The sequence below is a fragment of the Elaeis guineensis genome, chromosome 3 (genome assembly GCF_000442705.2).
Source record: "Elaeis guineensis isolate ETL-2024a chromosome 3, EG11, whole genome shotgun sequence".
Lineage (NCBI taxonomy): Eukaryota > Viridiplantae > Streptophyta > Magnoliopsida > Arecales > Arecaceae > Elaeis > Elaeis guineensis.
The window spans coordinates 125,621,298-125,691,746 of record NC_025995.2 but is presented as its reverse complement, the minus strand read 5'-3'; the positions used below and the strand labels follow the sequence as shown (position 1 = coordinate 125,691,746).

Sequence of the window (70,449 nt, the reverse complement as noted above, 5' to 3'; positions counted from 1 at the left end):
CTTTGCCCAATTTGAGATTCAAGAAGAAAACTTAAGCACTGCAGAATTGTATCGAACTTCTACGCTAGTCAGAATTCCAGTCTTATGGTCATATTTGGTGGCAGAGAAAGAATCTAGCACTAATAGCTTTTTGATGAAATCTAGCACCAGCAGTTTAACACATCTTTTGCTCAGCTGAATACTCAACTCAACTAAGCCTTAATCCCAAATTAGTTGCAGTCGGCTACACAAATCTTTTTCCTCCATTCTGCCGGTTCAGGGCCATCCTTTCTGAAAAATGTTGAGATATCAAGATCTTTTGCTCAGCTGAATAACCAAAAAAAAAAAAAGCACTATGGAACTTTGTGGGGGTCTGTTGTAGAATCTGAAAAAACAAGCAGATTCCTGATGTCTAACACATGAAATGGAAGCTGCTGGATAATGAATAGGTGCAAATCCAGACTAATGGGTCCAATCACCCTCTTTTAACTAGTCTAGCTTTAACAATATCATTAATCATGATAAGAAATAAAACATTAAGACCAGAACACAGCCTACAGTGCTAGTTGTTCTTGATATGCCAAAGTGTGGGTCATCAGGGAAGATATCCAAATGGCTGGATAGATGTCTCACCTCTTATGTATATATTTAGTGACCTCGTTGACCTGTAAGGGCCATCATTTAATACTTTTTATAAGATAAAGGCAGGTTGTTGAACAAACACTCATATGCATAGAGAAATTAACAAAGCAGTCATAGGCTTCTCAAGTAGTCAGATATACTAAGGTTAATTTGGCTTGGAGTAATTACTCTTAACTTAGGTCTTTCACTGACTCAATGATTCCCCAATGCATATTGGCTATTTCTTCTCAAAAGACACTAAGAAGTCATGTGATTTGTACTTAAGTTATTCAAGCCCTTTGCAGAGTATGGGATAAAACAAAAACAAGGGCAAACGCCTACTAAGAAAGTTCTTAGCAATAAAGGGCAGATATTATTGATGATACTAACTAAACAATAAAGTGCCAAAAGCAGAATTCTGTAGAAGAGATAGATGCAAGATATTAATTAGCTACCAAAATTCATTTATATTTTAGAGAGAAAGGGAGACAGAGATAGAGTCAGAGAAAAAGGCTTTCTTTAAGGGTTGTTCAAAGGTGGCAAAAATTATGCATTATAAACCAAAGTGTAGGTTGAACCTCAATTTTCTAACTCATCTATGTTCTTAATAAACATCCTAGAAAATAGTGGAATGCTTCTCAATATTCCTTTAACATTACCATGGTCACTTGAAATGGGTCGTGGGATGGAATTCCTTGGGGAAGAACCTGCTAATCGCTGTTCTTCATCCATAGTTAGGGATGCAAACGTTTTTGGTTAAGAATTCTCTACCACCTTGTAGCCAGTCAAGCATTCATTGTATGATTGTTGAACAATAAATAGGAAGTGAGCCGCTGAATGATCTAAAGTGTAACATAGGACTGGCAATGGGCCAATATCACCTTCGGTCAGCCCTTTATGATAGTAATTATAATCTACACTAGCACAGTGACACTGACGTGTTAGTGACCTACTTGCACACAATAGAGAGATGAAACCTACAATATGCACTTGACCCAACAAGGCAATTGTCGATAGTTTTATGTTACTTCAAATCTTTAAGCTCGATGGTTTTGGTTGAAGTTGGAGATAGATTTCACCTTTCACCATGACACCCTTGCATCAAAAACTTGCTGAGATATGCATGAGAGAGAGAGAGAGAGGAGAAAATTTTCTCCCCTTTTTTATAAGAACCAGGATGGAAAGAAGAATTTTCTCCAAATTTCATACCTTGAATCCTTCAGAAAACCTAAATATGGCATGCGGTTAGATATATGCATGCACGTTTTCATGAAATTTACAGTCAGCTAAATGCATAAACACCATTGTAATGTACTCAAAACCAACACAAACTCTCCCAAATTAGTGAAGTGAACAAATCTTAAAACAAGTGTCTGGATAAAGCAAAATCTTGCCATCCCTTGCATGAAAGCAATTGATTCACCTCTTTTCTTTTCTTTAAAAAAATAAATAAATAAATATGCCATCTAAGAAATCAAATAGATGGGAAAAAGCTAGCATGACATAGTGAACCATCTATCTTCCCTACTGCTTTAGTTTTTTCCTTAAGAAGCCCTACATCTAAAATTCTATCAAAATCAATATGTGAAATTTAAAGCTTCTGCATAGGTCCAATGGCATATTTCTACAACAATGCAGAATGGAACAGGGAAATGTCTTCATTAGCTCTTAGGCGTGAGTGCAGACAGCAATCACTGCTCGCTATGCGCTTTAACATTTTTATGCCATTCAATGTTTAACAATTTAGTCAGATTTCCCTGTCAATGTAATTATTTCCTGGTTTCTTTGTCTGTGGGCAATATTTAGTGCAACCATGCATGGTATGCAGTGTTATCCCAAAACGTATACAAATACAAGAGAACTGCATGTCAAATTCAATGTGCTACAGCTGGTACAAGAATGATTATTTTTCCACACTGCGCGGTTGCATGACTTGCATATACATATAGAAAAACATAAGAGCTAACTCACCAGGAATCATTTTTGAGGATTTTGCGAGAACCTGTTTACACATTAAGCAAACAACATTAGCATCACATTACTTTTTCATTTTGCTGATACGTATAAGCCAGCCACATCCACAAGCAAATTCACAGAAAAAATGGTTTGCTTATGCTGAAGAAAACTTAAACATACCTGCGCTGGGTAGCTAATGTACTTCAATGCTTCGATTCCCATCGCAGGACCAATGGTGTTGGTGATGCTCGCACTCCAAAAGCTCCACCATGGAGCGGCCCCTGCCGAGCTACTCGACCATAGCTTTATCACTGGCCCATCGAACAAGAACAGAAAAATTAAACAAGAACAGAGAAGAATCAACGAATAAACTATTCAACATATCGCCAATTTATACAATCATTCAATGTCTCTCAAAATCGCTTACTTATGAATGACCAGAAGAAACAAACGACATTCTGGGCGAGATTCAGGAAGGAAAGGTGCTCGAACCGCTTCCCGTCCGGTCCAAATCGCTTGGTGGATCTGATCACAGGGACTACGACCCATTAGAAACCCTAGTTGGACTGTCGAATCCAAGTTCCTTGTTTTTTTTCTTTTTCTTTTTTTGGTAATTAAGCAGAATTCGAAAGAAAATTAAGCAAAACAATCAGCAAAAGAAAATCCCAAGGAAAACTTACACGGTTTCCTGTAGGACGCCTTGGGTTATGTAAGCGGACCAGATGCCGGCGACGCAGAATGCCAGAACCAAGACGCGCCCAAGTCCGCCGACGCCGTGGCCACTGCGGGTTTCCATTTTCCGGGATCTGTCCGCGGCACGGAGAGATTTCCCCGGCGGATCCGAGGAATGGGGCCGGGAAGGAGAGGAGGAGTGGGGAATCGACCTCGAGCGAGAGGAGAACCCAAGGATGGGTAGAAGAAGGCGCTGGAGGCTACGTTCACACGGAAGGCGGGGGTCGGAACAACGTCATATTTTCCACGTGGCAATAAGTCATTGGCAGACTGGCCGAACTTGAGTCCTCATTGGTTGTCTCGACGTGGGAACTGGTGGGCTTGGGAACTTTGAGCGGGACCGGCTAGCGTGCTGGGAGGACGAGGACTCCGGTAGTCGGTTATGCGATGGGAGACGCCGGTGGATCATACATATAAACGGGTCGGGTTTGGATTCAATAAGCTTGGATCCAATTAACTTCTTTTGCTCTTTTGTCCTGTCTCAACTCCTAGTCGGGCCAAGTAAAGACAACAACATACAAAATCTTGACGCATACTCATCCGGCGTAATATGATATCAGATCAAGACATCTTAGCCCTCGTATGTTTTGGGAATTTTGCTACCGTAATTCAAAAAATATTTTTATTTTATTATTATTTATTTATTTTTGAACGTCAGATTAAATATGAACCACTCAGATTTTAAATGATTGAAGTATTCTTATGCATGACTGATGTGGTACATACTTCAACGAGTAAAACTATTTTATGCAACAATTAAATTAATTTTTTTAAAAAAATCTTCATCGTGGCCAGAAAGCGAAGGAGCCGTTGGCAGGGAAACCTGAGGCGCATGCGAGGTGAGGGACCGCAGAAGCCGTCGGTGCCACGAGTGGGGGAACCTTGGGCTTGCATGGGATGGGGGGCCGCACAAGCCGTCGGCACCAAGGGGTGGGAGAACTGCAGGCTTGCTAGGTAGGGGGGTGTTGCATAGAAGCGACGGGCATTAAAGAGGGGCCCCAAGGGAGGGCCGCAGAAGACATCGATGCTCGACGGGGGGGCGCGCAGATGCAGCAGGCATCGGAGAGGGGGCCCTAAGGGGGATGTGGGGTAGGGGCAGGGGGCCGCAAAAGCCATTAGCACCAGAGCATGGGCCGGGGGGGTGGAGGGAGGGGGGGCGCATGCAAAAGCCCGCATGGGGCGATCATGGGGGTCAGGGGGTGGTGCGGGAGCCACCGACGCCGGAGATAGGGGGGCCTATGGTCGAGGAATTATTGGCGTGCAAGGCCTAGGGGGGAGACCGATGGCAAAGGAGTCGCAGGCACCGTGGGGGGCTAGGACGGGGATAGGGCTGGAATCGGACTGGGCTGGGTCGGGACACACCCCTACTCAAGCCAGGCCTGAATTTTTTTATCAGGCTTCAGACCGGGTTTAGGTCCGAATTTTTTAAAATATATGGCCCGAACCCGACCCCAGTCCAAGCCTGGATTCGGCCTGAACCCAATCGGGCGGCCTGCATCCAAGCCCAAATTAGGCCCGGCCCATGTCCAAGCCCAAATGAGGCCATCGTCCAAGCCCGAATCAGAAATCAGGCCCGCATCTAAGCCCGAATCAAGCCCAAAATAGGGAAGACACGATTAGATGGATTTTGGTGGCTATTCGATACTCATCTGGACGACGTCGATGACTTTAAAGAAAAAAAAAAGCTAAAAGATGGAGGTCTTACCTTGGCTCCGATAAGGTACTGAAGCCCAGCTGCCCAGCATGATGAACCTAGCCTTCACTCTCAGGCAATACAACTTTAAAATCTTAGTCCTGAGAGGAAAAGAAAATAGGAATTGAGGAATACTAAGACCTGAGATCCGAAAGAAGGGGGATTCGAAGGATCCTTACCCAAAATGATTAACGGTGATGGCCGAAGACAGGAAGACGACGTCAGTGATGGCCGATAAGAGAAGATGGAGGGTCGGTGTCACTGTGTTGGCGATGGCAAATAGAGAAGATGGAAGATCAGACACGATGATAGGGGAAGACGGTGATGGCAGTCGGTGGACAAACAGTACATGGACCAGAGAGGACCAGGGTCTAGGGCTCTTCAGCCTCTTCGACTTCGAAACTTCGATGAGGAAACTGAAAAAATCAGGAGACAGAAGAGAAGAGGAAGAGCCGAAGAGGCGAAGACAGATGGGGGAGATGGGAACTTGGGATCAATGGGTTTAAGGGTTCCATCTTTCAAGTCTTTCAAGTTCCAACTTCTGATTCATTTTCGGGCACTTTTAGTCAGGCTCCGTTTCGGGCCTAGGCCCGGCTGCTCTTGGGTTGAGAATCGGGCTTTTAGTCAGGCTCAGTTTCGAGTCCGGACCTGGCCTGGGTCCGGGTCAGACTAAAGGTTTGCCCGAGCCTGATCCGAAAGTAAAATGGACCCTATTTTTTTGACCCAAGCCCAGCCTAAATAGTTTCAGACCAAGCCCGAAGCCCGATCTGAAGCCAGCCCAACCCCATGGGCCTCGGGCCGGCCTGAGCCCACTTCCAGCCCTAGGCGGGGAGGCCGACGGTAAAGGAGCCATAGGCGCCGTGGGGGCCGAGGGGAGGGGGTGGGGGCACGGCATGAGGGCACAAGGGAGATGAAAGAGAAAAAAATTAATAAGATATTATTTTTAAAAAAAATAAAATATATAAAAATAATAATATGAAATATTTAAAATATCTTTTATAATAAAATATAGCATAGCAAAACCCTTGTTTTAGAACATCCATTCGATCCTGACCTATTTTATCTTGAATAAGTCTAAGTGGACTAATCAATTCAATATTTGCATTTCCCATCAGCTAATTTTTATTTTTAACAACTAGTATCAAGAAAAACAACCGATCACTTAGGAAAAAAATATATCATCTAATTCAACCCAACCCAAACTATTTCGATCCAAACAAAACTCTAATCTCATCGCCCTTGCTGAGATATGTATATACTAATAATTATGCAACATTTATGCTAATCAGAAAAAATAGAAAATATATGTTGGGTTCATTTTTCATTTTTTCATAACTCCTTTCATATCCTAAGAAAGTTTAATACTTCAAATTTGAAGTCACTTTGGATCAATGTTCTTCCTTGATGCAAGTCTTCTAGTTGAATTCCATGATACCTTGACTTGAGCCTTCAAAGGATCTTGAGCAAATCTTTGATGTGATATGGCTGTAGTTTTATGTTGATAAACTATTTGTGGAAGAAGAGAGAATAAGAGAGAAAAAAAAAGCTTTATTATCTATATTTCAATTTTATTCGATGCATCCTAAGGGATTATTTATATAATGTACAGACTCCATATAAGAAAAATTAGATAGACCAATACATACTAATAAAGAAAATTTTTATTGATTGATATATGATCTCTAAAATTATAAGATCATGCTGCCAAATGAAATTATTATGGATTGATATATAATCTTTGAAATTATGCTGATATATTATGTCTAGCTGCATATCAATGGCAACAACAAAATCAATTGGTTTATCACCATATGAAGAGAATCGACTAGATCGATAATAACACTTTAAAACTTTTGGTTCATCCATTTATACTATAATTCTTGGTTCATGTGATCAACTACCACCTAAAGATTTCAACCTTTATAATAGATAGATCAATCTTTCACTATTGCTCCTTATCCTACGGTTAACAATAGAGGAAATGAAACGCTTCATATCCATTCACTGTCATTGCTTGAATAGAATATGATTCATGTTCTGTTACAAAAGCCAGTTGAAATGTTATCAATCATGTTGCTTGGAAGTACTTGCCTTGAAAAGTACTTGTACAACAGATCTGTATCCATTTTCGAGTCTTTTAAGCCGATCAAACCCCAGGTCGGTGACGTGGGACAATGGGAGGAGGGCCTCTAATTGGAAGCACATAAAAGAACAGCTACAAGCATCAGCATTAACAAGACTAAATAACAGACCTGTGATAGGGTCTAAGAAGTAAGCTTAGGAGGAAGTTCGCAAGCAACCATTGAATCTTCTGGTTGGTTACCTTCACACAAAAAAAAATGAGTGGCTCTGAAAAGAAAGACTAGAGGAATGGTATTTGATGTCCTGAAGTAGAAGATTGGAGCAAGAAGCAGTTTTGTGGGGATGGTTGAGCCGATGTATAACTTTTGACGAATCACTTTCAATCCATGTCCTTCGAACTTTTAGAATATAGGTTATAAAATGATGAAAAAGAGAAGGAGCTATTTATTTTTTATTTTTTCTTCTTACAATCAAGAGTGCGTACAAAGATCTATAAATACAAATATGTAGACCCAAATATAGATAAGGAATAACAAGAATATGCCAGAGACCCAAATATAGATAGGGAATAACAAGAATATGCCAGAGAATAATCAAGAATATGCTAAGGAATAAATTCCTGGACCTTTAATTGGATAGTTTTCCAATTAAGTTCAATCCTTCCAATACTCCCCCTCAAGATGAGGCGAAGATATCTCGAAGCCCCATCTTGTCAATCAATCCAGAAAAAGACACTGAGCTAAGCCCTTTGGTTAGAATATCTGCCACCTGATCAGAAGACCGAATATAGGTAATGCAGATCTGACCCTGATTAATCTTTTTCTTGATAAAATGACGGTCAATCTCGATGTGTTTGGTACGATCATGCTGTATTGGATTGCTTACAATCTCAATTGCTGCTTTGTTGTCACAATACAACCGAAGAAGAAATTTGTTTAGAAGTTGTAATTCCTTAAGCAACTTCTGAAGCCAAAAAAGTTCACATATGCCTAGAGCCATTGCTCTATATTCAGCTTCTGCTGATGATCTAGCCACCACTGACTGTTTCTTACTTCTCTAGGTAACTAAATTACCCCCTATATATGTACAATATCCAGAAGTAGATCGCCTATCATCCAATGACCCAGCCCAATCTGCATCAGTGAATCTCTCTACCTGGAAGGTGTTGTGTTGTGAGAACAACAAACCACGATCAGGACATCCTTTCAGGTAGCGTAATACTCTGAAAGCTCTCTCTATGTGTGATTCTCGTGGATCATGCATGTATTGACTGATGACACTGACAGCATAGACTATATCTGGTCTTGTATGTGAAAGATATATCAACCTTCCAACAACCGCTGGTACCTTTCTCGATCAACAGGAGCTCCACCATCTGTCACTGTTCGATGATTCTGATTTATTGAAGTAGTAGCAGGCTTATACCCCAACATCCCAGTCTCAAAAAGCAAATCTAGTACATATTTTCATTGTGACAGAAAAATACCTTTGGATGATCGTCCAACTTCTATGCCCAAAAAATATCTTAGTGGACCCAGATCTTTTACCTCAAATGCTTGCTCTAGTTTTTCTTTGAGTTGTTTAATCTCATGATGGTCATCTCCTATTATTACAATATTATCAACATAAATCAAGAGTATAGTTTTCTTTCCCTTGAGATGCCTATAGAATAGAGTATTATCTGCATTACTCTGTTTATATCCCATTCCTTTTACAGTCCGATTGAATCGATCAAACCATGTTCGAGGAGACTGTTTAAGGTCATAAAGTGAGCGCTTTAGTTTGCAGACTTTTTCAATAGTTGCTCTGGTCTCAAATCCTGATGGTATTTGCATGTATACTTCCTCCTGAAGATCTCCATGAAGAAATGCATTCTTCACATCTAACTGATGTAATTTTCAGTCAAAATTAGCAGCACATGATATCAGTGTTCGAACAGAGTTCATCTTGGCCACTGGAGCAAAGATTTCATCATAGTCTACTCCATATATTTGAGTGTAGCCCTTTGCTACTAGCCGAGCTTTGTATCTCTCCACCTTGCCTTCTGGAGTCTGCTTTATAGTGTACACCCACTTACACCCTACAAGATACTTACCAACTGGTAGAATGACCAGATCCCACGTCTGATTTTTGGATAAAGCAGTCATCTCTTCTAACATTGCTTCCTTCCACTTAGATTCTGCCATAGCCTTTTGCTAGGTACTAGGAATACAGACAGAGTCTAATGCAGCTACAAAGCTTTGATATGATGGAGACACATTTTTATATGAAACATAATTAGCGATATCATAACGGTAACGAGCAGGAGGAACAATTGAGCGAGTACCCTTCCGTTTTGCAATAGGAATATTAAAATTAGAAATGGAAGAAGTAGTAGAGATATTGTTACCATTAGGAGACTCTGGAGAAAAAGCTTCAAGCGGTGGAGACACTTGGACAGTTGGTGGTGAATGCACACTGGACTCTTCTTCACTGGACTCTTCTTCTTTCTCAATACTAGGCTCCCTCTGAACATCATTACTATGATACTCCTCCTGGGCATCAGAATTTTTTGGTGTGTATAGAATGTCACCCGGAAGAAGTAATTCTGGTGTCTTATTACAGATAGACGACTTTCATAATAAGCTTCAGTTTCTCGAAAAGTAACATCCATAGTAACAAACATTCGCCACTCAGGGGGATAATAGCACTTGTATCCCTTTTGAGTAGCAGGGTAACCAACAAAGACACATTTTAATGCTCGTGGATCTAGTTTTCCTACTGAAGGTCTATGATCGCGAGCAAAACAAACACATCCAAAGACCCTAAAGTGACTACATAATCAGTAGACCCTTTCAAACATTGTATGGGGGACTTAAACCTGAGTGTTCTTAGAGGCATATGATTGATCAAGTAAGCCGCGGTCAAGACAGTCTCACCCCACAAAAATTTAGGAACTTGCATGGTAAAAAGTAAGGATCGGGCTACTTCCAATAAGTGCCGATTTTTTCTTTCGGCAACTCCATTTTGAGCAGGAGTATCAACACAAGTGGTTTGATGAATAATTTCGTGAGTATGAAGATACGCACAGAACTCCTGATTAATATATTCTGTGCTATTTTCAGAACGTAGAATTTTAATTTTGACACCAAACTGAGTACCTACAAGTTTATGAAACTCTTTAAAGTAGTTTAAAACTCCCATCTTTTTTTCAATAAATAGACCCAAGTCACTCGATTAAAACAATCAATGAAGGTAACAAACCACCTATGGCCCATGAGAGTATTAGTACTACATGGTCCCCATACATCAGAGTGAATTAAAACAAAAGGTTTAGAACTTCTAATTTCAGATATAGGAAATACTGCTCTGGTGTGTTTAGCCAACTCACAATGATCACAAACTAACAAATTTTTATTGCATTTAGTTGATAAAGACGGAAATAAGCGACTAAGAATAGAAAAAAAATGTGACCCAGCCTACGATGATGTAACATAAGTTCTGAAGTGGCACCTTCAACAGACAATGCATACCCCGTCAAAGAAGAATTCATATTTTTCTCATCAGTTGATAGATAATAGAGTCCATTGTGCAATCTACCACCCCAAGTATCTTCCCCATTTTCAGCTCCTGAAATAGACAATGAGAAGGCCAAAAAGTGACAGAGCAATTCAAATCTCTAGTAACAGAGCTGATAGAGAGTAAATTTGTAGGAAAGGATGGAACATGCAATACTGATGATAATCTTAAACTAGGAGTACAGTCAATGGATCCTTTTCTTGAGACAGGGGTAAAGGATCCATCAGCTATTCGGACTTTGTCATGTCCTGAACATGGTGAATAGAAAATAAAACTATTAGATGCCCCTGTCATGTGACTGGATGCTCCTGAGTCTATTACCCAGGAGTTGGATATTCTGCAAGTAAATGCATGTGATAATTTATATGGAGTACCTGAGTGTGCAAAAAGAGAGGAGTCAAGATATCCATCCTGGTGGCTAGATTGTTCCAGAGTAGGTGTGGTGTTAGAAGATGATTCATACTTTTCCATCATTCGTCGGAAGATCTAATACTCTTCTGCAGATAAGCTGTGTACAGCACTCTCGGTCTCTTCAGAGAGATTGGCTTGGACAGGTCCACGAACATGATTCTGTCCTCCAGTTCTTCCACAACTACGACGACCACCACGGCCCCGACTACTACGTCCAGGCTGATTTGGGCGACCATGGAGATCCCAGCAAAATGCCTTAGTGTGCCCAGGCTTTTGACAATGAAAACATACCTTCTCACCTACCTGCTGTGGCTGTACAGTAAGAGCTGATCTTACAGAACTATTGGAGTCAGAAGTCACTCGTCGCCGTGTCTCCTCGCTTAAAATAGTAGAGAAGACTTGACCTAAACTAGGTAAAATATCTCTGGCGAGAAGCTGAACTCTGACAGATTCATATTCCGGATTCAGACCATATAGAAAGTCCTGAACCCGTTCTTCTTCTAAATATTTCTGAAATCCATCAACATCGATGGAGCATTGTGGAACAAAAGTTCTATAATGATCAGCTTCAGACCAGAGACGTTTCAACTCGGTGGCATATTCAGTGATAGATAAATCTCCCTGACGAAGCTGACGTAATTGAGAACGGATCTCAAATGCTTGAGCAGAATTCTGCTTTTGTGAGAACATTTGGGCCACTGTCTCCCAGACTTCCTGTGCAGTCTCCAGCAGTTGCATACTTCTGGCCACATTCGGTGTCATGGTATTTAGAAGAAACGCCAGAACAGCAGAGTTCTCCATTCTCCATTGAGCCATATCCTGCTCATTATTAGCAGGTTTCCTCTTTGTACCGGTGAGATATCCTCCAAACCTCATCCTTGTACAAGTAGACGAGTGCTCCTCTCCCATTGTAAATATGTCGCTGGGCCATCAAGTTTTACAGCCACTTGAAGAGCATTCAGCGATCCACTATCTCTTGACGAACCCCCTGATCGAGTGGCAACTGTAATAAGCCGATCCAGTAGACCTTCAAGATCTTGCATAGTAATTGGATTGGCCATACAGACAAAATACGAACGATAATCTCACTGGCACACTAACACACACGAATCATCGAAGACACATTATCAATGAATCACCAAACACACGAATCACCAGACACACTGTAACTGCAGGCTTCTTAAGTATCTAGCCATAAAAGTTTCTCTTTTTTCTTTTTTTTCTTCTTTTTTTTTGTTTTTTTTTTTTTTTTTGAAATAAATAAAAGGTTAAAAGAAAGAACTGTGGTTTTATTTGTTACCGACTATGTATCCATGAAGCACGGGATTGTCAAGGGTGATGCCATCACCGGTGACGCCGTCGGCAAGGAAGACGATGGCTGGTGTCGGAGATTCGGCTGTGAAGAGATTTTGGTGGAGGCGTTGGAGGAATTTCGGGGCTGCGGTGGTGAGCTGCGGATGGACTCGACGGAAGCGGAGGCTTCGGAGGGATTTCGATCGGGAAGAAAGGGGGCTGCGGTGACTGGGAAGAAGGGGGTTGCGGATGACTCGATGGAGGGCAGCTCGTGGAAGGATCGGACGGCGGCGATGGTCCGGTAGAGCACCAGGAGCGAGATGCCCCAGTCGTGGGAGGCGGTGCGGATGAGATCGATGGGTCGATAGTGGGGATGATGGGCTCGACGGAGGCGGCCGGGGAGGAAGGGAGCTGCTATGGCTGCGGTGGCAGCGATTCGCTGTGAATCAGGAGGAAGAAGGAGCGGTGGCGACGGTAGAGGCGGTATCAGCAGTGGAGGGAAGAGAAAGGTTTTAAGAAGGGGGAAAAAAATGGAAAAGAAGGGTTTTAAGAAGGGGAAGAAAAAAATGGATCAGAACCTGAGTGCTCTGATACCATGATGAAAAAGAGAAGGAGCTATTTGTTTTTTATTTTTTCTTCTTACAATCAAGAGTGCGTACAAGGATCTATAAATACAAATATGTAGACCCAAATATAGATAGGAATAACAAGAATATGCCAGAGAATAATCAAGAATATGCTAAGGAATAAATTCCTGGACTTTTAATTGGATAGTTTTTCAATTAAGTTCAATCCTTCCAATATAAAACCCTTCCAGGCCGAAATAAAACCGACATAGGAGTCATCTCCAGTGTAGTCACAAACTATAAATCCTTCGCCAGCTGAGTTATGCTAATCCTGATCCATCAAAATTAACTTTAGCTACATCATGAGGGGCAACCAAGGGACGGAGAAGCATAGAAACTGAACCAGTAGAGGTACGCCAGCGCCGTTGAGAGGAAGCAATTGGCTGGTAGCAGCACCATAAAATTCAACAATATTAGGTTGCATTTGGTGCATTATCAGACAGTGATAATCTGAATTACCTGATAATCTGAATTTCCTATAATTTAGATAGATTGTCAATAATATTGATTAATATATTTAATACATGCAAGTAATGTTGCAGTAAAATTACTGAAAATCTTGATTGACATGTTTGGTATGGCAATCAGATTACTGATAATTTAACATCAAATTTTTAAAATACTCTGAAATCAAATTTATTAAAAATCACACTCCATGCACAAAATTTTTAATTTTTTAGAATAAAAAAATAAAAATATATTATATATTATAATATATATATATTATATATTATATTATATTTTTATTTTTATTTTTATTTTTTTCCTTCCTTCTCCTTCCCCTGCATGCCACAAAACCCCAACCCCCGACTGCTCCGCCCCGGCCCCCCGACAGTCGCGTCTCCGGCATCACCCTTGGCCGTCCGCGCCACCCCCTGTACTCTCCTTTGGCCCTCTGGCGAACCCGCACCCCGCGCCCTCCGTAGCTGCCTCCATCACTGCCTTCATCCAACTGCACCGTCGGTCCCCCGCACCCCACCTCCCACTGCCATCCGGCACGGCATCGTCAGCGGCGACTGGCATCATTTGATCTCTGTCGAACCCGATCTTTTCCTTCCTCACATCAAACAAAAGAAAAAGGAGGGAAGAAAGAGACCGCCGGCTCCTTCATGTCGTATCCTCCTTCTTCTCCGCACAGTGACTGCAGGCCGTTATTCGAGAAGAGGGAGGCGACTCCAACGGCAACATCTTGACAACCGACGACGTCGGACACCACTCGCTGGCAACCCGATTAACCAAACAAACAAAAAAAGGAAAAGAGGAAAAGATCGTCGGATCCTGTCTTGACCGGTGTTTTCCCCTTGCTTTTCGATGGCTAACGATGACCAGCGGTTGGGAGACGGTAGCAGCCCACTGATTTATCGATTTTGGGACGCTGTCGGTCGGATTTGCAGAGGAGGATATCGATTTTGGCTCTCCTCTTTTCGTTGTCCATCGTGAGGAAGAAGATCGTTCGGATATTTGAAGATATTTTTATCTAAAAAAATTATTAAATATTATTAAATATATAATAATCTAAATAGTCATCACTTTCTTTAGTAATTCAGATTATCTTATGAAAGATAATTTAGATTATTAATTTAAAAAATATAATAAATATAATAATTTATTTTTTTTTTTTAAATCAACCAACATAAGCAACTGTACTCTCAGACATAATTATAGTATAGCTGATCAACAGTTATATTTAACTTCTTATGCAAGCAGTCCGTATCCCCTGAAAGTCAGCAACAAGGGTACTCCATAAAGTGTTTGGTTGCAGAACTAATTGTCCTGCTTCGTTTGCCATGAAATGTTGTCGCCTGGTTCTGAAACCTTGGAGACCTTGACTACCCATAGATTTCGGTGAACAAATAGAATTCCAAGAAACAAGGCCAAGCTTCTTCTCATCTGAGTCATGCCCCCCTCGTGACAAAAATTGCCTCTTTAATTTATCCAGCAACTTTAGCAAGTTAAACTGTTGGTGTAAGCATCAACTTATCATTTATGAATATCATATAGATCAAAAAAATTTATAAAATATTATTAAATTAAATAAAAAAATATTATGATATCAAATAATTGAATTGAAATCCGTGTATGCAAATTAAATGATATGATTAAAATATAATATTATTATATTTTTATAATTAAAATTTATTCATATATATAATCAAAAATATGAATTGATATTAAAAATTTAGATAAATATTAATTTATCATATTAATTTAAAAAAATAATTAATTTTAAAAAATAATTAAAAATATGATCTAGAATTTGCACATAATGTGCGGGCTCAAAACTAATTAGCAAGATAAAAAAGGTGGACATCATGCAGATTGTAGAAGCTTGTTCCTACCTATCTATCCGTGATAAATGCTTCCATTTTCAACTTCAAACGGCCATTGATTTTGTCAAAAAAAATATTGAAAGATATTAAAAGAATAAAAAGTTAATTACTGCACCATAATCATACGTTCATAGATTTCAACGGAGATGAATGAACCATATTGTAATGAAAAATAAGATTAAAATTTACTTCAAAAATTAAAAATTTTAGAATAAAAATATCATGCACCAAAAATTGAAGAGGTGTCGTTATAATTTTCTCTAACTAGATTTTATATGCGCCAAAGCTACAAAAACTCCCCCAACCATCTGCCCCTAAAAAGTAATAAAGAATGGAAAATAAAATAAAATTGTTAATTAACAGGTCGCATGTGAATACTGTGGAGCTTTTATGCCAAGATTATGACCCACCTAGGCAGCCAAAACGTGAGCCTGCACGCACGTTCGGTTGCAGTGACTCACGCTTTTCACGCGTACGGGAAATCTAGAATCTTGAACCCCCCGCCGACAACAGTTGTTCACGTTCCCTCCTTCCCCAGCCTGCCCCCGAGCATAACGACGAGCTGTTGGCACCTCGATGCAGGATGACAAAAGAAGCCACCGTCCATCTGCCATCGATATACCCATACGCGTACACGTGCCACGTCCAGCAACAATATTTGGAAACATATCGGTTTTCTAAGTACCATTAGCTCGTATCTCCCACCGTCATTTTGATGTTACAGCTCATCAGGTGCTTCTTTGTTACTAGACCGTCTAAGGGAAGGGCCACTGACAAGCCCAAGATTCATTGTGGACCATCTGATCCACAGATCGTGCAATGCCAGGACATTTAGGTAATCGCGCAACTTGTTTTGATGGTTATTAATAATCTGTTAATTTGTTAAATGACTTCCAATAATTGGGCCGTGGCTCATACTATCCTTGGACCGGCAACAACCCCTCGTCCACCCGTCGAAACCGGCGAGGTATATATAATGAAAAATAAGTGCTGTCATCAACCGCGGAGAAGGGGAGCGAGAAAGCTGTTGTCTCTATCCCACCACCTTCTCTCTTTATAACCTTTTAAAGAGGAAGGGCTAAAAAAAAAAAAAGAACACACCATAGCTTTTGTCGTACAAATCTTCCTCGTCTCCAAACCCTGAGAGAGGGAAAAGGAAACCCAGAGATCTTTCGGCCAGTCCATGCAGCTTTCCGATCTTTCTTTCTTCTGCCATCGCCGCATTCGGATTTCCTAGCTCCCGTCTCTCCATCTCTGCATCCTTCGTTGGAGGTCGAACGAGGTATGAACTTCGTCGCTTGTATATCGTCTAGGGTTTCTTCGACGACGAGATGCCCTGTGGATCTTGGCGATCCATTCAGGAATTCTTGAATTGTACTTGGATATAGATGTTCTTGTTGTGTCAAATTGATTGTCTGCATATATATATATATATATATATAATTTTTTTTTTCTTTTTCTTTTGCTGTTTCTTTGATGATCTGAATGGCATTAATGGACTAGTTTCTTGGTTCCTGAATTTAAGGTTCTTTTACATTTATTTTCCTATTTTAGAACCGGATCTCGACGCTGATTAGGAAAGTTAGAGGGAGCGACGGGAAAATTCTGAGGAGAAAATGGCTAACCGGATGAAAGAGGACGAGAAGAACGAGAAGATAATCCGAGGGTTGTTGAAGCTTCCTGCAAACCGGAGATGCATCAATTGCAATAATCTGGTATTTCTTATTTTCTTTTGTTAATCCATCTTCTACGTAAGATTCCTCAAGTTGATGCATTGTTCTTGAAAAATAGAACAAAAACGTAATCTTAACATGCAAACAAATGCAGGATTGTAGGGCAAAAAGACTTTGATAATCGCAGAGATTGTTATATACGTGACTGGCTGATTGGTAGGGATTGAAGGAATAGACACGTTTTTTTTTTTTTTTTTTTTTTTTGAAGAAATAGACACGTATATAATTGGGAATTCTTTGCTTCTTTCATGTTTTGTAAGCCACGTGATGTTCTGGTGATTGACAGATTTGAGGTGGGATGTTAAGATTGAAAACCTAGCCTAAAGCTCTCTAGCAATGCTTCATGATTTTATAAATCATTAGCTATGGGGAAAATGCTACAAGCTGCTGCTCATTTACCTAATAGTTTCTCGGCCACTGGCATGACATGTAATGATTCGAAAACCCTTGTGAATTACACCAACCTTGTTGAACGGCATGCGGAACAGATGGATAAAAAAGCAGCACATCAGAGCATTTATCATTAGTGTTTTAAGGGGGCTTGACATTACCTATTATGGCCAACATAGATTAGTTGGAAAATTCTCAGCAATAAATTAGTTTGAAAAGTTTCGCTAATTTCAACAAGTTTCTAAAATTTGCTTAACCGGCTACTCTAGAAGCAAGAAAGCTTGGGTGGCTACCACATGGAGCACTTACTGAACTAGTAATTAATGCAAAGGTAAAATAGCAATTTTAGTTGCATTAACCATACATTGAAGTTTCTGGCTGTGGAGTTTGCTTGTAATTGAGAAGAGTGGATAGTGCATGAGAGAAAATAAGAAATTGTAGAAAAATTAATGATTTGATCTGTATTTCCTTATAATCCTTTTTCTTTTCCAAAAAAAATGGCACATTGAGCTGTTTTTCTTTTTCCAGCATTTAGGGATGATCATGTTCAAAATAATGTCAAAAATCAGCAGTTTAGTAATGCATGGTCAAATGTTCTAGATAGTGGTGTTAACATGGTGGGCCTCTAGCTAGATTTTACCCTATTATGGCCTGGTATTTTAACTAAAAAAAATATTTCTATACTCTAACATAGCCTATTGGTGGCCTTACGTATGGGAAACTTGGATAATTTAATGAAGCACCAACACTTGTTATCGACTTTCAGAATTACTCATAAATCTTGATATAATTTTAATTCATCCAAGACTATGGTGATTGGTCATAGTGGGAAATGTTTCGAAATTTTGTTTTAATGTTTTACAATCCTATTTTGAATGAGTTTAGTGTGGATTGATCTGGCTTACCTATGCTAGTTACATGGTGGTCAGCTATAGATGTTGAAAAATTAAGTGTTATTGCAGAAACTTTAGGTTAATAGCAAGGTTTACAATCTCGATACTGGATCCCATACTGATATTATGTTGATACAGTGTACGTATACCTAGTACGAGATTCAGTTTAATGTATCAAGACTCGATACACATCCTATTCTAAGTTTCATTCTGATACCAGTATTGTACGGTGCATCTAGTGCCAGGCAGTATGCATTGGTCTAACGAATCTTGGTTAATAGTACTAGTTTTGGTACCTATATTGGTACTTAGGTGGTATTGTGTCTGTAAGGTTCAGTTCTTGATACTAATACTCAGTATATGGGGCACACCAGGCATTGATTTACTACTGGTACGAGTCAGTATGCCAGGTATGGACAACTACGGTTTGGTCTTACAAACCATGCAGAAACCTAAGGCGGACTCTTATTGGTATTTGGAGTTCTTTCATTATCCATTTTGACCCATCATGCTCTTGTGAGACCTCTATCACTATAGATGAGATTGCAATTCATGTGCCTTGATTGTGGTCCTTCTTTTGGTCTTCTATTGCCTCTTCTGTAGCCTTTTCATATACATTGAATTTGCCTGGGCTATTTCAACAAAAATCTTCAATTAGCATTAGATTGAATTAAAGTTGATAATCTTTGGTGGTTAAGTTGCTAAAATGATTATTTGAGTACAAATGCACTCCTAGATATGGAATCTTGCTTTGTGTTGGTATTTTTTTGAGAAATTTTACTTTGTACCATACAACATTTCAAAAGACAACGGAACAAGTGTTTCAAGTTTCAACCCTCCTTCCCTCTTTTCTCCCACTATTTTTAGGCATCCTTTTGTACCAATGATACTGAGGCAATTCAGAATTCTGAAAATTCGGACACGCTGTCAAATACTTGAACATGCTCAAGGATGGCACGACACTATCATGCCTTGAAAATTGAATGTCTTGCTTATATTAGCATATTATAAGACACTTTAGTAAACCTACGATTCATCTTCTGATTTCAAGAGGCGAGATTGACATGAAGTGTATCACCAACCCAATGGACTATTTGAAAAATAAACAAATATTATGCCATACAATAACAATTCTGCTTCTATTTTTGGGGGTTGAAATGTTGGTCATTTTGGCAGATGGAACTTGTTTCAATGTCTAAGTCACACTCATCATGGGATAGAAATCAAAGAAAGGAGGATAAGAAAATGATAAGGAAAAAGAGAAGGCAGTTTAATCATGACAACCAAAAGTTTCTTGGCAATCATTATCTGGTCCACAATTTCATGTTAACTGCAATAAATCCCGAACCTTATGAAAACTTCCAGAGGGTGTTTGGTTCGCGATCGAAATCAGAATCGGAATGAGAATCGGAATAGATTGGAATCGGAATGGAAATGGCCTAATCCCCCAAAGCGTTTGGTTCGTGTCTGGAATTGGAGTCGGAATGGATGATTCCCATTGTTATTGTTTGATTCATATAAAGATAGGAATCGGAGTCAACTCAAATTTTTATTTTTATTTTTAACTAAATTTTTAAAAATTAATTATTTTAAACATTGATATTAAATAAAAATTAAATATAACAATAATATCTTTAAATTTTTTTAAAAAAAATATCATTAAGAAAAATGTTCATAGCAAAATTAAGCAATCGCCATGAGATATGAAGAATAGATCATATTGAGTATCATTATAAAACATAAATGCATACTTTAAACATCATCGTGTTCATCAGAGTGGCAACAGGAGAAGAAAGATAAGAACTGAAGGCCATAGAGATATTTTATCAAACGTTCATTGTGCATTAAGCAAGTTCACGCCCAACTTTGCCGAAGAGTAGAGGAAAGATAGAGCACCTCTTCCCATCCCATCCTTCTTTGCCCAATGTCCTTATGGACGGGATCGCAGCTTAGCCAAGGTGCCATCTCTAGCATCTCAGGAGCGATGTGCCATCCCTCCTCTTCTTCCCCCATCCGAAACCTTGGAGTCCAAGAAGATTTTGGATACTTTTTTCGACCACCCACGTCATGTCCGGCCGCGCCGCCGCATCCACCTCCACGCACCGCAGCACCACCTGGATCAGATCCTTTGCTGCCTCCACTGGGTACGAGTCCCGCAGCCTCCAATCCACCCACTGCCGCACCCTCCCTCGCCACTCTTGCTCAGAGGAGTCCTCTTTCGGGCGTATGGTCTCTCTCGCCGTCTCGATGAGGGAGATCCTGTGGACATCCTTCCCCTCCTTATCAAACCGGTACTTGAGTGGCTCGTCATCGGAGAGGAGCTCCAGAAGCACAACGCCAAGGGCGTAGACGTCGGACTGCCGCGAGATGTTCCCATTGGCGAGCAGCTCCGATGCCATGTACCCCCTGGACCCCTCGATCTTCATTCGGCCACTTGCCGTTCTTCTCATCTCTCGCTCCGCCACCTCTAGCAGCCTCTGTGATGCCTCCTCCGTCTCGTAGTCCATCGGCCACACCTGCTGCCTCCCCATTGGCGAGGAAGGGGGCTAGGAGGATGTCATGCTCAAACTAGATCCGACAGCAGGCGTCGGTGGCGGTGTTCTTTTGCTCGATGGAGGAGCGGGAGATGGCCTTGAGGGCAAGGGCCTCGAGGGAGAAAGAGGAGCGGACGAGGAAGATGATTTTTGTTTTTAATCTCATTCCACTGGAATGAGTTTTGACTCCATTGAGATGAGTCCGGATTTGATTATGAAAGATATGGATCATTCCTATTTCTCTCTGGAATGGGAATTGGAATGGGACTCCCCCAACCAAATAGTTGGAATGGGAGTCATTCATTCTGATTCCCATGCCAGGCCTTAATTATCCCAACTAAACACCCCTCCAATTCCTTCTTTCAATATCTCAAAATATTTTAAATTTTCTAGATTTATTTGAAATTTTTTGGTTATTTTCTTAAATTATTGTTGTTGTTACTTGCAATACCATTCTAATTGTGCAGCGATCTTACCAATATCTAGGTTCTGGAAATGCTTGGTTTTCTGCCTAGTGCCTAATGCTTACTGGCTAATTCTTTTTAACTGACACTTAAGTATTAAGCTTTCTTTCTAGAACATGGATGCAACATCTTTCCTTCATTCCCTTAATTAAGAGTGTGCCTATTTATTAGCCTTGTGCTTTACCAATGGCTACTGCAGATTTTCACCTTGAACGTGGGAGGATTTCTGTTCTATATATCCTATCAATTCTCTAGGTCTTGGTCCTGATGTTTTGCAGTGCTTTTCCCATTCAATGATCTTTTTTATCACAACAAAACTGGGTTAAAAGTCTCTTTTCTTAATTTTTGTAACAAACAACTGAACAAGGATAACTTCATTTGAGAAAACCTTGGGCATAAGTTAGAAGCAATTAGGTAGCATTTCTCCAACTAGTTTTTTTCCGGGCATCAAGGGTCTCTCCCATCCCTCTCTTTGCCACCCAAAACCTTACATTTATATCTTCTATCTTTTACTATATATGGTCGGAACATTGGAGCATCCATTGCATACTTATATGTCAGTTGAACATTATATGTTTTCCTCGCATGATTAGCATGTGAGAAAGGAAATATAATCTCGTTTAATATGGTTTCTTTCTAGAATCCCAATGCAGAAATCTCAGCGATATTCTTAAAAATATGGATGCAATATAAATCTCTCAAATCCCTGTTTAGGTAGAAAGTAGTCAAATATCAACCATTTTTTTCCTTCTCTCTTCTCTTAAAAAATCTGCATTTTTAGAATTAACCCCCAACAAAAAAAAAATTTCAAAGCCGTTTCATGATCTAGTTTGCTATATTAATGGAATACTTGCATGCTACTCCATGACTCTTTTACTCCGCTTTTGTTGGAGCGTCATGCTTCCTCTTTGTATCTGGCATTTCTGCCAGTTCTTTCTTTCCAATTATGTCCTTTTTATTTGTAGAAGACCAATAAATGCACTCATCATTTATTCCTCTTCCTTTGAAACAATGTCTCTTAGGCAAGAATATCTAATTGAACCATAATATGAAGCCACTAGTTGTGATATGTCAAATCTTGACTGTGACCTTAGATTAATGTACCATGTGATCACATGCGATGGATTGCAGCCATCTTTAGAACTATGTGGTACATCATTCGCATATATAAAGCAAATGGTGGTAAATCATGTGTTTGTAATGGGTCCATTATTCACTCCTTTCATACTTTATTTTGTCATATTCATCCGTGCCAAATGCTGTTAATGAAAAATAGAAGGGTATGTGGATGGCAGTGTTACTTATTCCAGTTGTTTTACAGTTTCCTAGAATATTGTAATTCAGGAGCTTACAGTAGTCCATCAACTTGCTTTCAGTTCAAATCATCACATTTGCTCTAAAATTACTTGTTTCACTTGACTAGAATCGTGTTGGTTTCTTTATGCATTGAATACATCAAAGTTGTATCATTTTTAAGGGGATTATTGGATGGTAGTGGTCTAAACTGTGGATATGATGCTTTATTAAATTCAAAAACTTATTATCATTCTTTTACCTTATCAATGCTCCCTTTTTGGGGGGGCATGAAGCCTTTTAGATTCACACTTTCAGGACAACCTGCACTTATGTTCAGAAGGGGACAATATCCTGAGGGGGAATTTGGTATGGGTTGTGCCTGCCAATGAATTTGGTGCAGATAAAAGACAGTCTATAAATTACTTTTGAGGGAGAAACAATTTGTAGCTTGTATAATGGAAAAAAGGGAAAAACTAGAGTAAGTGGAAAAGCATCCAAGACTTGTCGTAACTAAAACCAGAACCTCCACTGCTCTTTTGCATCATACAATTTTCAAGTTTTAGATTGCTTTAATTACAAAAGCATGACATTTATATCCCTTGGACATGGACAAAAAGGATTTGCTTCCTATTTCTTCTTTTTTCCTTTTGTGCTTTCACTTAAGCTGGATCTATCCATTGTATTAGTTCCTTGACTTCACAGTTTTGTTGCAGAAATCTGTTACTAGAAGTTTAAATAAGTATATTATCAAATAATAACTCTGCTAGCATGCATATGTGAACAGGGACCTCAATATGTGTGTACAAATTTCTGGACCTTCATTTGTACGAACTGCAGTGGAGTACAGTGAGTATTTGTTTGGTTTTTCATTATGAATTTTCATTTTCTTCTTTGAAATATTCAGTATGTTTACATACTATATGTTGTATATTGTTTATGACACCTATCCCGACAGAATCTGATCAAGGGTTGATAGATAATTAAAGGTTCCCTGCAGAATATTAGCTAGAATGTTATCTTCATTGTTAATTTGACATTATCTAATTGCCAGCCGGGAGTTCACTCACCGTGTAAAATCAATATCAATGGCTAAATTTACTTCACAAGAAGTTAATGCCCTTCAAGAAGCAGGAAATGAGGTAGTCCTGTGCTTTTCCCCCTCTCTTTTCCCAAGTTTATTTAATCACCTCAAATTCTTGTTTGACATTATTGGATGGCTTACTCTTACTTCCAGCATGCTAGGGGAGTTTATTTCAAGGAGTGGGATCCACATCGACATTCATTTCCTGATAGCAGGTTATCAGTTATCACTGGTTCGAAGATTTGGCTTTTTAATATTTTTTAAATGGTTAAATTAAATCTCCTTTTTTTACCATTTTCAGTAATATTGATAGACTTAGGGACTTCATTAAGCATGTCTATGTGGATCGGAGATTTACTGGGGAAAGAAATGTTGACAAGCCTCCAAGGACAAAAGTAATCTTTGAATGCTTCACAATTGAATTTAAAAGTTTCCTTCTGTTTAGCACAATAGCAATAATGTGATTAAACTTGCTGCATGGCTTTTGTTGCATCGTTGAATATTTTTTCAAACATGGTTTATATATGTGCATCTTGTAGGGTGTTAGGGAGGATTATAATGAAAACAGAAAGATGGAATCATATCTCAATGATTCAAGAAGCCCACCATATGATCTAGGACGAAATGGTGACAGAAATTTGAGATATAGTTATGGAGAACAAAGTCCTGGATGCGATCGAAGCGATCACAGAAGAAGTTCTGCTCATTTTGAGGTGGTAGATGATAGGCTTCGAGATGACAGATTTGGAAATCGAAACCAAAACCGGAGAGTTGAAGACCGACGGCTTCCAGATGCACCAAAGTCAGAGGGAAGGTCACCAAACCATCAGAAAGATGTCAATGTGACAAATCCCCCAACGATATGCCCTATAAAGGATGTTCTAGGTGAAGATATGCCAGCACTTGGGGTTGGTGACCCACCAAAATCAAATGGGGCCAGTCATGATAATTCTGCACAGACACAGGTAGAACTGTAACCAATTTACATAGTTGATCTGCTGCTTGTGCATAAGTGGTAACATCTTGTTTCAGCATTCTGCTTATCTTTTCGTTCAAATTATTTTAGCAGAAATTGGTACCAAGCATGTTACTCCTGCAGTACAGGCTTTTAGTTACTTTGTAAAGTTCTTGCTCAATGTCTGAAATAGATATAACAAATCCATGTATGGTACATGAATATATTAAACAGACCTTGAAGAAAGTTTGTAACAGAGATACGAGCATCTTACAGCATGAGATATGAGTTAAATGAAATGCCAGCATTAATTTCTTTGGAGTGTCACTAACAATTAAGATGATCATTGTTTTGAATGGTAAGGACTGAAGTAGTGAAATAAAAAGATCACTGTTGCATATGGTTGTCTAAGGTATCGCTAACTCACACATACAATTCCAGCCTCTAATATATCATATTCCGCATGTCTTACCAAACATGCATTAGCATGCACAATCTTTGTTACTATAATCATGACATAGATGCTTGATTCGATATGTCAGGTGTTGGCTTCAGAAATCTTTCATTGTCATTCTTATCAAATGGCAGGTCCTTGATCAACACAAAACTCTTAAATATTCTCCAGAGATTTTGTAAATGTTTTTGTAAACTCCCATCAGCTCATCCAATCCCTTAATATAAGTCCAAGGTCTTATGCCAACTGAGCATCCTCTGGTTTTTGTGACAAGCCTTATCTTGGTTCCTGAATCCATCTTAAAATCATGAATTGTAACTCACAAAAATTTTCCATCTTCACAGGTTGGTAATAACCAACTAAAATGCTCTGCATCTTTTATCTTATAATCATCAATTCTCACAGTCATCTCTATATGTAATTTAGACATCCTATCCACAAAGAGGTTATCTCCATTTTGGTTGTTTCTAGGTTCCTTCTTCATTGTCAATATATTCTAGTTCTTTAACTCTGTGACATACAATTATAATAAAAATGATAACCTGCTATTTGGACCGGTTTTTGTTGTTAAGAACTTAAGATCCATGGGTTTTGTAGTCCATTCTTTTGTTTTCCCAAGTTGTCAGCTGTAACCATATTGCCCTCTCTAAAAACATGATGTTGTGTTCCTCCTGGAAAGTCTTTAAATTTGAGTGCTGATGCTTTAGAAGTATCATATATTCCAGAGGACCTCATCATCAAGTAGCCCAGGATCCACTGATGGAAATTCGGTGCAATTGAAGAGGGCAAACTCTGGAAATTTGATTGCTTTTAGTGCTGATCCTCTGCCTTCTGCTGCTGAAGCACCGCAACAAGCTGTTCCTCAAGAAATGGCGTCTCCTTCAGCTGGTGGTGGAGATTGGGCATCTTTTGATGTCACTGGCCAGCAGAAAGCACCTCAAGCGGTTGCAAATGTCAATACTCTGGAATCTGCATTAGCCCAATTATCAATTCCTGAATCTGCATCAGTAGGCACTTTTGATGTCATTGGCCAGGAGAAAGCACCTCAGGTGGTAGCAAATGCCCATACTCTGGAATCTGCATTAGCCCAATTATCAATTCCTGAATCTGCATCAGTAGGCAATATGTCAATTTTGCCTGTTTCTGGTGTTGACTTCTCTCCAAAAGCCCAGGACAGAGGGCATTTGCCCATGATGCAACGACAACAGCCTTTGCTATTTTCTGTTGCTGGCAGTCAGTCTATTAATCAACCATCTAGCCTATCTGCTGTTGGATATCCAAACAACCAGGTAAACTTATTTATTTTGTGCCAGATATATATTATGCATGCATGTGTTTATTTATAATGCAAGATATTTACTAGGTTACTTCTTTTGCATCTTTTCTTTTATTTATTTATTTTTTCCAGACATGGAGTTCATCACCAGCACCAAGCATGCCTGGATCTTTGTCTGCCCCAGCTGATGCGCCAGCTGGACATCTATCTCAAATAGTCATAAAACCGCCTCAAGAAACAAGTGCTGGAGTTCCATCAGAACCCTCTTCTGCAGATAATAAAACCAGTGGAAGGAAAGAACTTCCAGAGGTTGTCACTATTAAGATGTCTTGTCATGGGCACATGTTTCATGTTATTATTACCTATCATTACTTATAAATGTTAAACATATACAGGATCTTTTCACTTCGCTTTTTTCAACAGCACCTTTATCAGCTTCAGGCTGTCTAAGAGGTCCCCAGCTCGGCATGGGGTATGGAATGCAATATCCCACTGGAACGGTATGTACATGGATTTTCTGTATTTCCTTACAGATATCACTAATATGTACATGGTGTTCGCCTTTCTTGTGAAGCTGACTTGCACTTAAATTTTTCCCTTTCAGATAGAGCCAGCATATCCTCAGTCAGCGAAATCAGCAAACCCATTTGATCTCACCAATGAGCTAGCTCCACTTAATGCTCCCATGGTATGCAAGTTCATCTTGGTACAAAAGTTGAATATAAGATTTGATGCCAATAAATGGTCAAAAAACCCTCAGACAAAGAGGTTCATGTTGCGCACTTTAAAACTGCTAGCCCACCGAAATTTGTGCACAATTTTGAACAACTTTTTGTTTGATTGTAACCATGTGGCAGATAGGATGAAGATGACATGCTTTAATCTCTGATTAAGGATGAAGTTAAAAACTGGGTTCTAAGAGTAGATGCTCTTCCTAGAGGCATGTATGGAGTGCAAAAGTTTAAGGTCATTTTGATAGGCTAGAAGTGTGGCCTTTTTTTCTTACAACTGGCAATATTGGCTTGTGAAAGGTTTTGGAGAAACTTTGGGTGGGTAGAGGAATTACTAAAGAAGATTGATTTCATTGGGTAACTTTCATTTTTAGAGGTGTTTTGATATCAGACGGAGGGCAATCAGGGTTGTGTAGGGCTGTTCTTCCTGCAAATGATATGCAAGTCTTTTCTTAGGAGGATTGATCTCTTTTTAAAGGTCTCTTCTTTTTGAAATTTTACTTCTTGGTGCACCACGAGGTTGGGATTTATGAAGATTGGGATGCATAGGTACCAACCTGTAGACTTTGGTGGTCTCCTGGATGCCACTTTGCCTAGTTCCCACCACCTAGGCTTGCCCTAAGAGTGAGTCAGCTGCCTTGCTGGTGCTGAAGTGCCCAGACTAGGTTTAGGCGGGTTGAATTTTGGCCATCTTTTATGGCTGTTAGGTATTAGATTGTGTGGTAGGTTGAAGCCTTGAAGGTATTTTCACATCAGCTGAAGAGTATAACATTCAGCACCAAGGTTCGCAGTCTCGGTACCGAACCCCATATCAGTAAAATTCTACTTAATGTTGGTATGCGGTTCGATACAATATGGTAATGTCAGTACGCTCTGAGATGGCGTACCGGTACGAAACTGCTATGGTACGGTACGGGTGGTACGGGGCACTATGGGGCAGCACAATATTCCATGTTCAGCACCTTTTCCTTTTAATGTCCAAACACCTCTGTTCTAAATTTCAGATTAATTGTTGTTTAGTTGTTTATTTCCAAGTTTGTGTTGATTATTCATCACATGGTCGAGTTACTTGTATTAAATTTAAATTTTTAACCATTTAATTTCCAAACAATTTGCAGTGTTGTTTAATTTGCAAGGAAAACTTGTTCCTTTTTGGTTAACATGTTATTATTGCAATAAAGTAGGTGCTCAATTGATAAGTATTTTTCTGGCATATTTTTATTTTTTTTCATTTGTTCTATTTATTGACAAATTTGTATATGTATGTATGCAAGTAGATATTCATGTATGTATCCAGTTATGTTTGTACACATGTACATGAAATATATAGATTGTCTAGGCTGGTTGAGAAATTAGGCATGTCAGATGGCAGATTATAATCATCAGTACCATTTCCTTTGGTTTCTTTTTGATATCATGATCATAGAATCTCTATGAATATAGATCATCTAGTCATAACCACTGAAACTTTTAAAAAAGGAATCAACTTATAGCAGCTCATGTAGTCTGATGGTTAATCTGAAGAGAGTATATTGCTCAAGTCTTCAGGCTAAAGCTCAGCATTCAAAGTATTGCACTTTTCTCCCAGTGGCGAATAGAAATGGAGTTACTGTTCTTGAAACTTGAACTGTTACAGTAAACAAGAATAAGCAGGGAAGTCCATTGGTGTTATGCTGATTCTAATTTATGTTGGTGTCAAAGAATAAGGGATTTTCCATTGCGTTATGTGTTACATTGTACTGTACCAGTACAAGAAACTTATATTTTTAAGGATAATATGTTAGACCTTTCAGCCAATCTGACCTCTCTTGAACCCAAAGGTTTAATAAATATGTCACCACAATTTTTAAGAACAGGTATTTTTCAGGGTTTCTATCATTCGAGCTCAATTATTGGGATTTGCATATTTCTTGGCTCCTGATCAGTTGCACATTATCTTGAGATAAACTATGCTTGTAATGAAATTTTGACAGCTTTGTATATTTCTTGCTTGGTAAATGTTAAGCGCGGAGGTGGATGTATATTCATCTTGGCTATCAAGAAAAATTTATTGTAATATAGGTTCCTCCAGTAAGAGGGTGGGCCCTGGTGCAACGATAAGGTTGCTCCATTGTAACCTGGGTGTCACATAGAAGCAGCTTTTCCACATGCATGGTTAAAGCTGTGTATCTGACCCTTGCTAGACTCTACAGTGGCACAAGCCTCATACAATGGATGTCCTTTTTATTGGTTCCTTCAATACCGAGGTCTCTCTGACTGTCTTAGGCTTCTAGAAAATAAGTTATCATTAGGGCTGGAAGTAGGCTTGTGTTGGCCCGAGGCCCATCGGGCTGGACCGACTTCGGGCTCAGTCCGAAACAATTCAGATCAGACTTGGGCCTGAATATAGAGGCCGTTTTTCTTTCGTACCAAGTTTGGGCCTATCTTTGATCCGGCTCGAGCTCAAGCCCGAATTTTAGCTCCATTAAACTCGATCCCAAATAGATTCAGCCATTTTTGTTGGGCCGAGTTAATTAGCCATCTAAGTTGGCCCGATCAAGCCTGATAAATTTTCTGTTCTGTTCCTCCATCCGAATAACATGCCATGTTACCCCTTGTATTTCACAAATTCCCGATTGCATGCCATCCACCGTGCATATGCTCCGCGATTTGCTCTGGTTCACGCGGACCTAGTGCTGATGGAGGGGACGATGCAGGGGGTGGGGGTGTGCGGAGCCACACCACGAGCAGCAGGGGAGGGGGAAAAAGGGTAGCAGATGGGGTGCCGGTGGAGGGGACGGACCACTGGGGGGCGTGGGGGATAGCGGAGTAGCGATGGGTGGGCGCTACGGTGTGGGCAGCGGCAAGCACGTAGGGTGGGAGGAGAAGCGCGGTTGTGGATTTTTTTTTTTGGGGCTACCCAGGGGGGTGTTGAATGGGGGGAGGAGAGGGAGGTGGGGTTGGGGTGGGTTAACTTCTTTTTTTCTTTCTGATGGGGGTGGGATTTTGGAAGAATACAACCACCTCTTGTATCCATCCAAAAGAAAGAAGTTACGTGATTTCAATTGAAAGAAGATGGAGATAAAGCAGAAGGCAGCTATTGGGATCTAGAATCTTTTAATGGATGTATTGATAGCTCATGTTGTTGAATGTAAATATGCAGGTGGGATTTTGTTGATTGGTGGATGCATGAGTAAAATCGTGACATCAATCCTTGTATTTCACATGTGACCTGGTGTCGACGGAGGGGACATAGAGGAAGGGGTCGGCACGGTGGCAGTTGTCGGAGAGGGTGGGTGCTCTAATGGCAGTAGGTGGATGCGATGGTGGCCGTGCGGGTGCGGCTGGGGGCTCGGCGCCGTGCAGGCGTGGGTGGCTGTGCGGGCGTGGGTGATGACCGACGGAGGGGACATGGAGGAGGGGGTTGGCACGGCGGCGGTCGTTGGAGAGGGATGGGTGCTCTAGCGGCAGCAAGTGGATGCGACAGTGGCCGTGCAGGTGCGGCTGGGGCGATCAGTGTGGGTGGCGGCCGATGGAGTAAAAGTGGAGGGGATCAATGCTGTGTAGGGCGGGCACAGGCCTAGCTCGGGCCCGGGCTTGGGTCGGGCTTGGGCCTGTTTTTTCCCAAAATAATCAGGCCTAAGCTCGGCCCGAAGTCCGAAAAATTTTTTCGGACTGGGCTCGGGTAGGGGTATAGCCCTGCTCAGTCCGGTCCAATTCCAGCCCTAGTTATCATGTGGACAAAAGTACTGAATCCTCTCTTTTTATTCAGAATCCTATGGTGGTTACAAGACTTAGGAAATGAGCTATGGTTGGGTGGATTATAATGGTCAAAGTGGATTATAATGGTCAAAGTATTGGCATCATCCATCTGATATTTAATTAAGATCTGAAGATGTTTTATTATTGAATTCCTTTTTATTTTTCATGAGGGGATAAAAGTTATCTGCAACTTGATTATCTTTATGGAGAACCATTATAATTCCTCTTTTACATATTTGATAGTATCAAAGGGAATTCCATGCTAATTTCTCTATTGTTATTATCTTATTTACTGTATATTTGTGTTTGCAGCAATAACCTCTTTGATGCATTATACATAAATATAAATATATTTGGGCTTCCTTTATGATATGCTTATTAGAAACTCTGACATGCAAATTATTGTAGTATTCACAGATTCTGCATGCATTGCACGGTAACTGTTCTTTTTACGGGTCTTCAACTTCAACAATTCGATGTCTATTACACAACTAGTTGGGAAATTCATGGATTGTTGTACAGCATCTATTATTGACCTGAACAAAAAACTGTCAGCGAACAGTTCAATCTTCCCTTCATTCTGTTTAATTTAGTAAGCATCATTAATTATCTTGATTTCAGGAAGTATGAAACTACTTGCTAAGAGTGTGTCAATGCTATTTCATGATCGCTTTCAATTGGAATATCTACAAGACCCAAAAGAAGTCAATATTAACTGAATGGGCTGATGATTCCCAACAAGCAGCAAGTAGAATCCCATTTTGAGACACTTGCCCTTCCCAAAAGAAGTCAATATTAACTGAATGGATCTACTTCTAGTATTTTCTACTCTATATCTAGCTCACAATATCTACGGATCATTTTACAACATCTATCAATTGACCTGAATAAAAAACAATCAGTGAACACTCTGATCCTCCCATGGTTCTGCTTAATCCAGCAAGCATCATTGTTTTGCCCTGGATTCAGTGACTATTTAACTACTTGTCAATAATGTGTTTATGCCATTGTACTGTCTCTTTCAATTGGAACTCCAATTGCAAATTTGTTTTGATAAATTTGGAATACCTGCAGGCTATAATGCCACTGAAAACAACTAATTTTTAGCTGTATCTGGTGATGATTCATGTCAGGCAGTAAGTCTGTTCTCCATTTTGTCATGACGCAAGAAACATGGCCACTTAATAGAGGATAAAAATGCCCTCTCCTTATCTTCCTTTTTTCCCATCCTAAAACTTAACCCAGGTTAACTATGTCCTGCAAAACATAAGTCCTACGAAACATAAGGTCCAGTCAAATCTGACCAGATTGACCAGCTTATCTGGACTTGCAGAAGCTTGTCATTCTGAGCAAAGTTTTTTATCCAGTCAACTTAAGCTTTAAATTCTGAGAATGTTGATGTTTATTTTTCTCACATGGATTTGAATGCGTGATATATGATGCCTGAAAAAATCCACATCCCGTTACTGTCAAATATCTATGTAATCTAAATATTTCTTTTTCCTGTCATGTAGTTCCCATTTATGGCATCTCTTCAAGGGTCGGTACCAAAAATGACTGCTCCACGAAACCTACTACGCAGTTACAGCTTTGGAGCTCCTTCCCCAAGACAGATGCCATCACAGCAACCATCTTATCTATCATCTGTCTCTCCAAGTAAAGTTTTACCATATCTTCAGACTTTGCAACTATTGATATCTTAGAATAGCCTTCCTATTTGTAAATGTTGCTAATGCCATGTTCAATCCTCAGGTCTGTACATGATGCAACAGGTTCCAAGCAACATGATGCAACAGGTTCCAAGCAACATGCCTCATCATCTACCTGCCAATATGGTTCCGATGGTGTAAGTCTTTTTAACAGTATCTGTTATTTCTTTGCTTCTTTTCTTCAATAATCATTCTAGCTAATTACAAGACATGCAAAGGATTATCAAAATCTGTAGATTATCTATCCGTCAATTAAGATTGAAACGAACAAGTGCATTATCATGTCCTGATCAATATCTTCAAAATTCAGATCATCTACTTAATCAAATTGTTATATCTTTCAACTAGCCAATCGGCTGCAACTGGAAGTTGATGGCCACCTTCATTGCACTTTTGTTTGACATGATATTTGTATCACTTCAAGACTTTCATGGTCATAATTGATGATATAGCTTCTGTATAAGTTCAACTACTACCTATTTGAAACCTCAGTTACCAACCTTGTTGCATAAAACCATCTAGAGTATTAGATCCTGAAACTGAAAATGGAGCTTACTAGAATAAAAGATCAGGTTTGGGACTTTGCCACCTCAACTGCATTGCACTTTTTGTATCACTTCAAAGCTTTCCTGATCATAATTAATAGAGTAGTTATTTGAAAACTGAGTTGCTAACTTTCTTTCATAAAACGGTCTAAGGTTCAATATAAAACGTCTGATCCTGAAACTGGAAACAGAGCATAGTGAAATAAAAGATCACAATTGGGACTCGCTGACCCAATTGCATTATGCCCTCTTATCTGTATTTTTACGGACTTATAAAATACTTGTGTAAAATATTGCTTGTATAGTAACATGGGCAATTTTTCTCATGAAAAAAAAATAGCAAAGCCATGTGAACCTTTTATGTGTATCGTTGCAGACATCAAGGAATTGTAGGTCTTGGCAGTGAGGGCGCTGCTTTTGGCAGTATAGGCATTGATTATCATCCAGCTGGCCGGTACTCCCAACCGAGCACCCCAAATTCTTTTTCTCCTGCTGGAGGAAACCCTTTTGGATAGGCATGAGAAGTGAAACTATTGATTGCTACTTATGCTGGCAAAAAAAAAAAAAAAAGGTCTAAAGCATGATGGCTTAAAACCCACATGTTTCTCCAAATCCTCTGGTTGACTTCCAATATTTGGCCAGTGTGGTAAGAGGAGTTCCAGTTTTCATGTAAAACTAACATGAAGAGAAGGAAAAAGGGCAAATATTTTCTGATTGAAAGATCGGGAGCATCGAGCAGGCTACTGATATTCATTTTTCAGTCCTCATTTAGTATAAATTATTGTTGTTATGAGATAGCGTCATGCAAAATTCAGAGCTGTGCTGTTTCAATTTACAGTTTGTAGTCATTATGGGTCCTCGTCTGTTCTGCCCTTTTTTTTTAATTTCTTATGCTGTTTCCTTTTCCATATGTATTGCCTGAGTCTGTGAAGGGGCTATGTAATATTATGCCGGTAGAGTTGACTTATGTGTAAATGGAAAATCATCTTTGAATATTCGAGTTAGCTCTGTATCAGAATATTTAAGTAATATTCTGCTACCTTTTAGTCCTAAATCTGATTTTGCTGAAAATGAACATTTCCGGGGCACTGCTTTATCTTGATTACCCAGTGCTGCACGTGATGATGTTTATTGAGTATTTCATATTTTGCATTTGCATTAAACTCCAGGATCATGATCCAGAGTGTGCCGCTTGCTGATGTATGGAATTTCACAATTGTTTTCTGAAGAATCATGATCTTATATTATGTATTTACAATCGTGTTTCCCGTATGAATCTAGTAGGATCTATCAAATATTAGCAATTTGTGAAGTTTTACTTGATCAAGATGCTCTTCTTCAGAACCCTGCAGTGACAAAATATCTAGAAATTCCCAGTGACTGATTTGTGTCATCAGCCAGAACTGAAGCTGTTAGATTACGAGAGTGCAGCATGATGAATGGGTATTTTCTGCAAAAAGGATGCATGGGGACACAGAAATCGAGGAATCTGGAATGTTTTCTTCACAATCATGTCGATTCTACCTGCCTTCTGCTCTTCCAAACCAGGGGAGCGGCCAGCATCCACACTGCAAACACCATTAAATAGGTCATATAGATGGGGGGGCCATCATGCATCAGCGGTGCCGTTGTGCTGCTCGCATGGGAGATATTTATACATTCATCAGCCCAAACACTGAAAAAGGTACTCGCTCAAGGTTGATTAGATGGCCGCGTCTGAGACAATTTTTTTAATATATATAAACCAGGGCAAAAATAAATGAACATATGACATATATGGAATGTTTCCCTAAAAGTTAGTAGGGGAGAGCAAGCGTAAATTAAAGCTTGTTATGGAGAAATCGAATCTCATTCCTGGCTTCTAACTTTCGGAGGAATCAATAAAATAGCACTATAGTTCTCGGAATGTAATTTAGGTCCGCTGCAGAAGGAAACTTAGTTTGAGATTGTGACTTTGTTGCTTTGCTGACGGTACTTCCAAATCGATCCACCATGTATGGCTGAGAAGTTCGGAGAGCAAACTAAATTTCCACTGTACAGACCGCAGTGGAACCTAACAAAATCCAAGCTATGCTTGGCTGTTAATCACTTTTATTTGAAGAGCCAATAGCATACTGACTTGTTGAGCAGAGATACGCTTAATATCACAATGGAGTCATCAACCACCAGCAAGCAGAGTCTACGTTGATTCACCGAAAAACTCATTGTTACAAAATTACTATCTAAATGGAGAGAGCATTTAAATGTGGAGAAAATGCTGCTGTTTTATTTCCTCCTTATTTTTCTTTTCCTAAAAAATATTTCCGAATCCCAAAAAGTGAAAAACAAGTTATTTTTCCCCTTAAACTCAGCCATGAAAGCGTGTGTTTCCTTGCAAGGAAAAGTTATTTGAGATCTTATTTTTCTTAGAATAACAATTTTTTGCTTGTTTCGTTGGAAAATTAGCAAACTTAAAAATATTAAAACTAATGTTTTGGCAAACATTTTATTTTCCATGAAAAATACCTATTTTTCCTTTTCTTTCTCCATTGATCCTAGCAACCAAATATATGGTAAACAGAACCTTAGCATGATATCTCAAGGGATAAATTAATAGTTAGTGGCATGGAAGATAAGCAGCAAATAGGAAACACCAATGCTATGGTTACCATTAGGAGATTGTTTAATTTACGTGGTGATCTAGCACTTACCGTAAACTAGTGTTGCTAGCCACTCATTCACAATTCTGACCCAAGTACTGGCCCATCCAACATCTATTGTCCATCTGTAAAATTAAAAGGAGAAAAGATTCCATATATAGTTAAGATGCATACACATATTTAAATATAAACCTATACCAAAATATAAACATGTAGCAGTTTTTAATTGCTATTTCCAATATTTTTTACTTAAGAATCTTTTTATGAAAAATGCTTATTGAGAATGAAATATGCATGAACAAGGTTTGTGTTCTCCCGACATATTTTCAACTGGTTGTTTTGCATGCTGCATTTTGTGGGTTCTTTTTCCAGTTTTCATTTTCTGGAAACTGTAAATTCTATTCAAGATATGACAACCAGCATGACCTTTCGCTCATTTGAAGTATCATTTGCAGAAAAATTGACAGCACAGATGTGACAAAGACCAAAATACTATGCATTCTTAAAATGTTATAGGGTGAAAGCAGTGAGACCTCAACCAGGTGTAGAACTTTAAGAGAGAAGATTTGATCTCCTACCAGAAGTCTGGCAAGAAATAAAACATATCCAACTTGAATTTTCAGAAAGTATTATACATTTGAGTTGGCTGAATGTTAGAGGCAGACCTGGTAAAGAGATGGAATTAACTTTGTGTCTAACCAAATGCAGAGGATATCCATAGAAACATGTTGTGAGAAAGACTTTAAGCAGGTAATGGAGGACATGATCCTTTGATAGGAAGACATGGAAAACAAAACCGAATATAAAGACCTAAATAACGGGCAGAAATGTTTTAATAATTATTATGGCTCCATCCATAATCTGGAGAGGTATCAGATCTTCTGATATGCCAAGCAACTTCAGGATGCGTGTTGAGATGGAGTAAGCAAGTTGACTCTTAGGTATATATTAGTTGTACGTTGAAAATGCCAAACATGAAGCTAAGTGACACAGATAACTGTACATGCACATTTAATAAAATTATGATCATATGTTACCAAGATTATGAAGAGTAATTCATAAAAAACGAATTAATATGCATAGAGACATAAAAGCATGGTTGGGTATCCAGCAATACCCAACATGTAGAAAATATTCATCAGTGTGTAATATTCATCCGCAATGTACAACGAATGCTTAGAGCTTTAGTATATTGAATGAGAACTTACTTTTGCATGGTTTTATGTTCACTCCAACCAATGAATAACATCGCAAAGTACATCCCCCCCATGGCAAAAACAATGTGGAAAAATCCATACCCATATGGAATGTCATCTTCTGATTCTGCTTCAGACTTCTTGAACTGCATTGAGTAATAGTGAGCAATCATTTACAAACAAACATAGTGAGCGGAACAAATAGCAAGCCAATGAAAAGGAAAATGAAACGTTAGTGAAGTGCACCTGAAAGCATTTGGAATCTATTCCTGTTGAAAATGTTGCCATGACCATGACAAGTACAGCAATAACAAAGCTCTGTTCATAAATAAAGTTCAGATCAGACAAACCAGATAATATAGTTGTATCCATGAGCATTATAAGCTCATAACTGTATTCATGCGAGATGACAGTCACATCAACCTCATTAAGTATAAGAGAGCAGAGTAATAATGATATTCTATTAACAAAATTCTCAGATCATTCGACAATTCATTCAACTTTGTGGCATGAAAAGATGGACTAGGACATCAAAATTTTCATCATTTTTTCCTGAATAACACTGACTTCATGAAAGAAAGAAAATCATACTTCTATTAGTTCATACAAATTTATATGAACAAATAATGTTTTTTATGAATATCTTATAAATCATTGTATTTTTTCTTCAAAATCTCTCCTATCCATTGTCATGTTTTGATTAATTTAAATTTATTCCAGTCATTAGTATGCTTCTGAATTTTTTTCTTTTTCTCTAAATGCCAAATAAGATTTTTTTTTTTTGATTTTTTTACATGTATACCCTCCCAAACATTCAAATTTGCATAAATATCTTTTCAAAATTGATATCTACAAGTATACCCTCATAAAATATCTTTTTTTACATATATATGCATATCATCTAACACCGTTAAAAATTAATGGTTTAACATTAAAATGACTAAAATATTCTTATGGATAAATGTGCAAAAAGAAAAATTTATAAGGATATATATGCAAATAGCAATTTTATGAGGGTATTCACGTAAATTTGAATATTTGGAAGGGTATACACGAAAAAAATCCTTAACATAAATACACCTATCTTGATTTATTAATTCTTTCCTTATTTTAATAAAAAAAATTAACATATACAATTATAATAATAAATTTATTTAATTTATTAATTTACATAGATAAAATGATCTTTTCATTAAATGATAGATCAAAATTATTTTATCTAGAAAATAAACAGATCATAACCATCCATGTTTTCTCTAATATATAATAATATGCTTCTAAAAAAAGTATCTAAACCTGATATTAAATGAATAGCTTGTACATTTGCATAAAGTGGACATAGTTGAGGATTTGTGCATTATATAACAATAAGAATTTATAATCTTATTCTATTGTATTTTAAAAAATTTTATCAAAAATATCTTTGTGAAGTGTATAAGATATATCATGTTGTTATAAGATGGACATAATCGCCCCATCTCACATAAAAATAAAATATAATATAGTATTATAATATGTAAAATATTACATAATATCGTCATCGTATTGTTATATTATGTAATATATTACTACATTATAGAGTAAAAGGACTTGAATCCATCTAGATGAAATAGATAAAAATTAAATTAGAATTTTTGCGTGTATATCCTTCTAAACATTCAAATTTGCATGAATACCCTCATGAAATTGCTATTTGTATATGTACCCTTATAAATTTTCTTTTTGCACATATACCCATGAGGATATTTTAGTCATTTAAATTTTTAACCATTAATTTTTTAACGGTGTTAAATGATGTAGGTACATATGCAAAAAAAATAAGAAAAAAAAAGATATACATGCAAAATAAGTATTTTATGAGGGTATACATACAAATATCAATTTTAAAAAGATATTCATGCAAATTTGAATGTTTAGGAGGGTATACATGCAAAAAATCCTTTTTTGTCCCCATTACAATAATCTTGAGATGTGAATATGTTTCTATGCTTGCTATGAAGTATTTTGAGATTTCCAATAACTCAAAATACATGTAAGCTAATATCTGGAAACTGATCTATCAATGAAGAATAAAATTGTTTTGCTCCTTTGAGCAGACGAATCAACCTCTACCTGGAGGTTCAATTGATCATAAAACTACCAAATGGCACTGATAGATCATGCAGAAGACTGGAGATACAATGACACTAGGAAACCTGGTGAAGAGTGCTACTAGTGATCTTAGTCCATACTGCTCCCATGAACCTACCACATGAGACCACATTATCTCGGGAAATACCTCAAATATGGAACTCCGTGGCAACCTAGTTCCCTTAAAGATAGAATTAGGGAAAACTTAGGTTATCCATTGCATCGTGAACAATCCATGGTATGTTACATATCGAAGACCAGGTAAGAACTCTGGAATTTCACAAACATGCAGTTCTTTAGTCCTCTATATTTATTGGCATGAAGCAATTATTCTAATTCACAAAGGAGGAAGCAGCATATTCTGAAAAATTGCTAAGGTTGCTGTAATCTGGAAATATTCTACAATCTATTAGCATGATACTTATTCTGGAGATTTTCTAATTTGGTATTTCCTCTAAAAATACCTATAATATCAAATTTGATGCCAACCTTCTTTAAAGACAAGAGCATGGGAAAACAAGGCCATCCATTGCATCATGAAGAATCAGCAGTACTTCATATATCTAAGAGAATATATGAGTTCTGGAATTTCTAAGTATGCAGTTTGTTAGTCCTCTATGCTAATTAGCATGAAGTAAAACATTCTGAAAAAATTACCACGATTGTAAGCCAGTCTGCACTTGCTTCTGCTTTTTGGTTCCAATTCTCAGTCTGTGGCTCACTGTCATTAGGAAGGAAAGATCATGGTTGTAACAAAAATTACCCAGTGAAGCTACGGATGCAGAACATAGTGCAACTTAGTTTCCTTGTAGCTGTAGACCAATACTAATAGAAAAATTCGAAACCAAATTATACATACAATTCACCTCCTGATTGCACTCCAGCAAAGAAACACAACATATATTCCCATCAGCCCAGGTGACAGGAATCCTTCTTTCACCTATATCAAATATGAAATTACTTAGGTCCTGGAAGGGAGGAAGAAGCTGTTATAGATGCAGTCTTGTGCATTCAGTGGAATGAACATTAATTTACCTTAGAATGCAATGAGACAAAGGTCATGAATTGTAGAAGCACTAGGGTCAAAGTGATAAAGAGGATGTTAAGCCTATAAGTTGACTTTGGTGTATACCATACATACATCAAGACAATCCCCAAAATGGAAGCAACATATGCAGCAATGGAGAGTATCAGCACTTGAATGCGGCTGCAGGTCGTATATCTTCACAGTCAGATTTAAAGCAGAAAATGTAGGTTAAATGAATACACAAAGCGTAATCAAAAAATATTTTAGGGATTAAGATTTTTAACCTATTCTCCTACAAATTCAATAGTAACATTGCAATGCTAGCCCAATCTAAAAATCTAGATGAAACATTCATACCTGATCAATTTTGTTTTGCCCAGTCAACAACATTCTTGGGTTATGTATGTTGTCCAACACATTGATCCAGAAGGATCACCAAATCCATTATTGACTAGCTCAGCTAACTCAAGTAGGTCTGAATATAATTTGAGAGCAGGATTCACCACATCCAAGCCAAGTTAGAGAAATTCTTTATACACCGCTTGCGGTGTAAAAAATTTGATGTGGAGCACACTGCTTGCTCTATTGGGCTACGCAGCTACTATTTTTTAACGCGCATTTAATGCTTGCAGTTCTACTTTTTTGTTTGAAATTTTGAATGACGACAATGCTCCTTCCCTTCTAAAAAAATTATGACATTCTGCGTCGATATTATGACATCCTGCGTTGAAATTTTGACTTCTGCATAGGATGTCATAATTTTTTCATAGGATGTCATAAAAAGGGAAGAATATTTTCGTCATTGAAAAATTTTTCCTTTTATGACAAAAATGTCCTTCCCTCTTTATGACATCCTGTGCAGAAAGTCATAATTTCAACGTAGAATGTCATAATATCGGCACAGGATGTCATAATATCGACATAGGGTATCATAATTTTTTCGAAAGGGAAGGGACATTTTCGTCATTCAAAATTTCAAACAAAAAAGTAGAACTACGGACATTAAATACATGTTGGAAAATGATGGCTACATGGTCCAATCAGACTAGGCGATGCGTTCCATGTTGGATTTTCTACACTGTAGACGATGTATAAAGAATTTCTCTATGTTGAGTTATGCGCCAGAATTTTCAAAGGGCATAACTTTTGTATATGGTGTCCACTTAGTGCACCCCTTTTTTTTGAAATTAGATAATTTTTCCAGATGTATAATGCAGCAACCAGTTGACAGGTTCATTAGACTCTGGACAACCCTGTTTCAAGCCTATTTAAGCCTTTCAAAATTTCCAATCAAATCAAAATTCATCATTTTCAAAAAAAAAAAATGATCATACAAAATCTTCCAATCCAAGAGGAAGTAGATGATATGATAGGAGCAAAACTTGATTTAAAATTCAGTATTTAGCTCCTGGTAAAACTTTAGCTTTTCATCATTTTTTGTACTAATCACATAAATTTGCTAAAATTGTAGCCTCTTTTAACTAGAAGAAGAATCCGACAAGAATTTTGTAAAAACGAACCTCACTAGTATAAAAAGAAGACATGTTTAATGGTTCTATTCATCTTCAATGAAAAAAAAGGCTTGGAACTTCATTTTCAAAAGTATTTTATATTCTCTATTGTTTTATTTTGAGAGATTCAAGTTTGAATGAGTTAATTAAAATCTTTCTTCTTCCTATTCGGATAATACAAACATGATACGTATGTACAGCAGTTGTATATAAGGACCTGTTTTATTGACCTAAATTCTGATTTGACCACAATCCAATCCATATACATAAAAAAGATTTGATTCCAAAAATTCAAATAAACTAATGACATAAACAAAATTAAGATATGATTAGATTCTCATGTGAAATTGCATGAGCAAAATCTTTAAAGTCATGATTGATAATATTAATAAGATACAAATCAACCTTTGGAGTTTTAATCAAATTTGGTATGACATTTCCAGGTGATGCATTTTCAACTACAAATCACGGTCTGATCCATCTGTCTCATGGTTAAATTAGCAGAAAGATACAACCCCTAGCAGTACTACAGAGAAGCATATCCTGTTCAGAAATACTGATACAAGGCTTCCATGCATTGTAAATAATCCTGCTTCATATACAATACTCATTCACGACAATGATCCTATTTGCACTATATTCAGATGGATTTGCCCCATTTTATGCTATTCTACTATAAGAATTTTCTCTCCATGAGGGCTTTCCATTGTTCATTATCTTTACACCCTGGAGGACGCTCAGTTTGTTATCAGCTTTTCCTGTCTCCCATTAAAGTCATTAAAGAACTTTCTCATGGATTGCTGTTGAAAACATAGCGTCTTTGACAGAAATGCCATATAACACAGATACATACATAACACTATTCCTTTCAAACATGATTCAAAGTAGTGCTTAAAATACAAAATAATGCAGCTTTTTACTGAAAGTTAATCAAACCTCAGTATAAACCAAATATGTTTTGATGTTTATAGATCATTGGTTAAAACTATAATCACAGAGTGCTTTGTGATGTGGAATCAAAAAGTACTTATTTAATTACACCATTTGTGGAGGCAACTTTATGGAAGAACAGAAGATCTCCTGTCTGTTAGAAAAACGAAGCATGATTCTTTGAAAACAGTCAGTGCGCATAAAAAGTAGATATACCATCTCTTTACATTTTTCTCGGAACGGCAATGGTCGTTCAACCATGTAATGAAATTGATCACGCTGACTAGTTGAATCAGAAGAAATGCCCTGAAAGGAAGTCATTGAGGTATAATTTTCTCCATAGCACTAACGAACTACCCCTGGATGACTGATTAGTGCTAGAACATGAAAGAAAGAACTAATAAGGATATAAAAATGAAAGTAGGCCTTGTTACCCAGCACCAAGGTGTGCAATCTTCCCTGAAAAATCAGCAATTATTCAGTCTCAGCAGAAGCAAGTCATGGAATCACAAATATTTAACTGTAAATAATCATCACACACAACTGAAACCAACCGTAGAGCTGGATAAATGCGGTAGGTATAAAGAATGGCACCGCCATGAAACCCATCCACATGATGATCTTGACAGGCCACCACTCTGAGTGCCATGAGTTCCGAGGATCATCTAACTTCTTCGTGCCCGCTGTCGAGAGGAACATAACAAAGAAGAATGACTGTTGAAAGTTAAGAGTCACCCATCGGATTTGGGGATGTTCACGTCATGTTCTACAGACTTCAACATCATATGTAGGACAAAAATGGAAGGATTGGAACTCCAATTTGAAGGAACTTTGCCGCCATGGCACAAAGAGAGATCTGGTCTACGGAAAATCTCACTGGGGTTCCAAATTCTACATTGCTTTTATTTGATAGAGCTCTCACTTCTTGCGTAAGAGGAGCAGTGACATTGCTGAGGCATCAATTTTTTGATTTTTAAGCTTATTGCCAGTATGTTCCACTCCTAATTCAAAAATCGACAACAACTTTTAGCAAGTTCGCAAAGGATACGAAGCAGCCAAAGCTAATGCGGAGCACACCTTCTGCACCCAAGCAGTAACGAGCACCATGGCAGCTTTTTAATCCTGCATATAGATTAAAATCCAAGAAAAGTGACTGGGAAATCCTAATACACCGTCCAGTGCAGAAAAAAGGACCGAATTGGGCGTGGTTCGTACGCCGGAACTCGGAGATGGCAGAGCGGCCGTAATCTCGGATCGCCCATGCCAGGAGGCTGGCAAGGAGAAAGAGGATGGCGTAGACGTAGCGGGCCATGAAGGGGTTGGGCCCGAGAGAGAAGTGGGTGCAGCACGAGTTCTCCATGAACCGAGTGTACCTCTCCCTGCTGCTTATGCCGGGTTCGTCCATTGCTTCTTTTGTCATGAAGTGTACGTGTTCGGATTTTCACTCCCCCGAGTCCAAGGTGCGGTGCCACTACCCTACTTGCTGCAAGGAAACGCAAGCTCAGCATAAATCGATTTTATGAAGTACCTTCTCCAATAAATCGATTTTATTGGAGAATAAATGCTATACGCCTACCTTCTAGCATAAATCCAAGTTTCTAACCCGAATCGCTTCACCGGATCATTTCTTAAGTTTATTTTCATGTGGTAACCATATGTAGGTCAGATGCAACAAATGCATAGGTGCCTATTATCAGATGGCAACCAACTCGGCCTAACTTAGGGACTATTAGTCGCTGTTGCCTTGCACTTTATTTTCCTATTTTCTGTCTTTGTTATACTTATTTTTTTCCTTGGGCCGCTCCAGCAAAATATATAGATTATTCAGCCAGTAAGTTAGGCCCAACAGCAAACGGGCGCTTCTTGAAGTGCACCAATCGTGGGGGACTGTCCAGGCTAGACAACGACGGTCACCTGAATGGTAGGACCACTACTGAGCCCGTACACGTTGGAACGCAATCCATCCCGTTCATTCCGCATCGGTCCATTTGATTTGAATTTTCTAGCGTAACTTTCAAAAGACGATAAGTGATAGCACCATAACGAATTTTAATGTCAAAGAAAAAGATAAACGGGTGAAGAAAGAAAGAATCTGACGAAATAACAGATCTGCTTTCATGATTAATCTCAAAAGAATTAAAGAAGGTAGAGCACATTATCATGTGCACAAAAAAGCGTACGAATAGCAATACAACAGACTGAAAACATGTATAGAGAGAGGGGAAAACTTTTAAAAGTTCGGCCATCAGTGGGAAAAAGACTTGTCATTTTCCCATTAGAAGGTTTTAGTAATTCTATGATAAAAGTATCTTTGATCGGTTAGGGGGCACTGCTAAAGACTTCGCTGGAATGCAGAAAAGCTAATGGCATTCGTCGAAACATAACAATATATCGTTTTCCTGGAATAAGTTGACATCAAGAACCACTAAATCCAAAAGAAACAAGACCTGTGTACCAAAATAAATAAATAAATAAATAATTTCCTATAAATAGCAAAAAAAAAAAAAAAAAGGAAAAGAAAGCAAGTAAAAGAACGAGGGAGTCTAAAGAAACAAGAAAGAACCCTGAATTAAATTTAAAACTAGGTCAATCCGTACCCAAACAGCAAGAAAGAAATCTCAGAGGCAGATAGGTCGATGTCAGGGGACAAAGAAAATAAATAAATCGATTTCTTGATCTCTGAAACAAGAAAAGAATTAAACGCACGCCAGAAAAGAACGGATTCCCGATTTCTCTACGAGATCTTAGAAGGAGAACTCACCTCTGCCGGTTCCCGATCCGTCTGCAGCGGCGACTCTTGTTCAAGAAGCTCCGCTCCGTTCCCCACCGGTACTTGGTTTCTAACGAGAGAGAAGGAGAGAGAAGAGGCGAGCGATGGGCCTATCTATTTAGAAGAGGAGGAGGTGGTGGTTTATTTCTTTTTCCCGCCGCATGCCTTTCTGGCGGTGGAATCGCCGTAGAAGCTAGAAGTTCCCTCAAAAATGATTCCGCTCTCCTCTCGCCTCCCTCCGCTTGCTTCGAGTGGCGTCCTCAATTTATAGGACCGCGGGAGGCGGCCTCGTACACAAGCCAGGCGTGATTGGCCAGTCTGAAGACGTGACCCCATTAGTTTCTTACTTGCCTCAATTCAAACAATCACGATATCATAGTGTCTTTTTCTTGACGCCATCATGACCATCTGATTCGATGGACCGAACATGAGGACGGCTGACAACTAAAATTTTTTATCAATTTAATATTTAATTAAAAAATAATTATAAAAATAATATCATTCAAAAATATTATCAAAATTCAAATAATCTTTACATAAAAATTTTCTATACTGACTCACCACTTTTTACGTTAGTTTGAGAGATAGATCGGACAATATGAGCCATCCTACTATAGCGCATATGATACGCCCAATTCATCTTTTGGCATGCAATATCCTAACAACTTAACTTCTATAATGAAAGAGTGATGTTTGTCTATACTGCCAAATTCAACCAAATTAATCATGTCAGTTTTAGAATACAATCCTATATTTTTAGTGAAGTACTTAATGATGAAATAATCACTAAGATGTTGGTTTGTTATGTCCAATTCCATGATCAAATAAACTTTTTTAGAAGATAAAGTTATGAGTCCAATTGGGTGAACTTGTTGGTAATTAATTAAAAAAAATAGACTTGGATTCTGGCAATGCTCCAATATCCTGGGTGACAATCATAGTTAAAGAGTGATTCATTATGATTCAATCCGGCTATTGAGATGAGTGGTCTTGCATGGTAGGCCACTCGTGGCTCTTACTATTCCATAATCATGGTTCTCTATTTGCTTAAATTGTTGTGCACGCTCAACGTCGTTCTCAACTGCGTAATACCTTGATATGCTTTCATGCACCAATAACGTTGCTTCTTATGTATTCTATTTTATTCATTTTCTTAGTTTATATTTTTTTAATACTTTATTTATTTTATTCATTTTTTTGTTTATATTGTTGATCTGTATCAAGCTCAATAATTATTTATTTTCAAAGCAACAAAAATTTTAACATTAGCATTCAGATTTTAAAAAAAAATTATAACATTAATTTCAAAATAGTTGATCATTACAAAGTTTTTTAGTAAAAAAAATATAAATATCATAATTATCGAGAGGTGTATATTTAAGATACTAGGGCCTCCTCCACATCCACCTCTCGTAAACATGTGTCACCTCTAGCCGCTATCGTGATGGCTCAGGCACGGTATCGATCGATGGAGAAGAGGTGCTGGCGTGCTCAGCCTATCAATATGTGCCTGATCTCTACCTCGAAAAATCTTCAGTCTATCCCTACCTTTGGCCTGCCATACATACGATCGATGTATACTGATCATCGGATCGGTATGACGTGTCTCCCAGCTCACTGATCATCTGTGATATGGATGCATCATTTATGGGGAGGTCAAAGTTCGAGAATTCAGGATATGAGGTATGTTGGACATATGATGAGGTGCTCGGATCATTCATCGATGGTGCAGTGTGAAGTCATCTATTCTCAAAGATGACTCATATAGCATCAACAAGACCGTCTATAATATCGGTAAATGCTCATTCTTGCACCCAACAGTGATCAAATGGAAGTCGCTCCGAGCCCGTTGGTATAGCAACGTGGTCCTCTGAAACTGTCAATATAAAAAAAAATATATATTATTCAAGTATAACAATAACAATATAACAAAGCAAAATATAATTAGCACAATATCCATCACACTGTCCGAAGATGGAACCTCATCTCTGGCTACTCGCTCATCAATGACAAGATGAATCGCCTAGTGATGCTCCTATACCACATCAGATATAGATCATAATAATCCATCATGGGGAGAATAGGTAGGCCAGCCACAATCAAATCTTTCCTCCAATCTTATGCACAATATGTCCCGATGCTCTGGAACCCAATCATAACGATGTCGCTTTCGTTGATCTACCATGTGGAGGCTATCACGAGTGTCGCATGGTGGAGGGACATCCTGATACCTGCCAAACTATCACATCACGTGCTTCAGATAATACATCTCTACGATATCGAAGCAAATGAGCGGTGCGCGTGCTCCATACATGCTCATCTAATCGACATATCTCAGGTAGTACGGTCAATATCTTCGATGCATAAGGCATCCACACCATCTGATCGTCATGCTGTTAGTCAAACTGATCTCCGTAATATATTACTGTGTGTGGCATCGGATTGCTAGCACCAATCAGTCGAGTCCTCCATCTGTCCAAAATAAAGTCAATATATTATTTTGTTAAAACTTATGGTCATTTAGCATAAAAAATCAATGCTATGAACATACATACTTGCATCCCAATAGATTAGCCTGATCGTGCTGTATCCCATCTAATGGACCCTTAATAGCAGCAATATCCTCATCCAATGGATCATGTACTACTGTATCATCTCCCGATGGTGGCTGGTAGGCTCCTACCGTGAGGTGCACCCTATCTGGCCGTCCAACATGTAAATGCTCCTATACCTATAACTACAGTAACACCAATGACCCAGCTATCTCACGTGCATCTGTCCTGGCGGACCTGCAGAGCTCACGATACAAAAAGGCTAATGTAGTGCTGGCCTAACGCATCAGTCCACATGTCTGAAGATCATGTAGTAGGGATAAGTACAATAATTGCACGTAGGATCCAGACTTATCGGTGAATAGATACCACCGATAAGGCATAGAATGAATGCTCGAGCATGCCACTGCATGGTATCTTCGTCTACATCGTTCGATAAGTGCTGAAATATATCACACAGCCAGTGAAATCTCAACAAAGATCCTGACAACATCATATCTAGCGGTGTAATCTCAAATAACTCCTCACATAGGTCTGACCAGATGATGTGTGTAATATCGGTGATGGGAGCCCATGCACCTGTAACCTGAGTAGAACAGAAACATCATGTAGTGTGATTGTCACATCTCCAATACGGAGGTAGAAAGTGTGAATCTCCTGATGCCATCGCTCTACCTTGGCTGTGATGAGGATCCAATCAAGCTAAATGTCACAAATTCGAAATATGCCATAAAAATCAGTGACATGAAAATACTTCTGATCCTCTCATGTGGCTGCTAAGCACGCATGGCAGTAGATCCTCTGTGTCTATAGCATAGGGGCCCCGTATCCTCCTCAGAGTATATACGGTCATAGTGATGTCGATACTGTAGATACAGCATGATAGTCTATCGGGTACAGATGCATGTTGGAGTCAGAACCAACCATGTCTAACGTACAAAATGAACATTATAAGCAACACAAATGTTATATAGACAATTTCATAATTTTTTTAAAGTCTTTACACAATATGATTGCATAATCAAAATATTTTTAAAAAAATAATATATAAAGACAGTCTACCTTCACCAAGTATTAAATTAAAATCAATCACCCTTTCATCCAAAAAAAATAAAAAAATAAAAAAATCCTATAGCATTTCATTGTGGAGATGAATTTGCCTTCTATAACCCACATAAGAAATAGCTTTTGCTTAACCACCCAAGGACTAGATTTGTCAATGCCCTATACATGCCAAAAAAAAAAAAAAAATCCAACAAGCCAACATTCATGCTCAGTTTTTCTTAACAAGCAAAAATAAAATAAAAACTTACGTTCAATCACAGGGATCTCGTCGGCTGCACGCATGAGAGGGAGAGAGGAAGAGGGTGAGGAAGCTGTTGCACGAGAGGGAGAGGGAGAGGGAGAGGGAGCCGATCGACGTGAGATAGGGACCTCATTGGCCGCACTCACAAGAGAAAAAGAGGGAGAGGAGACGTTTGGCCATGAGAGAGGTAGAGGGAGAGGGAGAGTTAAGGGTTTTAAAAAGAATGAAGTGATCAACAGACGAAGAGAATCTTGAGTTTTGAATGGAGTGAGTTGTCCTCTGATAGGATGACTTATAGAGTCCCTTACTGTAGAGTCACTTATAGAATCGTCTTATCATAGGACGATTTATATTATCCGACTTATCCCACAATTGGCGTAAAAGTTGCTGAGTTAGCATATAAAGTTGTCCTATCATAAAATGATTTTAGCTTGGATAGTATTTTGATAAATATTTTTAAAAAATATTATTTTCATAAATATTTTTTAAATTAATATTAAATTGATAAAAAAATTTGACAATTAAGAAGGGAAGGCACCTAAGCCTCGTCGGCTTTTCCCTCGTCCCTTGAAAGCCATGGTTAACAATGCGCAACCTCCTACGTAAACTACGGCCTGCAAAGAAAGACGAAGACCCCTACCATTGTCGCGGCTTCTCCAAGGGACCGTCCGTTCAGAACGAGACTCCAATCGAAAGAGCCGGGTCTTGGTTAAGCTAATTAGGTGCTGACACTGAAAGATTTATAAAGATTCCAGTGAGTTGGTCGAAAAGAAGGTTTGGTGATGACGGAGCCGAACTAAAAAGCAGCTAAAGTGATGGAATCAACAAACGCACAAGCGAAAAAGTAGGTTAAGACCAAGGCTTTGCATGTGATGGGACATTAAACATAAATCAAAGTGTATTAAAAAGAAAAGCTGCCATCAAGGAAATATATTATAGAAATCTTGGGGAGAGAAGGGCTAACCAAAGTTTTTGTCACCCACCAAGTTTATTCTGCAAAGTCCTACGACTCTATTATTCTGGAGTTGTTTGCTCTGCTATCATCGTAGTACTAAAGTTCGACGGGATATACATGAAAGATTTACATTGGAGATTTTTTTTATTGTCTTTGAATTCCAAATAGATGTAGTAATGTTTAGATCAACAACCGGCAGTCCTTCTATAATTAGCCATAAAGTGCATCACATCATAGATAATTAAAATTTATCAAAAAAATAACTTATATGAACAAAAATTAATGACTATGATGACTGCATGTAGCAATCGAATTTATGTTATAGCCGATAATGATTGTTCAACATATTCAACCAGTGTCTTGACGCATTTCCCTTTTCCCAGTTGTGTAAAAATAAGTAGCATGCATGCCTAATAGATATCGGATAACCTCTTAAATTCCAATATTTACTTCAGGACACTTTTAAATGGTTGCTGTCTCTGTAGAAAAACCCAAATAATAGGTGCCTGCACATGCTTACGAACCCTTTTTCTTGTTGATAAACAACAACAGACAACATAACCTAACCTCTCGTATCCCCATAAAGGCTAGATTTGATGCCAAGTTGTTTGATATGTCAAAAAAAAAAAAAATTAACCAACTCAGTAAACTAGCATAAGCCATGCACTTAAAAAAGTGGGCATGTAATCTACTACATACCACATGGGTAGAAATACCTTGCAAGAAAGCACCTAGTCGATTAGGTCCTTTTTTTTATTTTTTTTTTTTATTTTTAGGGGGGGCGCGGGGCGAGAGGGGGATGATACATAGTCAATTAGTTTTGACCTTACATGCATGCGAATAAGCATGATAGTTTTTTTATCCACAATTTCCAGCCAACTCCTGTATAAGTCACAGGTTCACGTCCTATAAAGATGCTGCCGGATTTTTACGCTTTTCACATATGCAGCGCTAACGGCATTAATGATGATGAGCCTAGCACCTCGACTGTAGAACCTTATGCTTCATGTAAGGAGAAACAACGTCATCTCCCCTAAAGTGACATCATTAGCTAATTTCATTTCTGATGTAGAACATCCATGTCCATAGACCCTTTAATTCAGCTTCCATCAGACCTCAAAACAACCATATGCTTACACGCAATGCCCAGGAATACAGGTGCATCAAGATCAGACATTTATTTATGCCTCGTTCAGGCCTCTCCCGAAAAGGAAAATGCTTCCAGGCCTTGCATGTTTCCAACTAGTAGTTCCCCTAAAAGCAGGGCCTGGTGCCAACCTAGGCCATGGGCATGTCATGAAATTTCAGAAATCTTCATACAAAGTCACCCATCAAAAGAACAAGTTGTATCTAGTTTATGCAGACATGTTAGCATAAAAAATAGGATTACATTTTTTATGCACTGGCATGAACAGCATCTGATCCCTCTCCACCACACCCACCTAAAAAGGGAGTGAAAAGGAAAATATGAACATGAATTAAACCTGCATCACTGCCTTAAATACTGTACCACTCTTTTACTTGAAGTAGGCACAAATATACAATATAGGGCTGGTTCAGATCTTATTCGATAAAAAGGATTAAAAACCATACAAACAGACCTAACAGCCTGATGGTTTTTACATGTAGAAAGAGTTATCGAGTTATGGCAACCAAGGCCTACGAAGGTTCTCAGAACATCCCTTAGCTTTTACAACTGTCGTACTAGAAGCTGAAAACCAGCCTTCAGTAAGATCAGCTCAATCGCCAAATGTTTAATTTTGGAAGTCCTGACAAACAATAAACATAATCCTCTTTGACTCATCCAGCCATGTCGTAATCTAACTACACAATGACACAATATTCTATAGTTAGAACAAGAATCACACATCATGCATGCATACATACTAAAAAGCATTACATACTTATATGATGAAAATTTCAACATAAAAAGCACTCTGACTTCTGAATTTACTAAATTCTGTAGTTGTAATCATCCAAATGTTTGAATATTTCATCCCTCCGAATCTTCTGCCCATATTACTAAAACAATTGGTATAATGAACAAATCTTCATGGTGTATCATCTTATGATAGTTTAAGCAAGCAAAAGTCTCCACCTTTCGTGGAGTTAAGCACTGATGAGAAAAATTAATAATAAGGTTATATGCACCAAGGTCAGATTCAAAATAGAACCAAATCACTTTTGCAATCATTAATTGATCACATACGCATAAGAATACAAGGTAATGACCATTTATAGAACTAGAAATGAAAAAAAAGGCTAAAAATTGATTAATCCGCATGTATCAATTGCGCATTCCACATTCTACTCTCTTTTGTTAAAGATACTAATACATAAGAAATTAAAAACATTCATCATCATCATCAAAGACTTTTTTCAATAAACAGGCTCCGATTATCCAGGTAACACAGTATAAAAGGATTGAGAACAAGATTATGACTGGAGCCAACCTAATGCCAACTCTCTAAGAATTGGTATCAAATTCCAGCCAAGAAGGACCATGAACTAAATTAAAACCTAGAAAGCAAGTTCTCAGTTAACGAGGCCTACACTAACAATGATAATCTAAGGTCAGCAACCATGAATAAACCTTTGAATTCCTCCAAACTTCAAAAAAGTCCGATGAAGATGACAAGGTTTAATTTCAGGAACTGTATTAATCTGTGACATAAAAATTGGCAAAGAATCAAACTGAAACACAATCCAATATCAACATGCATGGAACTAACATTACATTATTTAATCTATTCTTTTCAAACCCGATTCACTCTGAAGGACCAGTTCAAAATTACAAAATCAGATCAGACAAGATAGGCCATTACATCTGGCTTAGCATGGTCTTAAATCAATTGAGACATATGAGGATGCCAGCAGATACAGCAATTTATAGTATTGCTTCCTCAGCAAATAACCATTTAGTGCTTAAAATGAAACAAGTAGAAAAATTGCCTCTTTAGCATCAGCAAATGCTTCCTTGTGTGAGATAAAGCAAAAACCACTTATCCTGCAGGGTTAATCATCCCCGGTATCACAAACTAATTCCAAGGGTTAACAACCCAAGCATGCTTAAGGGTGAAGAGAATCATGCAAGTACAATTCCTAATTTTGCAAATGGATGCAGTTCATCAGAAGAACCATACCTGGTGTTACTTTTGGTAGCAATTGAAATTTAAATAGCAGATATTATGAGCCTATAAGATAAACAGTCGATGACATGCAACTACACTACAATAGCAACCATGACTTGAAGTCCTCTTCTAGAAATTACATAAAAAGATGAACAATTCTGTCAAAGACTGGAGTTTAACTAAACAAGTTTTGGCCCTACATTTTGAAGATCAATCATATAATGCGACATCTTAACCAAGACATAACAAAATTCAAGAAGGAAATTCCAGGAAATTAGCTTTTTGAAGAGACATCTACCATTTCAATCATCAGATGCCTAAGGGGAATTCTCAGGTGTCTTCAGTACAGGGGCCCTCTTTCCTTTGTGTGCTGTGACCACTCCTCGAAACTCTTCTACAATACTACTGTCCTTGAATTTCAGAGCAAATGTGGCCAGTGCATTATTTCCTTCTCCAATGCTATTGACACAAGCAAAAGTTATGCCTCTTTTATCCATATTAGTGAGTGACATGTCTGAGTAAAGGCTTGCATTCAGGATAAGCCTGTAGTTACCCCTAGCCCTCATAACAAGCCTTGCCTTTTCAGCACCAGATATAGAGATGTTCACTTTAAGCTCTCCTTTTCCCCTTTCCTTCCACCCTCCATCTAAATACTCATATAATATAGCATCAGCAGTGAACAGTGCCTTCTCATTCTCTTCACCTGTTTCAACAGGCACCTCCTGCATGGAAAGTTTGCTACTTTTAGAAGCATCCGGTGCAGTACCAGGCAATGACAAGAAAGAACTCCCATTGTTCGTAAGCCCAAAAAGAGAACCAGAACTTGCACCAAATGTAGATCCTGCTTTTGCAATGGAACCAAAAGAAAATGAAGAGTTCGAAAAGCCAGTACCTGCCAGCCCTGTAAATGCATTTTGGCTACTAGACAACTGTTGAAATGAACTAAAAGATCCGGCTGACACAGTGGCACCTTTATGGTCATTTTCCAGCTTTTCTTTCTCAGTCTCTTCTCCAACAGCCTTCTCCGTTTCATTTCCAGTTTTCTTTTCAGTTTCTTCCCCATCTTCCTCACCTGCTCCTTCTCCAGCATCCTCTTCAGCTTCTTTTCCTCCATTTTGCACTACGTTACCCATTTGCAGTGGCTGAATGACCTCTTCCATTGTATCACTTTTGACCTTTTCATCACTCTTAGCTGCTGATATATCAGCAATGCCTTCTGCAGACTTCCTGTTATTCTCTCCTGTTTCATCACTCTTAGCTGCCAGCACATCATTAATATCTTGTGCTGACTTCCTGTTATTCTCTATTGTCCCCTCTGTTTCATTCACTGCAGCTCCATTTTCGGTTTCCTCATCTTCATCACCAGATTTCTCAATCTTTTCATTATTATTGTTTTGATCTTCTGAGACTGCTGTATCAGCACCGGTTTGAGGCTGATCAGCAGGGCTAGTTGTTTTTGCATCAGAACCGGTTGGAGGAACCAAGCGAATACTGGAAAAAGGATTGGAGCCAGCAGATGATGCAGGTTGATGGCGCCGAACCTTGACAATTCTTCTGGTAGCCATCACTTCCTCGCTGGCTCTTTGAAAAGTCCCCATCTCTGGCTCAGGAACATCATCATCTGGATCAGGATTATCCTTAGAGATTTGTCTACCAGCAACTCTCTTCTTGGATGAAGGAAGGGCACTTTCTGCATCCCCCATTTAGATAAAGCTGATGTTGACAATATCTAGTCTAAAGAAATGTGAAAGCTTATGGTAGTGATAGTAGAAGATATCTCCTGCAATATACAGAACATCATAAATCAACTTCTGTGGTATAATTACAAAATTAGAATATTAAACAAAGCAGTTACATGTTTTCTTTTTTCCCTTTCAAAGGGCATATAGCAATTGATACAAGAAGAAAAGAAAATGCAAATGCTTGTGCATCAAAATGCATAGATGTACTAATTATAGAACTATACAGCTAGATATGAGTTTCCATAAAGCAGAAAGTACTGGTAGCAGTTTCATCAACATTTGCACATTTTTCCTTTTATTTTGATGAATGATAATAGAAACTGGATTTCAAGCAAATATGAAAAACAGAAAGGAACCATCATTTAGAAAATAGCAAGAAAGGAGTAAGACGTTTTCCATAAACAAGGACTAATAAAGACAGGAAACATATAAATCTTCCTATAAAGCAATATATGTGTGAAACCCGACCCACCTGGGCCAATTTTGAATTGAAGTCAGCAAACACATTGCCGACTTCAATTCAAATTTCTGAGAAAAAAAAATTGGGATCAGAACAGGAGAGATCCCGATCCCTGTTGCCAGGTGATAAGGCCACCAAACGATGGTCGGTGCGAAAACTCAGGGCCGACCACTGAAGACTGATGGAGGCTGGTGCAACTGGTGAATGGCCGGCATTAAGCCGGCCTTATCTTTCCACAGCCTTCTTTTATTTAGACCCCTCTCCTCCCCTGTGATCAAGATCACTGCACCCTCTCTCTCCTCTTTCCTCCCTTCCTCCTCTCCGATGAGCCACCTTACCCAAAACCCAGCCGTCCAAAACGCCCCTTTTCCTCTCTCTTGCCATGTTTTGGCTCGGTTTCATGACTTTTGAACTGCCGAAACTTATTATCGTTGACTAAGATTCGCTGCCTCTGTTGATTACCAGTGAGTCTCCCTCCCTCACCCTCCTCTATTTTCCTTGATTGAAGCCCGATTTCCCCCATTTCTAGCCGATCAAACACCCGATTCTAAGGTGTTTTCTTTGGTTTGGCCGCTCCTCTTGGCCGCCACCATCATCAGTCAATGTCCGCTCTGACCTCCCGCTAGGCCCCTCCTCTCGCTCTTCTCTCCTCTTTCCTTTTCTTTTCCCTCTTCTCCTCTCATTTTCATCATCTTCTTCTTCTTCTAATTTTCTTTCTTTTCTTCTTATTTTTTCTTATTTATTATTTCCTAGAAATTCTAATTACCCTCTCTTGTCTAATTCTCACACTAGATATCGTGATCATTGATGAATCAAACCCCAACTCTGATCTTACCTAATTCAAGTCCCTCTCTCATTTCTATTTCAATTGATCTGGATTGAGCCTAAATTTCTTATTTTTCTTTAATTTGTGAAATTAGATCTGACTTAGGAATTTTAAATTGATTAGGTGGAATCACAGATCCGAATAACGAGGGGATTTGATCACGACCAAATCCGTCATATATAGATAACCATGATGTCCACCTAAATATCTATATTTGATAAATATTTAGATCCTAGGGTTAATCGAGACCTCCAGATGTTAGGTCGAATTCGATGGTCTCGACTAGAATCTGAAGCCTAATAAGGTGTTTAATTATTTTAGATTTTGGTTAATATTCCTGATTAGTGAAATTTCATAAAAATCTAGGACGAGAATTGTAAGTTACCTCTTCCCTAATATGTTTTATCGTGCACGAGATTTGATTTCTATATTAATATTCCTGATTAGTGAAATTTCATAAAAATCTAGGACGAGAATTGTAAGTTACCTCTTCCCTAATATGTTTTATCGTGCACGAGATTTGATTTCTATATTTATCTATTGCTATGGCATTCTGTATAAATTAATTATCTTATATGCTCTACATGAAAATAATTCATGAAAATGTTCGATCAAATATACATGATTTAGTGGACATGAATTATATTCCGTTGCATCAGAAATATGTTGTGTCGGTTCCACTGCTCTCTAGTCCAACCATTATCACACGAATTCAAGATCTAATCTTCTTTCGGACCTCCAACGAGCGATCATTGGCACACATTGATGAATGATGTGTTGTAGTCAGGGGCTAGTTTTTCTTTCGGACATAGCCAGACGAGGTTAATCACTGGCACGTGCTGATGATAACACATTTTTTCATGTGATATTAGAGTTAGTTTTCCTTTCAAGCATCCAATAGGGCGATCACTGGTGCATGACTGATAGACGGCATGTTGTAGTCAGGATCTAGTCTCTTTCGAGACTAGACACGGACCGATTATGGCCATAGACAAGAGGATTAGGAGAGTGAGAGTGGAAGGCCAACTCTTGAGTGATTTAAAAATTTACTTGGAGCAAAATGCACATTTCGAATCTATGTTAATTATTATGACATGCTTTTATACTCATTGAAATATTTTTGTGAAAAATCACGCAACTTGAAAATTTATTTTTCTGTATAAATATTTAAATAAATTAGAGATTCCGGTAACTTACTGAGCCATAAAGCTCACTTCTATATCCTATTATTTTTCAGATCTAGAAGAACATATGGGGCTTTGGAGCAATAAGAAGTGCAGGACCCTAAACGCACTTTGCTTAATTTGTTTCTATAATAAATATTGCTTTATTCTTATTAAACCTCATGAACCATTTTTATTGGATAAATGAATTAGAAGTTTATTTCTATTACCACTACCTAAGATTGATACAAGTATATATGAATAATATGAAGACAAGCCTTGCATGTCCTATGGGCTTAAACCCTAAGGATGTACGGCCGTCTGTCGTGCCCCCTGACTCGGACCAATGGGTTAGGGTGTGATAATATGGAATGAAACTAGAAATAAATTTAATACATTCAATATCCATGTATAACAAAGGATACGGCAAGATACACTGTATCTAGACACTGGAAAGATTATAAAAATAGATGCGTCTAATCTAAAGTGGTGTAAAATTGATAGCGACACAACAGAATAAAAGATTGATAGAAAGAAGGAAGACCTTTTGACTGGTCAATCCATGTGATTTCTATCGGTAGTAGCATTCCTGATATCCAGCTGACTATGAACCTAAACTTTTTCATGGAACTATAACAACAATTCAATCACTAGATATAAATTTCATTGTTTCACTGCAATAAATTTAAGGAGCTAGAAATGACTCTTACTAGAAAGCACTAGATCTAAAAGGAGCACCCTAGAAAAGCACAAATAATGGACACTAGCATGTGTTTCCTTCATTAAGCTACTTCTATGGACAAGACCAGCAGTTCCAATATCTACTAGTCCGAGATACTGTCTTCAACTCAGAATGGGTCCAACTGGAGGAAGAATAGTTGGCCTTCACCAATCAACATAAGTACTGGAACTCAGAGTCCATACAGCCACAATGATTAATTTCATATAGCTTCATCAAATCAGAATCCTACCAGCCATACAGAGACAATATCCTGCACCAAATGTAAACTCATAACCTAACCGGCAATACAAATACTATAAGTCCCCGGTCAAAAGCTAGAAATGACACTTGTGAAGAATAAGCAGACTGTGTAATTCAGCCTGATAGAATAAATTTAAAACTGCATGTATTATAACCTACAACAAGTGATTTTCATCCTTTGCAGGCAATCAGGATGTGCAATGGAAGGATCATGTACAGCTTGGATTTCCACTTGGTCTATTTCAGGAACATGATCAATTTTCATAAGAAAAACGACTATCCAAATTTACAAATTATAGCTACTGTGCCATGAACAACATATTTGCTTTCTGCCTTCTAAAGAACTGACAGCTAGGAAATACAATCAGAAAATATGGATGTTACCTTCTCAAGAATCACTAAAGAAGGAATACTGAAGTCAGTAATGTTAAGCCAAAAATTAACTGTCCAAGTTATAAACCACCAGACTTCCGGAACTCTAATTTTAAAACATCTAGGAAAGCAAAACATACAATGTATGATAAGCATGATGTAATGAAAATTTATATATTGACATTTCACAAACTAATAAAGAGCTCATAGGTCTTTCTTGAACATCAAAGTTTTTATTAGGGCTGTTTTTATATCACATGAATTTCCTTCTATACTTCTTAAAGACAATTAGTACATATATTTGATGAATAAATAAAGGAAATCAATGTTTATTGCTAGAAAGCATATTACGAGAGAGAGAGAGAGAGAGAGAGAGAGAGAGAGAGTAGACTACTAAAAATGTAGGAACAACTAATTGCACAAGAGTAAGTACGATACAACATGACGAAGCTCCCATTTATTTCAGGAGTAAATAATGCATTCAGGGAAAAGGAGAGGTCAATGGGATTATAACATAGCTTGCAAGCTTGTTGATATACAAATTGTAGCTATAACCCTAAAGTAACTTGCTAAATGAAGCCCTACAGAGTATTTGAATTACAGAAGCCTGATACTTCTTAATGCAATAGTTTTTGTTATGATGTTATACAATGAAATCTCTAAGTCCAACCACCTCATATTAGTTTCCTGACGCAAACCTAAATAAACATATGCATACAACAGATCAAAGCACACGAACGATGCAAATTTATTTTTCACATGTGGGATACAGCAAATCAAAGACAATCAAATATGGGAAAATAAGAGCAAAGAAGAAAAAACAAAAGGAGTTTACAGTGAAGGGGGAAAACAACCAAAAAGCACTATACGGATAAATGATTAGCTGCATATGTTAATTAAGATATAATTGAGTCACTTTTTTTTTTTTTTTTTTGAGAAACAAGGTAATTAGATTCACGTCTTCATGCGATGTTGACCAGTAGATGCGAATTGCATGCCAAAGTTAAGCCATAAAATCAGTTTCCAAGATAATACAGCACCATGTATCTTGAAGAAAATAGTATTTCGATGGAACTGCTACATGGATTCATAAGATCAAATCAAAAGAACAATATACAGAATGAAGTGGTACACATCCAAATAGCATCACTCAACACGGTGGAAGTAACCCAATATGCAAAACCTTAACTAATAATGTCCAGTGAAACTTAGAGCATTCATAGATGAACAACAGAAAATTCAGGTCAAGAAATGACCAGACCAAGATCTTTCCTCATTATATCTGACACATAGAAGAAAAGCCATCTAAAGATGAAGGAGAAATTTCTAAACGAACGATTATTTAAACAAACAAAAACTTTATCAAACCAAACTAGAAAGTAGTTTTCTCCTTAAATGCCTGACCTGTCAATCAATATAGGGATTCATACTAAATCAGTCGTTTTCTGTACTGCAAGCTGAAAACCTAGCATATATTATTATAATAGTATCAAGAAATAAATATGTCTCGAATAAAGAAAGTGATGCAAACGACTAGGGTTTCCAATACTTGGTGGTTTCTACCCAATTCTTCAGCTCACTCGCAACAAGTCAAGAAACAGCTTTGCGCAGATCATCCAGAAATGAGAGTTTATATGTCTATTTTCTGCGGTTGAAGAATCTTTGACAGCCCATGAGATCACTATGAGAAATTGCAGAACAAACCACCAAAACCAAAAAAAAGAAAAAACAATCCAAGTTTTATCGAGAAAAAAATGAAGGGGCGAAAGAGGAACGGAAAGATTTACCTCAAATCTATGGAGACAGAGACAGAGACAGGAGGGAGAAATCCTCGAAAGAACAGAGGCTTAGGGTTAGGGTTTTGGCTTTCCTCTTCCTTCTACCCTCTGTAGATGAGAGAGCGAGCGATGAAGAAAAAGAGGGGAAAAAAAATCTGAGCAGAAGCGACGGAGATTGATGCTGTCGATCCCCCTTATATATTGCCGAATTTGAAGCCCCAATTTTTATTTATTAAAAAGATTAAGGAAATGAGGAATGGAGACCGTATAATCTTCACCAGGCGTAGCTTATCTCGGCCGTTCGAGTTTCGTGCCGTTTAAATAGAGACGTCAGATTAATGGTTGGCCTCCAATGAGATGAGGATGTTCCGGATCGTCCATCACGGGCTGTTTCGCAGCGACGCTGATGGGCTGGCCCGTGGCGACGCTAATCGACAAGCGTTTGAGTCTTTGAGCAGGGATTTCTCCTCTCTTTTCTTTTCTTTTTTTCTTTTTTTTTTCTTTTTCTTTTTTGTTTTTTAAGTTGTTGGTGGGGGGGGGGGGGGGGGGGGTGGACGCGGGGGTTAAGATTGTACTTTCATGCAAAACAAATATGATTGTAGTCTAAAAAATCAAAAAAAATGGTGTCTCAAAAGAACATCAATAAAATAGATATACTAAACTAAATATCATCATCAAAGTGATCAGCTACATAGTCCGTCGTTCAGTCAGCTGCGCTATTCACATTATGATAGATGTATCTAATGTCGACAGAAATATATCCGCCAACAAGCACCGAATGTCCCAAAAAAAGGGTTGGAGGCTGTACTCCCTTCTCCACCTCCAAATTCAACTGACCATCGTGGTCAAGTCCCCCTCCACACCAATCGATCAGCTCTATGGTGCAGCATCGCATAAAAATTTCTCCCAGAAGTCCGCAACTCAACTCCTGGAACAATAGTCTCAAAAAGGTGACTCCACCCACGAAGATAAATCTAGAATCATGACCCTAATATGGCATATAATCAGTCTTCCTATCATGAATGGACATGTGCAAGCAATTTATAAAGGTTTGAATTTGGACAGTTATATATTTACTATTAAGAGAATCCAAAAATAAAAGGATGTTATGGTAGATTTACATCTAAATAAAGAGAGGAGGCGATGGCTTATAATGAGGGATTTATATCTCATCCCTTGATTTTTCACTCCAATCAATCTTTGCTCCACACTTATGTAAATAGAGTCAGAGATTCAAAAAAGATAGACTTTCAGAGAGAAAGACTCCCACAACTCAAAGCTCTCATAGTGAGAGGCTCATAACCCTCATCCATTATATTCTTTTTTTTTCTTAGTACAGATCCACAGATCATCAGCAATTCAAAAGATTAAAAAAATCGAGAAAGCTGAAAAGGCCGAGATGATCGAGAAGCTGAGAAGGTCGAAGAAGCTGAAAGGTTGACAAAATTAAGAAGGATGAAAAGCCAAATAAATCTAATTCATCAGAAAGCTGAGAAAGTTCAACTTCATCAAAAGGACAAATAAGTCGACCTCATCAGAAGGTCGAAAAAGTCTGACCTCATCAGAAGGTCAAATAAATCAATCTCATCAGAAACCGAATAAGTCAATCTCATTAAAAAATCAAAAAAATCTGACTTCATTAGAAAGCTGAATAAGTCAACTTCATCAGAAAACTGAGATAGTCCAACTTCATCAAAAGGCCGAATAAGTCGATCTCATCAAAAGACTGAGAAAGTCCAATCTTATTAGAAAACTAAGTAAGTTGACCTTATCAAAAGATCAAAAAAGTCCGACCTCATCAGAAAGTTAAGTAAATCGACCTCATCAGAAATCCAAGAAGATTAAGCTCATCAGAAAGCTAAGAAAGCCAAAATAAAAGAGATAAGGCCATCAGAATAGGATAACATTTTATACTATAATTTTTTATTATAATCTTATTATTCTATTCTTCCAAAGTCTTATCTGACTTAACCATCGTAGGTCTGATCGGAGCTAATCCGACGAGCTCTTTCATCTTTTGATGTACAGATCTACGATTCCAAGGTAGATTGTATTTCACCATCACAAATCAAAGAACACACTCCTAATGGTTCTAGTCCGATCGAATTTTGGCAACAACAATTCTTAATTACAAAACTAACACCACATATCCACCGTCATATTGCTATCAACGTTAACCTTGAGGAAATCGGAGGTGGAGGCTTCAAGCGATGAACACCTTGTGGGGTGCTACTAGAGCAAAAGAAAGTCCAGGTATCCTGACTCCTCGGGGTTGGCTCAAACGATGACAGCTCCAACATCTCCACAGCTTGGGATTTTTTGTCATATTATCTATAAGTCAATGCCTATGTCAAGGAAAAATATCTTTTTGTAAATAAGGAAAAAAAAATTCTAGTTAATCTAACAGTACTAAGGATGGCAACGGATCAAAAATGGATCAGGTTGGTCCATATCCATATCTGTCGTATAATGAAAAGCTCATATCCATACCCATCTGTATCCATCTCAGATCAAATTAGATCAGGTTAAGTAAAAATATGAGCTAGATCAAATCAATAGATAAGAGGAGTTGGATTAAATTGAATATATATAAAAATTATAAAATAATTATAATTTTGAAAGGAGGATATAGATTAAAATTATATAGGATCAAATTTGGAAAGAACGTATCATTATCTATATTCGATCCAAACTTGTTTGGATTTTTTTTTTAGAATCTATATCCATTCCAGATTCTAATCGGTTCGAATAAAATTCATCCTATATAATAGCTCGAATCAAATATCAGTGGATTGATTAAAATTATCATCTCAAATAATGCCATATTATTTTATTTTTTTTAATTTATAAAGTTTAAATTACTATTTATTTATGTAGACGTGCGAGAGAAGTGTACAAAAACCGGTACCCAGACAGGGAGAAAAGTAGACGTTATTGGGAAAACAGCCTTCCATCTTTATCCTAAAATATCGAGTGCACCAAAGGCTACAGTGATGATGTTGTTACCGCACCAAAGCCTACATATATACGTCTCCTGCAAGCTTCAATTGCATGAAATGATTGTCAATGGTTGAGCAGTTTGGGTAACTGGGTTGCCTTTTTTTTGCTTTTTTTTTTGGGGTAACTGGGTTGCTAAGATGCCTTAATTATTCAATATCGATGCTAAAGCGGATAGGATTAATTATTCCATATCAACGCAAAAGCGGATAGGATTATATGGATTATTATAATAAACATTAATCATGGTCAATTGAGTCTAGATACTTAAATAGAAGTGTTAAAAATGATTCCTTTTGGGAAAATAACTATCACTTCTCTTTCCACCACCACCTCCTCCTCATCATCATATCATTACTAAAGTCCAAGTGCCTGAGATACACCATCCAAGACTCAAATTCAGAATATTTAGTTGGTAGATAGATGTTATAATCATGAAGCAAGTCCAAGTGCCTAAGATACACCATCCAGGACACAAATTCAGAATATTTATCTGATAGGTAGATGATTGTGATCATTGAGCAAGTCTCAATTCACCTCTTTATTGTCATCATCATCCCTTTCTCTTTTTCATCACCATCATCATCACCATCATCGGTCAAGTCGAAGTACTCAAATACACCATCTAAGATTTTGAATCCAGAACCTTATGTTGATAGACAAATGGTGCATGGCTGCTAGGGCACATCCTAGTTCACTTCTAATACACCACCTCACTAGATCACAAGGTCTAGATTGTTTTCCTAAAAAAAAATTATGGTAATTTTCATGACAAGTGGCACTATTTGGGTTCCAAAAGCTTGCTGATATTTTTCATCACCTAACCAGAAGATACAGTGTGTGTTTCCAGATTCAGTGACTACCTTAATTATTGTAATTGAATCATAATTGTAGTAACAAAATCAATATTCATTTTGACTACTCAGAACTATCCACTTAGTGCATCTAGACAATATTTCTATTACTAATTTAAACAACATTTTGGTTAAGAAAGAGTGCACCAAAAAATCCCTATTTCTAAATGCGCATCTTGGAAAGCATAAACTTTGATCTAGCACATCCATGTGCATGAATGATTTTTGGTACATATTAGAATGGAATTAAGTTTACATAAGTCGTTGATATAATCATTCTCATTTGTCAGGTACGTATATTTAAGGCCATCCATGGTATTTTACAAACTGACACTCTAATATTCATAGTGCTAATTTGGATCTCTTCCATAATATCCAATCTGAACCTTCACTTTAGGAAATCACTAGTGTTGGTGCCTTCTTTTCAGTTTGACATTGTTGCAAAATGATGTATAGCATAGTTTATATTAGCTATCATATATTAAAGTAGTCTGTGCTGTTAAATTCCATTCGTTGTATTTAGACCACCAAAATAGGCATTCGGAACCTCCTTTCATCTTCATTCCATTTACATTTTCAAACGTATGCTTATCTACTTATCCACTCAGCATAAAAAGAGTGGATCCCATTGCCAAAGAATATATTCCTACATCATGACACGTCATCTTCCATGATCAAGATTTATTAAGAAGATCCACCCTCACGAAACTGAAATAGCAAGCCAGACTTCTCATTGGCATGAGAACCTGACCATAACCAAACTACTTTCATCAACAAGCATTTTTTTTTTTTTTTTTGAGAATAAAGGAAACTAATGGGCAGTAAGCCGCATTAGTCACCAGAACATTTATCAACAAGTAATCAACATGCATCATAGCCATTTGATTCATCCAGCCATCATACTAAACCGAGATAAACAAAAACCATAGGCGCAAGATCACGCTCGATTGAGTATTATTTCTCCATATTGCTGAACTATTCAAAGCAAAAGAGTGATGGTTTGGTGGCTTTGGGAAATTCAATCAAGATTTCGACCTGAGACCAAGATTTCTGAGCCTCGTCCCATTTTTCACGAAGTTGTGCCATGTCGAGCCCTGATCGTCTACATGAACATGCAAACTTGAAAATAGCGTTCAAACAGAAGAATACTTCTCAATCATCATAAAAGCTGATGTATTAAATCTCATTACGAATGAATGAAGGAGACGCCTCCTGCATCTGCTCTGATAAAATAAGATAAAATAGGAGGAAAGCCTTCAAACCAAAACTTTTCACCTGGCTTAATGCTTGCAATCTTGGCCAAACAGACTACCACATGATTAGCATCCCAAAGAATGTGGAGGGAGGAGAAGCTAGACAATATAGATGGGAGATGCTTGATATTTCTCAATGCTGAATGATGGGAGGATTCCTTGCCATCAATCCATGTCACCGTAGTCTTCGAATCACCCTCACAAGATGATTTATCATTTAGAAACATAGACACACTTGTTTCAAATCTATACCTAGCGGACACTAATTCAGCCATGGGAACGGAGTTGGTCATAATTGGAATAGATGGGCATGTAATCCAACATCTGCAGAAGCTGGCCGAACATAACTATCAAAATTCACTTCGAGATAATCTGGCTGTAGAGGTTCCAGGAAACAGAGAGACGTGCAAGCTCTTGTGGTATATGGCAAGCCCAAATGCCGGGATCTTTAAGCTTAGGAGCACATGAATATTGTTGGCATGAGCTATCCGTAGGTTGTAATTGCCAGATTATTTCTATTGGTTGTCAAATCTTGTGTATAGTTGTCAAATAAATTAGTTGTCAAATCTCGTGTATAGTTGTCAAATCTCGTGTATAGTTGTCATGGTGTATAGTTGTCAAATCTTGTATATAGGAATATTTATTTCCTTAGAATAGGATTGTTTCCTATTACTATGATGTAATTGTATCTATATATTGGCTCTAATTTAAAAGAGAAAATAACAGAAAAATATTCATTTACTATTGTTTGACATGGTATCAGAGCAATTCTAATCTTTAAAGAACTACTCAACCCGAATCGAATCGAAAATCCCCAAGCCTCTACACGAAAATCTCTATCCTCAAGTTCCCTATCTCCATCTCTTCAATCTCCATCTCCATCTTTTCTTCTCCATCTGAAACTAAATGGCTAATTTCAATCCCATTGTCCCAGCTACAACAAACAACTCAACACCGCCTATCATCATCCACCAAACAATTCTGCTTTTCCCACTAGTATCATACTGGATGAGACAAATTATCAATTATGATCTTAGCTTATGGAGATGCGTATTGGCGCTCGCAACAAAACTGAATATCTTACTGGAGAAACGAAAAAGCCTGCACCCGAAGATCCCAATTATGGAGCATAGATTACCGAAAATCATAGAGTGAAAAGCTGGCTTATTGACTCAATGAGCCCAACACTGATGCAACAATTTATTCATCTTTCCACAGCCAAGGAGATATGGGAGGCTATATCAAAAACCTTTTACGATGGATCGGATGAAACCCGTCTCTTTGAATTGAATCAGAAATCTTTTTCTACCATACAAAATGGTAGACCATTGTCAACATACTATAATGAGCTTGTTGCTATTTTTAAAAAATTGATCAAAGGACTACCTCTCAAGAAGGAACAGTTGAAGGAGTGATCTAGTTACATTCTGCGATGGCTAGGCTTCGAGTTCATATTTTTCTAAGTGGACTCGACTTTAAGTTTGATCAAGTTCGTGGAGAAATCTTACGAAAAGAGCCAAAACTTGATTTGGAAAGTACATATGCCTATGTGAGGAGAGAATATCAACAAAGACAGACAATGGGAGGCTCACGGCCAATCTCTGAGAATTCGGTTATGCTAGCCAACCAAACTTGACAAGAATTATCATTTAGCTCGACAAAGAATCGGGTCCGCCATTATGGTGAAAAATCTAACAACCTTGTATGTAGTCATTGTGGTGAAACAGGTCATTCGAAATAGCGATGTTATGAAATCATTGGCTATCCTGAGTGGTGGGATTTTTTGAAAAAATCAAGAAAGAAGATTGCAGGGAAGGCTATGGTAACTTCTATGGAGGAAGCCCGATCAAATGTGGAGGAGAAATCACAGCCCATAGCAAACATTGCTCACCCAAGTATTGATGGTAAGGTAAATGTATTCTCTACAACTTCTAAGAATAATACTTGGATTATTGATATAGGTGCATCTGATCATATGATTAGAGACTCTGGTCAATTATAATCTATTCGTCCATCTTCCCAATCTGTTATATCTATTGCTAATGGTAGTACCTCTCCTATTACTGGAGAAGGATCTGTCACTTTGTCTGGTACTCTCACACTGAATACAATTCTAGTCGTTCTATCTCTTGAATATAACCTCTTATCTGTTAGTCAAATAACCTTCTCTCTTGCTTGTACTGTAACTTTTTGGCCCTCTTTTTGTGTCTTTTAGGATATTCTGACCAGGAAGATTCTTGATTATGGTGTTAAACGGGGTAAACTCTATTACTTAGAACTAACAGAGAATGGAGGACAGGAATTCAGTCATGTATATCATACTAGTAGTGAAGAAAAAGATCGAGCAACTGTATGGTTATGGCATCGAAGATTGGGACTTCTTTTGGATATCTCAAAAAATTACAACCCCATCTTTTTTCAAATTTTAATACTTCGGATTTTCACTGTGATATTTGTGAATTGACCAAAAGCCATCGTATTTCTTATTTACCAAGTTTGAATAAATGTTCAGAACCGTTTGTGGTTATACACTCTGATGTTGGGATCCTGCAAAAATTCCTTCAATTTCTAAAGCTCTTATTTTGTTACATTTATTGATGAGTACACTAGGATGACTTGGGTATCTCTACTTCACAAAAAAAGTGATGTTTGTGTAGCATTTCAGGAATTTCATAGTATGGTGGGCACTCAGTATCAAAGGCAGATTTGTGTTTTGCAATCTGACAATGCAATGGAGTTTGTAGATGCTTCATTTGAAAAATTTCTTAGCCAACATGAGATTCGACATAATACTTCTTATACTTATACTTGTAACAGAATGGCTTGGCAGAGAGGAAGAATAGGCAGATAATGGAGATGGTTCGTGCCTCCCTTTTTGGCATGAACATGCCACGATTCTATTGGGGAGAAGCTGTGAAGTCTGCCATTTATCTCATCAATCGGATACCTTTTGAGTGATAGGTTTCCAAACCCCTCAACAGAAGATGCAATCTTTTTTTTTCAATTCCTCATCTCCCGAATTTTGAACCAAGAGTCTTTGGTTGTACGGTATATGTTCACATTCCCAAGACTTTGCGAAATAAACTTGATCCATGTGCAAAACGATGTGTATTTATTGGCTATTCAAATTTTCAGAAGAGATATCAGTGCTATGATCCTCAAGCTCGGAAGTTACATGTGACTTTGGATACCTCTTTTCGTGAGTCAGAACCTTACTATTCAGAAAAAGTTTCTACACCATCTCTTGAGGGGGAGAACTTTAATGAAGAGAGCATGTTACAAGAAGGCAATAGAGGAGATGAGTTTTTTGAATTGAAAAAAGTGAATGAAAAGTTTGGGACAAGTAATCCATAAAATTTTGATAATATTTCTGTAATTGAGAATGAGGAGGTAGTTCTTTCCGAAAACAAATCATAATCACCAATAGTTGCAGAGTTGCCCATATTAACACCATTAACTGACGAATCAACCCAGAATGTCCAGAATTCTTCTCCTCAGGTAATCTCTAGTCCAATATCGAGTCCCATGTCTAATGAGTTTCTTGAAACAAATGTTCCTCCTGAAAATTTTGCTCCAAGATACCCACAAAGATCGAATAAGGGTGTCCCAAAGAAACAGTATGAACCTGATCCTAAAGCCAATGTTAAATATCCAATTAGCACTTATGTCTCTACTCATAGATTGTCTAAATCATATGCACTTACTGTTAATCAATTATCCAAAGTATCTATTCCTAGTAGTGTGCAAGATGCATTGGCAAATCCAAAATGGACAAAAGCGATGAATGAAGAGATGGAGGATTTACAAAAGAATTCTACTTGGGAACTTGTTTCATTATCCAAAGGAAAAAAGATGATCGGATGTAGATGGGTGTTCACCATGAAAGTCAAAACAGATGGAATCATTGATAGATATAAAGCAAGATTAGTTGCAAAGGGGTACATACAAAAGTATGAGGTGGATTACCAAGAGACTTTTGCACCAGTAGCTAAGCTCAACACAATTCGCATTCTCATATCTATAGCAGCAAATCAAGATTGGCCTTTGCAACAATTTGATGTTAAAAATACTTTTTTAAATGGGGATTTAGAGGAGGAAGTCTATATGGAGCTGTCATCTGGAATTAAACATAGTTCTTCAGGAAAAAATGAAGTTTGTAAATTAAAGAAATCTTTGTATGGGCTTAAGCAGTCACCTAGAGCTTGGTTTGGGAGGTTCTCTTCTGCAATGAAGGTATTTGGTTATAAACAGAGTAATTCAAGTCATACCTTGTTTATAAAACACAAAGAAGGGAAGGTAACAGCTCTAATCATATATGTTGATGATATGGTCTTGACAGGAGATGATCTGTGTGAAATGAAGTTGTTATAAGAATATTTGGCTGCTGAGTTCGAGATGAAAGATCTGGGATAACTTAAATATTTTTTGAGAATTAAAATAGCAAGATCAAAATGAGGGATTTTTCTTTCACAACGAAAATATGTGCTAGATCTTTTGACTGAACTGGAATGCTTGCTTGCAAACCAGTCGAAACACCCATAGAAATGAATCATAGACTTGGAATTTTTCCAAATCAAGTTCCAACAGACATGGCTCGCTATCAAAGGCTGGTTGGGAGATTAATTTATTTGTCACACACAAGACCGGATATAGCCTATGCGGTAAGCATCGTAAGCCAATTCATACATGCACCAAGTGAAGAACACATGAGTGCAGTATACAAAATCTTAAGATACTTGAAAGGTGCTCCGGGCAAAGATTTATTATTCTCAAAAAATGGTGACTCTAATAT

General features: G+C 38.1%; 4 protein-coding genes across 14 annotated transcripts in view; 1 reads left to right on the top strand and 3 right to left on the bottom strand.

The window, feature by feature from the left end:
* Positions 1–3,523, bottom strand: part of LOC105040278 (UDP-galactose/UDP-glucose transporter 3) — a 6,702-nt gene extending 3,179 nt beyond the window's left edge. The window contains 4 exon segments of the mRNA XM_010916737.4: positions 2,572–2,602; positions 2,737–2,867; positions 2,984–3,081; positions 3,237–3,523. Coding sequence (XP_010915039.2) covers positions 2,572–2,602; positions 2,737–2,867; positions 2,984–3,081; positions 3,237–3,352 — 376 coding nt within the window. The 5' untranslated portion in view covers positions 3,353–3,523.
* Positions 3,524–16,283: 12,760 nt separating this feature from the next.
* LOC105040279 (uncharacterized) lies at positions 16,284–34,112 on the top strand. Its single transcript, XM_010916738.4, has 14 exons — positions 16,284–16,563; positions 16,836–16,996; positions 23,376–23,437; positions 23,643–23,730; positions 23,826–23,887; positions 23,974–24,067; positions 24,212–24,637; positions 25,807–26,370; positions 26,490–26,666; positions 26,753–26,857; positions 26,962–27,045; positions 32,344–32,485; positions 32,582–32,675; positions 33,460–34,112. The coding sequence occupies exons 2-14, from the start codon at positions 16,898–16,900 to the stop codon at positions 33,596–33,598; spliced, it is 2,136 nt and encodes a 711-aa protein (XP_010915040.1). The 5' UTR covers positions 16,284–16,563; positions 16,836–16,897; the 3' UTR covers positions 33,599–34,112.
* Positions 34,113–34,282: 170 nt separating this feature from the next.
* On the bottom strand, positions 34,283–45,538 carry LOC105040280 (uncharacterized). Of its 8 annotated transcripts, XM_010916739.3 has the most exons (13): positions 45,278–45,536; positions 43,732–43,999; positions 43,565–43,638; positions 43,071–43,230; positions 42,951–42,975; positions 42,733–42,822; positions 40,084–40,255; positions 39,915–39,988; positions 39,706–39,769; positions 37,165–37,236; positions 36,931–37,064; positions 35,774–35,847; positions 34,283–34,651 (listed from the first exon to the last, which is right to left on the bottom strand). In XM_010916739.3, exons 2-13 carry the CDS (start codon positions 43,934–43,936, stop codon positions 34,593–34,595), a joined length of 1,203 nt encoding a protein of 400 aa, XP_010915041.1. In that variant the 5' UTR covers positions 43,937–43,999; positions 45,278–45,536; the 3' UTR covers positions 34,283–34,592. The 8 variants fall into 8 exon arrangements, with proteins under 8 accessions (XP_010915041.1, XP_073110988.1, XP_073110990.1 ...); XM_073254887.1 differs by having other exon boundaries at positions 40,190–40,270; positions 43,061–43,230; positions 43,565–43,999; positions 45,278–45,538; XM_073254889.1 differs by having other exon boundaries at positions 40,190–40,255; positions 43,061–43,230; positions 43,565–43,999; positions 45,278–45,538.
* A 6,039-nt stretch (positions 45,539–51,577) lies between these two features.
* On the bottom strand, positions 51,578–60,750 carry LOC105040281 (nuclear pore complex protein NUP50B). 4 transcript variants are annotated; one of them, XM_019849502.3, is made up of 3 exons: positions 60,563–60,750; positions 53,529–55,010; positions 51,578–51,919 (listed from the first exon to the last, which is right to left on the bottom strand). In XM_019849502.3, exon 2 carries the CDS (start codon positions 54,931–54,933, stop codon positions 53,548–53,550), a length of 1,386 nt encoding a protein of 461 aa, XP_019705061.2. In that variant the 5' UTR covers positions 54,934–55,010; positions 60,563–60,750; the 3' UTR covers positions 51,578–51,919; positions 53,529–53,547. The 4 variants fall into 4 exon arrangements, with proteins under 4 accessions (XP_019705061.2, XP_073110985.1, XP_010915043.2 ...); XM_073254884.1 differs by having other exon boundaries at positions 51,578–51,868; XM_010916741.4 differs by having other exon boundaries at positions 51,578–51,923; positions 60,563–60,749.
* Between the last annotated feature and the right edge of the window lie 9,699 nt (positions 60,751–70,449).

Bases quoted from the DNA above. Each gene is read 5' to 3' on its own strand.
- LOC105040279 (XM_010916738.4), top strand. From the start codon at position 16,898: ATGGCTAACCGGATGAAAGAGGACGAGAAGAACGAGAAGATAATCCGA. The intron at 24,638-25,806 runs GTAGAACTGTAA...CATATATTCCAG, and splicing joins ATAATTCTGCACAGACACAG to AGGACCTCATCATCAAGTAG. The intron at 26,858-26,961 runs GTATGTACATGG...TTTCCCTTTCAG, and splicing joins TGCAATATCCCACTGGAACG to ATAGAGCCAGCATATCCTCA.
- LOC105040280 (XM_073254885.1), bottom strand. From the start codon at position 43,936: ATGACAAAAGAAGCAATGGACGAACCCGGCATAAGCAGCAGGGAGAGG. The intron at 42,823-42,950 runs GTAACAAGGCCT...ACTTCCTTTCAG, and splicing joins ATTGCACACCTTGGTGCTGG to GGCATTTCTTCTGATTCAAC. The intron at 39,770-39,914 runs GTGAATTGTATG...TCCTAATGACAG, and splicing joins TGCTGGAGTGCAATCAGGAG to TGAGCCACAGACTGAGAATT.
- LOC105040281 (XM_019849502.3), bottom strand. From the start codon at position 54,933: ATGGGGGATGCAGAAAGTGCCCTTCCTTCATCCAAGAAGAGAGTTGCT.